Raw genomic sequence first — 72,089 nt, forward strand, 5'->3', positions numbered from 1 at the left:
CTCAAAGTGGACGGGGTGCCCAATCAGTCGGTGCGCCTTTTGTATGCAATACATTCAAGATTCTGTAGATGTCGCTGTTTGACGCTGACAGCTTTGACTGTTTGGGTACATTGCTTGCTGACGTGCTATATTTATGTAAAATGTGGAAATGTCAACATTAGAAATTGACGATGACGTTTTCGTCTGCTACCAGTGACCGAGACAACCCGGATTAGAGCGAAAATGGCTAAAACGAGATCAGTTTTACAAAAAACGTACTTTAAAAAAACTTTTTTCCAGTACAAAAGTGGTTATATGGCTTCCACACTTTGAAATGATCAAAAAAGTGTATAAAATACGGGTAAAACGTAAAAGTTGACAGGTATGCTTCAGTACCAATCATTCCTAACTCCGGAGTTGTACCGTCTTGTTTCAAAAGTGGTGAAAGACTTAGCAAACATTAGCATTCTTGTCCTTATCAAAAGTCACAGTCTTTCCTTGACCAATGAGCCGACCCGATGACGTTACCTGAGACTTGTGAGTTAAAATTGTGACCTATTTTCAACCAGGTGAAAAGAACGCCACCTGGAAAATGAGGCTAATGTCCGGCAGACATGGCGGACCAAGCCCCTTCCATCCTCCAAACGGAGAAGGCGTAGCTTAGCCTCTCGTGGGCCAGGTAGTTACAGCCGTTGCTCTTTGAATCCATCTCATCGCTCTGCAGCACCTGGTACAGGAAGTCAATGTAGCGTGACGCTAGTTTAAGAGTCTGGATTTTACTCAGTTTATCCGAAGGCAGCGTTGGGATGATTTTACGCAGAGAAGCGAACGCATCGTTGAGGGATTGCGTCCTCTGCCGCTCACGAATGTTGGCGATATCGCGTTGGCCGTGCGGGTCCTCCAGAGGGGACGACGCTCCGGGGTTCGGACCCTGAACCGGTGAAAGGGAACGCCCCGGGGACGTTTGCGGAGGTTGAGGACACCTTTTCAGTTTCTTGGTTCCCGTCACCGTCTCGATCTGGATGGCGTCCCCGGGTTCGTCGTCCGGCAGGGGGACCGCGGTCGTGTCGTCCGACTCGGGTGGGACGGGGTGTCGTTTCCGTCGGCGGAATCCCGGAGTCGCCACGAGGACGGGACAAGCGTTGGAAGTCGGTTTCCCGGTCTTGTCCTCATTGGAATCCGCCGAGGGATCGGCGTCAGTCTGTTCCTCGTCCCTCATACTTCCGTATTTTTTCTTCTTCCGAATCCTGCCGTTTCTTCTCAAACTTTGTTTTTTTTCAGGAACGTTGGCGGATCCCGGCGTTTAGCTACGGTTTACCGCCACGCTTCTTCTGCATCCTCACTCCTGCGAGGCCACCAGTAATCACCGCATTGGCCGTCATGTCTGGCTGCTCCTCGAGCTGCTTCTGATCCAACAGAAACTGGAATCGGACTTTTAAAAAAAGGGAGGGGACCTCCATGTGTTCGGCGGTCCGCCCCATCTGATTCACTGCTTGGTGAGTAGGTCTACTGTTTTTTTTTTTCCCCCCTTGGATTAGTACAACGGGAACCCTAAACTATCGGGTACCGTGATCAAAGGGACAAGGTGTCTCGGACAGCCAACCAAATCAAACCTCGATGACGTTTGCGCCTCGCCGTGGAAGCTTCCCGAGTATATTGGTTCCAGATTTCCTCCGAAACATGTCCTTGTCCCTCCACCCCGCCCCTCTTCGTTGCCGTTTCACCCCTCCTCTGTTGCAACTATGAAGTATCGTCTACCCAAACTATGTTGTGATCGTAACTTCCCGGTAGGGTGAAGTAACCGTGTTTAAAAAGTGAGTCGAGAGCGCGCTAGGTCCAACTCAATGGTGTGTTTTATTCTCGTTTGACCTCCTTTTCTAATTGTAGGCCTAGAGCAAGGGGTCGGGAACCTTTTTGATGGAAAGAGCCATAAACGATTCATATTTTTTTAAATGTTAATCCTTGAGAGCCATGCTCCGAATTTTAAAAGTCAACATACATGAAAAAGTGTGCCTTTTTTAGTCACTTCACCACTTTTAAAGTACAAAAAGTCTCTGAATTCCTTTGACAACATTGTTACGTTGTTGCTAATCAATGAGTATCAATGAGAAAATCCATGCAAAAGAGTGTAATGAAAAAAAATGGTACTCGGATGATTCGCCTAAAGACGTTTCGCCGACGGACGTTTGACAGACGGACAGGTCGCCGAATGGACGTTCCACCGAACGGTCATTCGGCCGAACGGCCGTTCGGCCGAATGACTGTTCGGTGGAACGTCCATTCGGCGACCTGTCCGTCTGTCAAACGTCCGTCGGCGAAACGTCTTTAGGCGAATCATCCGGCCACGAAAAAAATGATTATAAGGCGCTGGGGTAGTGTCAATCCCATAATACTAACGTAACACTCCTATTCCTGCGCTTTCTCACCAGCAGTTTCCATAGTTTACCTCACAGGTTAGTGGAGAGCCATATGCACCCATCAAAAGAGCCATATGTGGCTCCCCAGCCATAGGTTCCCTACCCCTGGCCTAGAGCAAGGATGTCAAATTTCGGGTTGGTTCGCGGGCCGCATTAACGTCAACTCGATTTCATGTGGGCCGGACTATTTTAGATCTGATAGAGTGGTACCTCGACATACGAGTGCCCCGACATACGAGCAATTTGAGATACGAGTAAAATTTTGAGAAGATATTTATCTTGAGATACGAGACAAATTTTGACATGCTCCTAAACACATCATGGGCACTGTCTCTCTCCCCGCAACTCCCTCTTTGTAATGTCTCTACGAGCACTGGGTGGAGAGTTGCATTTTTTTCAGTGTTTTTTCCCGTTAGTCAGTGCGAATGGCGGAGCGATCGCTAATACGAGAGGAGTATATACTACTTATTGTTGGCAAGTGGTCGTGCGCGTGACCGGACGTTTGGTCGCCCGGGTGAATATAATTTTGAGTAAACATAAATTATAATACAAAATATAGCACTGAGCAACTTACGAACAATTTCACCTTACGAACAATCGCTCGGAATGTAACTCGTTCGTAAGTAGGGGAGCGTCTGTATAGTAATTCTCGTTGGCAAGTGGTCGTGCGTTATCCTATTGTGAGGACATTTGTGTGCATCATTTTGGGAATATTTTGAAGGGAAGACAAAAGCAAACAACCCTCGATAGTCTGAAAGTCAGGGTGGAGGCGGGGCCAATAGAGAAGAAAGGTATCAAAATGTCAAACAAAATTAGAATTAAGTTTAGTGTTAGGTTAGATTAAACATATTTTTGAGTGTTTCTGCATCGTAATCCAAGTTCATTAAAATTTGTTTATGTTATGTTACGAGCGCGTTGCCGTGCAAAAAGTCCCTCCCTCCTTCCTGTCTGCCCCCCCTTTCAAAATCTATATAATTTTAGTACTATTAAACACATTTTAGTAATATTAAACCACTAGTTATTTCGTTACTTTGTTAATAGATGGCGAATTAGAACAAATAAAAATGTTTTTCCAATCCAATATCCTGTTTAGGGTGTTTTTTCAGAGGGTTGGAATGATTTAATTTGTTTTTAGTTCATTTCTATGGGAAATGTTCGTTTGAGTGACGATAAAATCGACATACGAGCTCAGTCCCGGAATGCATTAACCTCGTATCTCGAGGTACCACTGTATTTCGATATTTTTAAAACTGGGATTAAAAGAACTGGATGAAAAGCCCCCAATATTATTTTTTTTATAGATCTAAAACAATGTTTATCTGCGTATTGTGTCTTCGTAAGGGAAAACATCTTTTAATTTTTCATTTCATTTTTCTTTCATTTCAAAAGATAAACTAAATATTTTTGAAATATGTTCAAATATTAAAGTGGAACACTGAAAATATTTTATATATTTATTTTTAGATTTTACAAAATTCTTTTTGAAATAAAAACACAAAAACAACCAAATTGGATTAATAAACACATCTTTTAATCTTTTGTTTTTCATTTCAAAAGAAAAACAAAATATTTTTGAATTATGTTCAATATTAAAGTGGAAAACTGAAAATATTTTATATATTTATTTTTAGATTTTATGATAAGATTTTTGAAGTAAAAACACAAAAAGAAAAAAAATGGATTAATAAAATTGCAATTATTCATTTCAAAAGGGGAAAATCCCTTTCGAGAGCCCGTTCTATTGGCCAGTGCTCCCAAAATAACTCAAGACGTCATTTTTGTAATACTTTTTTTGCAATAACCTACTTTATAACTGCTATTTTAGGTTGTTTTTATTGCCCGTGGGAAAACACCTGTCAGTCGCCGGGATCAAGATTTGCCCCCGCAATAATTGTTGTTTGAAGAACCAAAGATGATAAGATTTGACTTTTATCTGACGGAACATATTGGATCAGTTGAACAATAAAAATCTTAAACTAGAATATCAACATTCTGTAGGACTTTTCACCTGAAGAAAAATGCATGACACCGGATTCCATTGCGTGTCTTCTCTGAAAACACGTTGCCTTTTTTTATATGTAACCATTAACTAAATCTCAGGTCATTCTAGAATAATAAATAATCAACAAATAAGTAGTAAATAAAAAAAGTAGTTCCCATAATAAGTAGTAGTCAACAACATAAATAAGTAGGGAAGTACACAAATAACAACAACAAACAAACACACGAACAGATAAATAAACAATAAGTAGTAAATAAAAATGTAGTCAACATAATAAATAAGTAGTAGTCAACAACATACATAAGTAGGGAAGTGCACAAATAACAACAACAAACAAACACACGAACAAATGAATAAATAATCAATAAGTGGTAAATTAAAAAAGTAGTTAACATTAGTAGTCAACAATATAAATAAGTAGGGAAGTAAACAAATAACAACAACAAACAAACACACAAACAGTTAAATGATAAGTAGTAAATAAAAAAGGAGTTAACATAAAAAGTAGTACTCAACGACATAAATAAGTAGGAAAGTGCACAAATGACAACAACAAACAAGAAGAGATAAATAATAATTAGTAAATAAACAAGTGCGCAAATAACAACAAAAACAAACACACGAACAGATAAATAATCAATAAATAAGTAGTAAAAAAGTAGTCAACATACTAAATAAGTAGTAGTCAACAACATAAATAAGTGGGAAAGTGCGCAAATAACAACAAAAAACAAACACACGAACAGATAAATAATCAATAAACAAGTGGTAAAAAAAGTAGTCAGCATAATAAATAAGTAGTAGTCAACAACATAAATAAGTAGGAAAGTGTGCAAACAACAACAACAAACAAACACACGAAGAGATAAATAATAAGTAGTAAATTAAAATAAGTAGTTAACATAATACGTAGTAGTCAACAACATAAATAAGTAGGGAAGTACACAAATAACAACAAAAAACAAACACACGAACAGATAAATAATCAATAAATACGTAGTAAATAAAAAAGTAGTTAACATAAGTTGTAGTCAACAACATAAATAAGTAGTGAAGTAAAAAAATAACAACAATAAACAAACCCCAGAACAGATAAATAATAAGTAGTAAAAAAAAAGTAGTCAACATAATAAATAAGTAGTAGTCAACAACATAAATAAGTAGGGAAGTGCACAAATAACAACAAACAAACACACGAAAAGATAAATCAATAAATAATGATAAATAACCAATAAATAAGAAGTAAACAAATAAGTAGCCAACATAATAAATAAGTAGCAATCAACATACAAAATAAGTCATCGTCAACCTAGATAAGTAACAAACAGCTACTTCACGTGGGCACTAAAAATAGAATCAGTGTGTACATAAATGAATAATGAACACAAAAAGAAATGGAGGAGCGAGCAATACACGATGTTCTTGTTCTTCCTCCGAACAAAACAAGAGCTATAATTTTCGTCTCTTCTCTATTTTTGATGCTATCATTTCTCCGCATCAAGTCAGCTGACAGGTGCTTGTTGACAGGCTTTCAGGTGAAAACAGGAAGTGTTTTACCCTGCAGTGTTTACCCACAGCATGACTCATCACTCGCTGTGTATACGAAAGCAGGTTCCCACATTTACAATCTGCCCCAAAGCAACCGTGTGAAGCATCCGTCCAACATGATCACTTAAAACACATTTCATTTCGCAATTGAAATGAATATTTGAAGTGGTTCGAACGTCGACCTCACACTTCTGGAGTCGAGGGTTCGACCCCGTGTGGAGTTTGCTTGTTCTCTTTGGGCTTGCGTGGGTTATCTCCGGGTGCTCTGGTTTACTCCCACATCCCAAAAAACATGCTAGGCTAGCTGGTTGAACACTCTAAATTTCCCCTGGCTATTTGTCTCATTGTGCCCTACCATTGGGCCACCGATTCAGGTTGTCCCCTGTTTGTGGTTAGCTGGGTTGGGCACCCCCGCGACCCTTGTGAGGATAAATGAATGAATTTATGATGTATCCTTTAGCTCAGGGGTAGGGAACCTGTGGTTCAGGAGCCGTATGCGGCTCTTTTGATCGCTGCACATGGCTCGGGAGCCAACTGTGGCTCTTTTGATGGTTGCATATGGCTCAGGAGCCGTCTTTTGATGGCTGCATATGGCTCGGGAGTCGTACATGGGTCTTTTGATGGGTGCGTATAGCTTGGGAGCCGTATGTGGCTCTTTTGATGGGTGGATATGGCTCGGTAGCCGTATGCGGCTCTTTTGATGGGTGCATATGGCTTGGGAGCCGTATGTGGCTCTTTTGATGGGTACATATGGCTCGGTAGTCGTACATGACTCTCTTGATGGGTGCGTATAGTTTGGGAGCCGTATGTGGCTCTTTTGATGGGTGCATATAGCTCGGGGGCCACATGTGGCTCTTTTGATGGGTGGATATGGCTCAGGAGCCGTATGCGGCTCTTTTGATGGGTGCATATGGCTCGGGAGTCGTATGTGGCTCTTTTGATGGGTGCATATGGCTTGGGAGTCGTATGTGGCTCTTTTGATGGGTGCATATTTTTTTCCATTAGAATCTTCTACTCTCATTGATACTCTTTGATTAGCAACAGCGCTATAATGTTGTCAAAAAAAATCTGACACTTTTCCTCCTTTTAAAAGTGGCGAAATGACTAAAAAATGCACATTTCCATGTTTTCTTTTAAATTTTGACTCAAGGAATAACATTTTGAAAATATAAATTGTTTATGGCTTTCTCCATCCATAACTTTCCCAACCCTTGCTTTAACTTGACCCACTCCGGCTCCAACATGCTAAAAGTAACCTGCAAAAAAAAAATGCATGTCATATTATTACCGTCAACAACCCTCAGGAGTCAGTGTTTTTTTCCGTGTTTTTTGTTTTTGTTTTTTCATCTGCTCTAAGGAGGAATGTTGTTCCTCTTGATGCGCATGTGCACGTGCCATCAATCATACAACAAGCCAACGTTCGTGGCTTTCCCTTCATTTTTCGTCTCGGAGCCACAGTAGACGCAGCTCCCTGTCCGATGATCCATAATTCTTCACGTCTCCATCATGAATTTTTCCATGCGAGAAGAACTGAGTTGTCCCATCTGCCTTCAGCTCTTTTTGGACCCCGTGGTTCTCCCCTGCGGCCACAACTACTGCCAGGTTTGCATCTCGCAGATCATCAAAAGCAGCGAGAAAAGATTCCAGTGCCCAGAGTGCCGCATGGAATTTCAGGGTGCTCAATCCCTGCAGAAGAACTTTAAACTGGGCAGCATCATCAACGGCTTCATCGCGTCGAATTCCAACGCCGATCAGGTTCCGCCGATGAACAAGGAGCCGACGGAAATCCCCGGCGACCCATCGGCGGAGAAGGCGTCGCCGACGGGGAAGGAGTGCGAAGTCCATCGGAGTCCTCTGGTGTACTTTTGCTCCACCGACATGACCTTGCTGTGCTCCAAGTGTTTCATGGAGGGTCGGCATCAGAACCATGACCTTCTGACCTTTAGCGTTGCTGAGGGGGAGATGAGGAGGGCATTGGAGGTCCGCAGCAAGGTAGATCGAGTTCTTGGATTTCATATTTGTTAGTATGTTTCTGGATAATTTGCTCAAAAGTGATTTTTTTATAATGTTAACGTGTGGGTTTTGTCATTTTAAAATGATGCTCACTTGAAGACTCTTTATTAATGTGAATGTAGCATTATGAAATGATTTTTTGTACATTGCATTTACAATACAAGAGTCCCCTGAAGCATGTATTGATACGATATCATTTTTAATATTTTTTTAATAACACAAATTATTTTGTAATTATTATTCTATACTATGCTCGACTGACTAGTTACTATATTTATCCTGCTAGTATACTATGATGCTATATTTACTATACAATATTTAATGTACAATATTTGCAATCCAGTATTTACGATAATATCTTTACAATACGATATATAGCATGCAATATTTACAATACGATATTTACAATACGATATTTACAATACGATATTTATGATATGATATTTACCATACGATATTTACCATACGACATTTACGATATGATATCTACAACACAATATTTACTATGCAATACAATATATACTATACAATACGATATTTACTATACAATATTTAATGTACAATATTTGCAATCCAGTATTTACGATATAATCTTTACAATACGATATATAGCATGCAATATTTACAATACGATATTTACAATACGATATTTACAATACGATATTTACGATACGATATTTATGATACGATATTTACCATACGATATTTACCATACGACATTTACGATATGATATTTACAACACAATATTTACTATGCAATACAATATATACTATACAATACGATATTTACTATACAATATTTACTATACACTATTTACAATACGATATTTATTATACAATATTTACAATACAGTATTTATGATATGATATTTAGGATACAAAATTTTCAATACAATATTTACAATACAATATTTACAATACGATATTTACAATACGATATTTACGATACGATATTTATGATACGATATTTACCATACGATATTTACCATACGACATTTACGATATGATATTTACAACACAATATTTACTATGCAATACAATATATACTATACAATACGATATTTACTATACAATATTTACTATACACTATTTACAATACGATATTTATTATACAATATTTACAATACAGTATTTATGATATGATATTTAGGATACAAAATTTTCAATACAATATTTACAATACAATATTTACGATACGATATTTAACATCCAATATTTACTATATAATACTTCCTATACGATACTTGCCCTATGATATTTAGCATACGAGATTTACAATACCATATTTACTATACAATATTTACAATCCTATATTTACTATGTGATATTTACTGTACGATATTTACTATACGATATAATACTATATGATATAATACTATACAATAATACTATACGATATAATACTATACGATATAATACTATACGATATAATACTATACGATATAATACTATACGATATAACACTATACGATATAACACTATACGATATAATACTCTACGATATAATACTATACGATATAATACTATACGATATAATACTATACGATATAATACTATACGATATAATACTATACGATATAATACTATACGATATAATACTATACGATATAATACTATACGATATAATACTATACGATATAATACTATACGATATAATACTATACGATATAATACTATACGATATAATACTATACGATATAATACTATACAATATAATACTATACAATATAATACTATACAATATAATACTATACGATACAATATTTACTATACGATACAATATTTACTATACAATATTTACAACACAATATTTACTATATGATATAGTAATATACGATGCAACATTTACCATACGATATGACACTATAAGATACTATATCATACTACAATACTATACAATACTAGACAATACTATACTATTATTATTCTATTCTCTGTGTTTTAGCAGCTTTCTAAGACAAAACCCATCAGAGAACCGTCGTGTGACTTGAGATTAGTCTATTATATTCATTTTATGTCAATTAGTCCTACAATCCCTCTCCCCTAAATGCACAAGTTTTCACGTTGTTTCAGCATCAAGTGACTGACGCATGGATCATATATGTACATTTGCAGGTGGTTTCCAACAGGTTGCAGATGACCAACTTTCTGGTGGAGAGGGTGAAGGAAGAGCAAGGACTCTCCGAAACAGTTGGAGACAAATTGGTCAACAAGGCGGTCACGACGGTGGATGTCATGGCCGAACTGATTGACGGGTAATGCCACAGACAAAAACACAAAATCCCCGGGTATTCCGGTTTCCTCCCACATTCCAAAAACATGTATAGTAGGCTGATTGGACGCTCTAAAATTGCCCCTAGGTTTGAGTGCGAGCGTGAATGGCTGTTTGTCTCCTTCTGCCCTGTGATTGGTTGGCCAGCAATTCAGGGTGTTCTCTCCGCCTCTGACCTGAAGTCAGCTGGGATAGGCTCCAGCACCCCCCGCGACCCAAGTGAGGATAAAAAAAGTTCAGAAAATGAGATGGGAAATGAGATATCCAACAATATATGGCAAAATAAAATATTTATTTCCAAATGATAAATACTATGTCATTTAAATCTGGTCTGGAAATTTGGTACTTCGATTTATTATTATAAAAATATATAATTAATTCTCTTCCTATAAATCGTAGTACCAAATAATATATGTATTTTTTATTTTATTTTATTTTTTATTATTTTATTTTTTATTTTTTCATCTATATATATATATATTATTTTTTATTTTATTAAATATATTTTTTAATTATTATTTTTTTCATCCATATATATATATATAGACATAATTCATGCTCTTCCGATAAATTGCAGTACTAAATTTCCATACTAACCAGTTTATCTATGTTGTAATCTTCTAAGTGGTGTGGAAAACAATACTGTTTAGTACACATTGGCTCAATAATGGTTGGGCAAGAATTATTCCGAGCATGTCATGCCCTATCATCACAACCCCTTATTATTGCAAAGCACAATGAAACCAGAAGAACGAGATCCGATGATGACTATCAGGGAAAGAAATGCGTGTCCTCTTTTGTTCTATAACATCCATCTGAATTTCACACCTCTGATATCCTGTTTGTTATTTTCCATTGCCAAATTTCACCACTGTAGAAATGTCCGTGGTCATAATAATGCACTAAAATTAAAATCCGAATATCCACCATGTGCAAACACGGGGGGGAAAATAGTTTTAGTTGTAATTGACATTGACAATTTAATATTTTGCTTTGATTTTCACTGTATATAGTGTGTTTAGTATATTCTATATACATGTGTATACATAGGTGTTGACCTTATTTGCATACTAATCTAATCGCATGTCCCCTTTATTCTTTCTACCTTGGAAAAAAGCAACCATTTAATAAAAATTTGCTTCATTTGCATCAATATTTTAGACGTCTTCTTAACAGAATAGCAATAAATTTGGTCCAGGAAAAAAATAAAAATAAAATAAGGAGACTGACTCAGTGACTACCATACCTGTCAACGTATAAGTTTTTCCCGTATTTTATACGTTTTTTGATCATTTCAAAATGTTTATGCCGTATAACAACCTTTGTACGTGATTTTTTTAATTACGTTTTTTGTAAAACCGATCTCGTTTGACCCATTTCGGCTCTAATCCGGATCGTCTCGGTCACTGGTGGCAGACAAAAACGTCATCGTTGACTGCTAATATTGTCATGCTTTAAGCATGATATGCTCACCCGCATTCCCCTTTCACACGTCCGCCTTTTCACTAAATAAATATAGCGTGTCAGCAAGCAATGTACCCAGACAGTCAAGCTGTCAACGTCATACAGCGACATCTACAGGATCTTGAATTTACTGCATACTAATTGGGCACCCCGTCCACTTTGGAGAAATTTTTAGACTTTTAAGTGCGCCCTATGTAAGTAAATGTGTTACGTTGCATTTGTTTGATTTATTATCGCTTAATAAGGGGAATTGGAATCATTAATAAGGGCAGCAATTGGCCCAGGTTGACAGTTATGGACTATGTACACAAGGAAAACAACATCAATCGGTTCCTGGCACCAATTAAATGTGGTCATTCTTATTTTTTTTCCTTTTGGGGGGTGTTCAGGTACCGTGAGCGATTGCATAAACTTCTGGACGACGAGCAAACCCAACGTAAAAGCACCTGGCAATCTGGTGTGGGCGGACTTGAGGAGCAACAGCAGCTACTAGTGGACGCTCTGGAAAGTGCAAACGATGCCCTCAGCTTGACGGAATCTTGCAGCTTCATTAACAAGTACGTGATCGACCAAAATGAAGGTTACACCCATTTATTTACCAGTTATTCGTTACAATTACCCCCACCAAACAAACCTGGGAGATTTTAATGTACATTTAGTTGAAACTTAATCCTTTACAGGACACTCATTTAAATTAGCGTAAAAAACTGACAAAAATTCAAATGTCATTTGGCGGAATGTATTTCTCTGTTTTTATTCATTTTAATGTATTCATTTGATTAATATTTGATTAATCAGCAAATGCAGGCAGCACGTTGGATGAGTGGTTTGCGCGTTGGGTTCACAGTTCTGGGGTCCAGGGTTCGAATCCCTGTTGGTCCATCTGTGTGGAGTTTGCATGTTTTGCCTGTGTGGGTTTTCTCCAGGTACTCTAATTTCCTCCCACATTCCGAACAATTTAGATGGCAGGCTGATTGGACACCCTATACAGGTGTCAAAGTGGCGGCCCGTGGGCCAAATCTGGCCCGCCGCATCATTTTGATCGGCCCGAGAAAGTAAATCATGAGTGCCGACTTTCTGTTTTAGGATCAAATTTAAAATGAAGAGTATAGATGTATATTAAATTTCCTGATTTTCCCCCTTTTTATATCAATAATTGTCATTTTTTAATCCATTTTTTCAGTGTTTTTAGTTCAAAAATCATTTTGTAAAATCTAAAAATATATTAAAAAAGCCAAAATAAACATTGTTTTAGATTTATAAAAAACTGAATATTCAAATATTGATTCGTTGAAGGCGCTACGAGAAAATGCACGGACCGCCACTGAATAATAACCCAGATTAACCCCAACACTAAGCTATCTGGTTGAACACTCTCTTCTTCTTAGGTTTCTATCGATCGAGGAGAGGCTGAGGAAGGCTGCCACGGTGACAATTGCCTGCAACATCCCCGCAAAAGCGCCACTCAACACCAAGCAAATGCAGGAAGGCCTCCGAACGGATGCCTTTCGAGCCGAAATGAGCCGCCTGGCCGATTTCCTCTGCATCCTCTTCAACCCCCTGGAGCTGACCTTCAACCCGAGCACGACCCACCCCAACTTGCAACTGAGCGAGGACCAGCGCACGGTCAAATACATCGACGCCAAGCAGCCGTACGCCGACCACAAAGAGCGCTTCACCAGCGCCCCGCAGGTCATGTGCAACGAGGGCTTCTCCAACGGCGAGCACGTGTGGGTGGTCGAGGTGGGCCCCGAGAGTATGTGGTCGCTGGGGGTGTGTTACAAGAGCATTCCCCGCCGCGGCGACCACAGCCGACTGGGTCATAACTCGGTGTCGTGGCGACTCCAGTGGAAAAGCGGAAAACTGACGGTGTGCAAGTCTTCGTCCAACGTGGTGCTGCGCGAAATGAAAATCCAGCCGGTGAAGATCGAGGTGGCGTTGGACTACGAGGGCGGCACGTTGATCTTCCACAGCATTAAAGGCCAACGAGAGCATCTCTACACGTTCAAGGTTGTGTTCAAAGAGACAGTTTACCCAGCTTTTAGCATCCACTCCACCACGCCGCAGTCTTGGATCACACTCCAGTGTGGCTTGTGAGGTTGTTTTAAGGGATGGTTCTCGGTTCAGGGGGTTGGGAACGACACCCCCGCATTTAGTTTCTAATAGAGTTGAGATCTTAAGTCCGAGCTCGAGCCCCTAAAACAGGGGTGTCAGACTCTGGTTGGTTCGCGGGCGATGAATCCTAACGACTCTATTTTCATTTACAGTGCAATTAGTCGATCCATAGCTTTTTGCAGGGGTAGGGAACCTATGGCTCGGGAGCCCTATGTGGCTCTTTTGGTTGGTGCATATGGCTCCCAGATAACCTGTCAGTTAATTTATGGAGTTCTGAATGCACCAATAGGAGCATCAAGTCTGTGGCATTGACGCTACATTTAGCAGCGCTTTAATCATTATTCTTTTAATTAGACGACTCTTTATGCATACAGTGATTAGCAACAGCGTAACAATGTTGGCAAAAGAATTCAGGGAGTTTTTGTACTTCAAAGGGGTGAAATTAGTATTAAAAAAGGAGCACATTTTTCATGTATGTTAAATTATGAGTATGGCTCTCAAGGAATAATATTTGAAAATATGAATTGTTTATGGCTCTCTCTGTCAAAAAGGTTCCCGACCCCTGGCGACGTGCTTACGGTAATCCCTCGGTTATTGCAGTTAATTTAGACCAGACATGGTGGCGATAAATGAAAAAACGCGAAGTAGGGTCACCCCTATTAAAAAAAAATATATATTTTTTTTATTCAGTTGAGTCCTAGTGGCAAGCGGAGGACAGGAAAGTGGATTTCACATTTTTATGAACTTAGAAAAAAAAATAATTGCAAAAAAAAATCCCCTAGAAAAAAATCTGCGATGTAGTGAAGCCGCGATATTCGAGGGATTACTGTATTCATTTTCTGTACCGCTTCTAATCACAAGGTTGGTAGGGGGTGCTGGAGCCTATCCCAGCCAACTACGGGCACCAGGTAGGGGACGCCCTGAATTGATGGCCAGCCAATCGCGGGCCACAAGGCCAAACAATCATAGCTGGGGGGCCAATGGCAGGTTACAATGAGACAAATAGCTAGGGACAATTTAGAGCAAGGGTGTCAGAGTCGGGTTGGTTCGTGGGCCGCTTTAGCGTCAACTTGATTTCACGTGGGCCGGACCATTTTAGATATAATATTTAGATTTTTTTTATAGAAATGGATTAAAAGAACTGGATTAAAATCCCTGAATATTCAGTTTTATATAAATCTAAAACAATGTTTATTTTAGCTTTTTTTATATATATTTTTAGATTTTACAAAATGATTTTTGAACTAAAAACACAGAAAAATTGATTAAAAAATTACAATTATTGATCTAAAAGGGGAAAATCAGGAAAATCGGGCCGCCACTTTGACACATGTGCCCTAAAATGTCAATCATTACTTCGGGTTCAGGCCGGGTTTCTGTTTTCCGGAAAAAACAAAACAAAACAAAAAAACGATTGACTTTAAAAAAAATTAAATATATGTTTATAACAATAGGGGTAGAATCACCCCTATTTTAAAAAAATAGAAATATGTTTTTTTTTACTTCAGTTGAGTCCTAGTAGCAAGCGGAGGACAGGGGAGTGGCTTCTGCTTGCGATTTTCAGCGTGGATTTTCACATTTTTATGAACTTTATTTTTTTTTCAGTGCTGAGTTCTTGTTTTCCGCCATTTTCCTAATAGCAAGACAGTGTGGGTTTTCATTTTTTTTGAATTTACACTTTTTTTTTTAAATCTGCGCTGTAGTGAAGCCGCGATATTCGAGGGATTACTGTATACTAAAACGATGTGTGGATATTAAACTAAGGAATACTTAAAATCTTCCCCTCGGAAGTCCGTGTCTATTTTTACCCGGCATCCCCAATATGGAAAAACAACAAGTTAAGGATAAACTAAAGACAGGAGAACTGAAAAGACAAGTTTTAATAACACTTGTGAGGATTCTCTTTCCCAGACTGGAAGTTACTTCTTGAGTTCTACTTATATTAATGTATTGCTGAACTGCTGGTTTCCATTTATTAATATTGCACCTGAACTAACCATGCTTGGAATTTGCATAATACGTATACGTATTTACTACTAAATGTCTAGTTTGAAGCAATACTCCAAAATATTCATACTTCAGAAATACATTGTTAATTCATTTGTTACATTAGTATAACTGCACATGAGTATTGAGTATTCTAATCCTAATAAAAATAGTCTGTTTACAAAGGCATTATTCATTAACGTTAGTAAATTGTTTTGGGTGTTTCTATCGGTTAATGCAAAGTAAAACTGTTATTAATAAATGTCTGATATGCCACGCGGTGATTGTTATCAAACAGGAAATCATTCTTTGTTTATTTTATTTTATTTTACACTGGAATGTAAATTTGAATTGTGATATTTATATATAAATAAATTGTTGTGATTATCTGTGTGTTCTTGTCACTATAATAAACATGGAAATGTCATAAAATCTTTGACTCTAGTATTAAATATCATAGAATATATTTCTGTAATGTGACTGATTTTAGTAATATTATTTTAATTCCAATCTAATAGAATTACTTAAAAAAAAAAATTCTATACTAACACGGTTGCCATGTTAGTGTGAAAATCCGGATGTGTATTTCATTTTTGAAGTATATAAAAATATACAGACCAACACTTCGACAAATTAATCGGAATCTGTAAAATGTTTAACACAACTTTCTACCTCAAATACACTAATAAATAATATACTAATAAAAAATATAATAACGTGATAAACTTAAAAAGGCGGACGAGATTTCAAACTGGCAACCCGATACCATCTGTCAAGGAGTCTGTCATTGAGCAGGGACACAATATTAAGTTAAAAGAAATCTTTTACTCTACAAAATAAATATATCTCGAATAACAACACGGTAGAACCGGAATGGGATCGGGAGAAAGCACGACGAGAAAAGTCTCTTTTGGTATGGATGACGAGGACAGAGTCAGGATTCTTCGTGGAATCAAGGTAATGCTAATTCAGCTAGCATTAATTTGATAGGCTATGCTAACTTTATATACGTCCCGGCGACAAGTGTTAGCCGCTAACATGCTAACACACACCATGCCGTGTATTTAAACTTTCTCAAAAGGACAGTAAGTGTTCAATCAGGTCGGGATAATGTATGGAGGATGCAAAAGGATGCAGATTGATACACGAGCTTCATCGCCATGCAATCGATGGAATATTGTGAATTATCGCTACTCTTGTTGACAATCATTTTAAATGCAACATTAAACGTGTAGGTTATGGATGATCTTAAGATGAATTTGGCATAATTTCAGCTACGTCCTAGCTCCTCAAACCGCCGGTTTTAATCAGTGTTGTTGCTATACGATGCATCATATTATATTTATTAACACAACCATGGTTGATATAGCCATTGGCAGGGTTGCCAGATTAGACAGTCAAGTCCAATAACACATTAAAACCCGCAAAAACAACCTGCTGTTAAAGTAATATAATTCCTTAAATAACTCAATGTATATATTTGTCCTATAACCAGAAAAGTATAAATAAATAAATGCACATTGTCATGACACCAGTTTTTTCTGTTGATTAAGGGAGATGTAGTTCTTAGGTACATTTAAAAATATTGTGTTATTTTCATTTAATTAGCCATACAATTATTCATTATTAAAACGTCACAATACATGTTTGCCAATATAAATTTTTGTTTGAACTCAACTTTGTGACAATATTTTCCATAGCTAATTCCAAAGTACACCTGTCACGAGGAAATGATTCAACACACCTGAATATGCAACAAAATCATAAATATGTACAGTACAGTAAAACGTATTTTAACATTGTAATTTTTGGACTCCAATTGGCTTTTTTTGGTCATTCAAAGTAGCAGATGATTTGGTTGCATCTTTTTTGTTTTTGTTTAGGAAAGTAATGCATGGTCAGGTTAATAAAAAACAATTAATTGGTTCCAGAACGTATTTTTTAAACTTCAATGTTTTGTAAGTAGAGCAGTACTTTATATGTCAAATTCCGTAATTTGTTCCACGGTCCTCAAAAAATGACCCACTCAGAGTCTTCAAGTGTACTTGATCACTGGAAAAATTTTGAAGTTGTGAAACGAGGCCACACATTCTAAGTTTGTTTTAGAAACAAGCGGTTTCAAATCAGGGTTTGAGTCACTCGTGGTTTTTGGTGTCGCTTTGTACATACACACACTCACTGAAAAAGTAGAGCTTCAATAAGCCGCTGAAGAACCTTAGCTTCCAGATTATTTTCTTTTTATCCATTCCAAACATGAGAATACATATTTACACTATGTGGAGCTGTTAAAGCCAAAACACAAGAATGTTCTAATCTGAATCAAATTCACTGTTGTAAAAACCATACTGTTAAGTTAGTAAAATTTCACATCTATTATTAGCCATAAAAATACGCAAAACAGTGAATTGCCTATATGGGTATTTATTTTGTCAAATTAACAATGCTTTTGCACTTTTTGGCTTAGCTTTCAGAAGATGTTCTTACCAGAATGAGGGGCGTGGCCAACATTCCTCCAAAGCGAGGACAGAGTAATAAAGGTATTTTTGCACTTTATTGTAGTAGATTGTACTTAACATTTTCATATATTGTAGTTCTTCTGGCTCATATATCTGTCATAAAATCTCACAATACCAACTCCATTGAATTAGCCTTTTTACTTTGGTTATTAACTCTATGTTTACTCCAGGTGTGACCTTTGGTGGCAGTTCCAGCACTAAACCCGGAAACCAGAGCCCTCAGCAACATACCCTATCAAGCACCCAATCCAGGACGAGCAAAACAACTGCTAAAGTCAAGGAAGATCAAATGAGGTTAATATTAATTATGACTATTTATTTCAGGTTGTTGCCAAATAAGTTAGATGGGCAACTGTATCTATTCATATTGGCCCCATCAAATGCTATGCTAACTTAGCTTATCAGTATTTTTATTCATTTTCTTTGCTTTTGTATTATACATAGGCTTTATTCATGTCTAATCTAACAACAGTCATACTTTGAGATACGAGCTTAATGCGTTCCGGGACCGAGCTCGTATGTCACTTTACTCGTATCTCAAATCAATGTTTCCCATAGAAATGAACTAAAAACTAATTAATTCGTTCCCGCCCTCTGAAAAAAGCACCAAAAACAGGATATTACAATGGAAAAACATATTTTTATGGTTTGTAATTCACCATCTACTAACAGAGTAACAAATAACTAGTGGATATGATGTTTAATAATAAAATGAGGCATTACTTTATACAATGGGGAGTTCGTGGATGGGGAGAGATTGAGAGACTTGACGGATGCGCTCGTAACGTAACATAAACTTTAAATTTAACTTAAATGAACTTAGATTCCTATACACACGCAAAGCAGTTTTAATTTTACGTTACACTAAATTTAAACCTACTTGTGCAATAACCAAGGCAAAGAAGTTAATGTATTTTACAGCGGCTTTCAAGGTGAACTTCCTGCTTCTCCATACGTATTGGCGAGCCCGCTCAGTCACGCGTACATTACTCATGTTTTTCGATTAATTTGTGCTTAAAATCGATTGTCATCATACGCCTTTTCTTCGCACTACCCTTCATTGCACCGGCTTGCTTTGGACCTATTGTGTTTCTCTTAATTCTGCACCGACTAACGCAAACAAAAAAAAGACACGGAAAAATGCAACACTGTTTTTTATTAGAACACATGATAAAACAAAAACAAAGAAGATTACTGAACAATGATCAGATTATATTGAGCCAAAATGGCTGCTCATGGCACAACAATCTGTAACTTAAAAATAACGCCCAAAAGGATAATAAACTCAGTGAAGCACAATCATTCCAACACACATTGATGAACACTGATATTTCATTTAAATCTGACATGTGGTCTATGCTGACCCCTTGAGGAATTTAATGTTAAAAGCATTGCAGTAGGCTGTAGTAAGGCAATGGAAATTAGACTTTATGGGAGCTAGTCACTGAAAACATGATTTTGCATGTGTGTTTCCAGGAATGATCGTCAAAATAGCATTCTGAAAGAGGAGACAGAAAAGAGGAAGGAGGACATGATCAAAAAGATGAGTCAAGACAGACAACAGACGCGGGAGGAGGCCCAGAAGACAAGACACTTGGTACACACACAAACACACACAAAGGAGTTAGGAACAGAATTCAATAATTTGCAAAACCTTTTCAATCTACATTCAATTGAATACCGTATTTTCACGACTATTAGGCGCACTTAAAAGTCTTAAATTTTCTCCAAAATAGACAGGGTGCCTTATAATCCAGTGTGCTTTATATATGGAAAAAAAATTAAAATGTGTCATTTGTTGAGGGTGCGCCTTATAATGCAGTGCGCCTTATAGTCGTGAAAATACTGTATATTACAACGACAGCCTATCGACAGAGCAACCTGATGATGGTTATTGGATTTTTTTTGTGGGGTGGGGGGGTATTATAATCAAATTTGCGCCCTGGAAGGCATTCAAAAAATCTAGGGACGATAAAAACTTGATGTTTCACTTCGTAACGTGAAACTAAACCCACTCGTCACTCTATATTACTCCCCTATATAGCAGATTGTTTGAGTTTGATTCATTTAATAAGGGACAGAACATATTAATGAACATATTTATATTCATTGGATTGGATTGGATAACTTTATTCATCCCGTATTCAGGAAATTTCGTTGTCACAGTAGCAAGAGGGTGAGAATGCAGATATAGTGGTACCTCGACATACGATCGTAATCCGTTCCGAGACTGAGATCGTATGTCGAGCTTTTCGTAACTCGAGCGAACGTTTCCCACTGAAATGAATTGAAAACAAATTAATTCGTTCCAATCCTCTGAAAAAACACCAAAAACAGGATATTGGATTGGAATATTTTTTTTATTTCTTCTAATTCACCATATATTGACAAAGTAATAAATAACAAGTGGTTTAATAGGAATAAAATGTGTTTAATAGATGTAAAATTAGACGCAGGGGGGGGGCTGTTCGGGGAGACTTTATCCACGGCACTCGTAAACGAACAAACAAATTTAAATTAACTTGGATAAATATATACAGACACACTCAAACATACGTTTAATGTAACTTTACACAAAACTGAATTCTAATTTTGTTTTACCTTCGTTTTCCGGGTTAGCTGTTTGCCACGCCTCCACCCTCACGTTCGCTATCAATGGACAGTTTGCTGTTGTATTGCCTTCAAAATATTCTGAAAGTGATGCACACAAATGTCCTCACAATAGGATAACGCACGACCACTTGCCAACGAGAAATAGTCTTTAAAGAACGATCGCGGGACCTTCTTTCCTTAGAAAGAATAACACGAAATGCAATAGCTGAGCTTACTCACGTATTGATTGTGGGTTATGAAGTTTTATTCTGAGAATGGGTGCCATTGCCTATGGGTGTTGTGTGCACGAGTATACTCCATTACCCAGAAAGCCCTCTTTTTGCCCGCGCATGCGCGTTGTGCGTTTCCTGGTCGTTGCGTAGGAGAAACTCGTCTGTATAAATCGTTCAGTCCTCGTAGATCTAGTAGTTATACACGAAAGAGATGCGGCAAAAAAATGACAGTGCGCTACAATGATAAACAGCCTCTCATGTCATTGCCACCTGGCTTGGTCGCATCTCGACATTTTAATCGTATCGCGAGCGAATTATTCGATTGAAATTTTCGTCGTACCACGAGCATGTTGTATCACGAGGTACCACTGCATTGTCCCAGTTCAGCCGTTTGTTTTTTTAAAATCTGACAGCGGTGGTGCTTTTTTAGTGCGTCCCAGTATAAATTTCTTCTCAACCCCAGTTTTTCACACTGGCCCAAAGTGAGGTCCAGGATTACATCCTTTTCCCCCCCCATCATCTCCACTTGGGTGCTCTCCTCCCATCTACAAGCCCGTTTTCCACTTTCCACCATTTCCTCACATTCTTCTATTGTTCTCCGCCGTCATCCGCTTTACCGTATCTCTCCTGCTCTTTCACCCCGTCCGTCCCGACCGATCACCTCGAGCCTCCTGGCCCGCAGACCGCATTATCAGCGCGGTGCAAGTGGTAAATTGCTCCCTGAGAATTTCCTGGCGCTGGAGATAGGAGTGGCGTGGTGGTGGATTGCTTGGGAGGAGAGAGGAGAGCTTGTTTTACACGTCAGCCGTGGCCTATTTCATGTGACTCCTCTGCTTTTTTTGCACCTGCTTGCTTCCCTCTCTGGCTTTGATAAGGCAGGCTGCAGAAGCGGCCTTATCTTCACTCCAACATTCTCTCGCCGTTAATAGAAAGTCACTAGAGGGACATGGCGAGTGCAACAACTGGTCCAGCAAGACTGGACGTGCCGATGCCAAAGGCGCCTTGTAATTACACTTTTCCTGCGCCGTGCATTCTTATACGCACATGCAAGTCAAGTGTGTGCGGAAGCTTTGCGCTCACTCGCTCGGAATTCAAATGGACTATTTTCCTATTATCGCGGCAGAAAAAAAAGGAAATGGACGGACATTTTCGTGCTCGGAACGCTCAAGGAGGTGAAGTTTATTTCTTCTCATTTTTAATGTTATTTTAACGTGGCAGACTCGGATTTAAGGTTTTAGAATATTTATTATTCATTTTCTGAAACGGTTGTCCTCACAAGGTTAGTAGGGGGTGCTGCAGCCTATCCCAGCTAACTATGCATGGTTCTACATTGACTTTTTAAGACATTAGCTTACTCATTACCTATCTATTTATGTCTAAAATGCCTTTCCTATTTCTGCATCCTCACCCTTGCTACTGTGACAACGAAATTTCCCGAATACGGGATGAACAAAGTTATCCAATCCAAAACGCGGATATGGTGGAATATTTTATGAGTACTGGGCGGTAAAAAGACGCCCCGAGTGTAAAAAAAACAAAAAAACAACCTAAAATTCTTTGCAAAATGGCGGCACCCTTTAGAAAACGTAGACAAATATTTCACACGAGCAGCAAATAACGTTCACTTGCACAGCCATCTGTGCAGAAAACGAAAATCGTTCACAAAATGGCCACGCCCATCGCAGGAAACAAAACAGACGAAGCCGTTGGAATTTTCCTCATTTACCGTATTTTCTCGCATATAAGCCGCCTCCGCGTATAAGCCGCACCCTTAAAATTGCCTTAAAATCGTTGAATTGTACAATTTCTCTCGTATAAGCCGCCCCCTGATTCGCAATTTTCACCTCCATATTCATGGTTTTAATAGGGAGTACAAATGTGTCACTTTGAAGGAAAAATCTTAAGAAAAATCATCGCACGTGGTATTTCTGAGATTCTGGATTGACCATTCCTTAAGGGTGTTGCTTGCATGTAGACAAATTAAATAAGTAAGTCACGTGAGCAAGACAACCAGGAAGTGGGTCCGTAGCGGTCTAATTTGTCATCCTTAGGTCGGAACGCGGCACCCTGAGTGAGCAATGACCGGCACAAGTAAGTTTTTTTCACAGTTTATGCAAGATACAGTTTTCTTTTTTTTCTTGAATTTCATTTATAGATGTCAAAATAATTTTTTTTTAGCGTTTTATCTGTTTATCTTTTCTCTATTTTGAAATAAATTACCATATCGGCCGTATTTTCATGCCTTATGGCGTTTTGTGCATGTCAAGTCCAATTTATGCGCATATAAGCCGTACCCTCGATTCAGTCATCATTTTTTTGAGTGACTAATACGGCGTATATGCGAGAAAATATAGTAACTTATTAAATATAAATAAAATTACATGTACAATATTCATATTTACCTATTATGTAGGCGACATGCAGGTCACCCGACGGCTAAAAATTAGACTTTTGCTTCTTTTGACCGATACATAATGTCATCTCACTCATTTTTCCACTCACATCCACACGAATCGCTCCATCATAAAAATCCGATTTGTGTTCACTGTACTTTAAAACCTCAACTTTTTGATTTGTGCTCATATTAAAAAAATCATTCAGACGCACATGATCTAGAGTTGTACTCTAAAGTGGAAAAAAAACTTCACTTTCTAGATTTGTAGTCACATTTAAACACTGGAAAGAAAAACGACTTACATTTGTAGTCCCATTTAAACAAAACTCACCTTATTAATATTTATAAGTCATAAAAAATTGTCCTACATAAAAATGATTAAGTCCCCCCAAATTCCCAGACTCGAGTATATTTACAGCATAATAAAAATACAAATGCCGTAGAAAATGATAAAGTAAAAAATATTGGCAGACCACCAATGGTAGTTTTTTTCCCCTTTAAATCCGTTTAGATGCCAAAATAAAAGAGAAAAATAGATGTATACTTTTTTCATTTGTGTGTAAGTACATTAGTGGTCTTACCACTTCCATGTGGGGGACACCAGATGGCAACAAAACCATCCCTGACATTTTGGCAGTGAGACCGTCCCCATTTCTTTTCTGCTTTGGTGATGCAGTAGTTATTTTATGGTTTGTGATTTTTGAGTTATTATTTTTCCCTGCACATGTTCTTCTGTTAATCTTTGCTGATATGGACTCTCCTCTCCCAATAGCTCCTTTTACAGTCCTAAAAACTTGTACCTTGGCTCTATCGGTTAAAAATATATTTATTATTGTGCTTTATGATTATATTTCAAACATGTACAGTAAACAAAACACACACACACACACACACACACACAGTTGAGCCAAATGATTTTGATTCATAAATTGAATATCTTCAGTTTTTTTCCCCTGGCAGAATAACTAGTTAAAATAAAAAAAACATATTTTTTTCTTATTTACTGATATTATCCAATTGAATCTTGTCATCCTACTATATTAAAAAAAGGCTGCAGTGACACAAAGACACGAAAAAATTATTTAATCAATCAAATGCTGACTTGGAAACTAAACACACTCCAGAGATTATTACATACTAATAAAATACAAATTACTCTGTATTCCCTTGTTGCCGAAAACGAAAGATTTTAAAATGAATCATGCGTGAATAATATTCATTCTTGAAGTTTAACCAAAACGATTATGATAATAACATTAAAAGATTCAATTCATTGCATCACTCACCTTCTTCTGGCCAATTTCTAGCATCGGTTCACATTAGATTTCAGCTCTTCATCAATGTTGCACAGATTATTGTGATTGTGTTGAAATAACTTCTCACATAAGTACAGTGGTACCTCGAGATATGAGCTTAATGCGTTCTGGGACTGAGCTCGTATGTCGATTTTCTCGGAACTCAAACGAACGTTTCCCATAGAAATGAACTAAAAACATTAATTCGTTCCAACCCTCTGACAAAACACCAAAAACAGGATAGTGGATTGGAAAATTTGTTCTAATTCGCCATCTATTAACAAAGTAACAAATAACTAGTGGTTCAATAGTACTGAAATGTGTTTATAGTACTAAAATTAGATGGATTTCGTGGAGGGGAGTGAGAGAGGTGGGGGCTTTTTTGCACGGCAACGCGCTCGTAACATGACAAACAGAAACTTAAATGAACTTGGATTACAATGCAGACACACTCAATTTAATCTAATCTTACACTAAACTTAATTCTAATTTTGTTTGACATTTTGATACCTTTCTTCTCCCGGGTTGGCTCAATTGGCCCCGCCTCCACCCTGACTTTCAGATGCAACCTATCGAGGGTTGTTTGCTTTTGTATTCCCTTCAAAATATTCCGAAAATTATGCATACAAATGTCCTCACTTATAGGATAACACATGACCACTTGCCTACGAGACGTAGTATATTCTCCTCTCGTATTAGCGATTGCTCCGCCATTCGCACTGATTAACGGGAAAAAAACACACCGAAAAAATGCAATGCTCTCCCCAGTGATCCTAGAGACATTACACGAGGGAGTTGCGACGGAAAAGACAGTGGCCATGATGTTCTTATGAGCAGCCTCTCGCGTCCGCTGTCTTCTGGTATATCAAAATTTGTCTCGTATCTCAAGATAAATATTTGCGCAAAATTTTACTCATATCTCAAATTGCTCGTATGTCGGGGCACTCGTATGTCGAGATACCACTGCAATATGAGGCATTCCGATCTAAAAAAAAAAGGGAAAAGGAAGGCCTATATTTAATTGAAGTGGCTCCACCTGGTTCTGAAGCGACTCACCGCATCTCTTAAACCACAAGACTTCCATTCAAAGGAATAGTACTCGAGTTCCAATTTCTCTCTCGTCAGCCAGTCTATTCGTGAAGCCGCACTTGCAAATCGATCCAGATGTTTTCTTTGATTGGACTTACCTACCTGCCTTGTTTACACTTAATGACACGTCGTCAGCTGGAGATCCGGCATCGGCGCCGTCCCCCCCGTCTTTCTGACTCGGGGAGCGCATTCAGACTTTAGTAATGCATGTGAAAGAAGCAGCTGTGTTCACGCTCTGAGAAATGAGAGCGGATGCAGATGAGGACAAGATTCATTTCCACGCTAAATATTAACTGTTAAATTCCCTCCTGTTTTATAACGTACTCCTCCAACTGTTTATTTAGTCAGAAATTGGAGCTCTCGGATAATAAGCAACCGAAATGAGTGAAAACAACTTCAACGCTAGCTGTTGAATTTTGTTTGAATTTCCATACTTCAGGTGAATGTTTTCAAAGAATATATCGCCTTCTATATTTTCTCTTTTATTCCATTTTTGGTTCATTGCTTACAATCGGGGAGAAAATGAATGGACGTCAAAGAGCGAATAAATGGATTGATGGGGGAAAGAAGGCGAAAACATGGGATTTTTTTGGGGTTTAAAAATAAAAAGATGGATTAAAAAAAGTACAAAGCACTGGAGAAAAATGAGAGTATTGAGGAGATAACAGAGGCCATAGTGGATTGAAAAATGCTGAACAAAAGAGCAGACAGGAGAGGAAAAGACGGAGGTGCTGATAAGCCAATACCTGTATCGGTAATTGTGATCTGAAGGAACTGATATGGTTCTGCATGTTAAGATAATGGCCCAACACTGTGTGTGTGTGTCGGTGGCAGGACTCTAGCATGGACTGTATGTCATCATTGTTCCGGCACCCCCCAAATGTTGAGTTTTATTTCAGCGGATTTGTTTTAAAAAGAAACAAAGCTCGACAAGCAATTTTTGTTCCCTTAATTTAATATTTTGCTGAACAACCTCGTGAGACAATCGTAGTTTCAGGTGTACAACTCTTACTTTATGGTTTAAAAAGAGTACGGTAAGAGTTGTACACCTGTCAGGTAAAATTACAGTAGTGCCTTGAGATACGAGCTTAATGCGTTGCGGTGGAAATTCACTCGTATCTCAAATCATTTTTTTCCATGTAAAATAACTAGATACAAATTAATCTGTTCTCACCCTCCGAAAAAACACTGAAAAGTAGGATAATAGATTGAAAGAATACATTTCTCGCATATACGCCATATTTGTTGCTCAAAAAAATGATGACTGAATCGAGGTATGGCAAATTAGACTTGACATGCACGAAAGTCCATAACGCAATCAATGTTGCCGATATGGTCATTTATTTCAAAATAGAGAAAAAATAAACAAATGAAACACTTAAAAAGTCTGACGTCTGAATGAAATTCAAGAAGAAAAAAATGTATCTTGCATAAAATGTGAAAAAACTCTCTCGTGGCTGCCATTGCTTGCTCAGGGCACCGCCATCTTACCTAGTGATGACAAAAAAGACGCGCTACGGACACACTTCCTGGTTGTATTGGTCACATGACTTCCTTTTTGAATTTATCTATGTGCAGGCAACACCCTCTAGGAATGTCCAATCTAGCAGACGATCCTTTCGATTCTTAAAGTATCTCAGAAAAACCACATGCAATGATTTTTCTCAAGATTTTCCCTTCAAAGTAACGCATTTGTACTCCCTATTAAAACCATGAATATGGAGGTGAAAATTGTGAATCAGTGGGCGGCTTATATGAGAGAAATTGTAAAATTCAACGATTTTAAGGCAATTTTAAGGGTACGGCTTATACGCGGAGGCGACTAATACGCGAGAAAATACAGTACTAACAATGCTGTAAATTTATATAACCCAAAAAATACTGGTAAATATAATGATCTAGATTTTCCTCCTCTCTCTCTGTAGCAACCTCCTTCTAATTACCAGTCAGGTTATTATTGAGTGCTAAGTTATTGTCTTGCTGGAAGCTATGTGTTAAATAAACCCAGCGGAGTACATAATGAGAAAGGAAGACTGGCGTAAGGGGGGATAGACTGCAGATTTTATCTGTCAGAAACACCATACACACAATGCCCACTGGGAAGGAGTAAGTGGCTTTTCATAGTTCTTTTTAAGAATATCGCAATGGAATTTCTGTCATTTCTTACCCATGTATTGTGTGCATCGCCTGCTCCACCGATCGGGGTTGTCAAATATACGGCCCATTATTCTCAAAAATCAATCCCAAATACACCACTGGTAGAAAAAAAGTACAAAACAAGAAGCTCGCGATTGACTTGAATGTTACTTAAAAAAAAGACCTGCTAACCTTTTTACTGCTAACTACGTGCTTCCCAAACACAACTTGGTTGCCAACGAGCCAAGTTGGAGTCACAGCATGCATTACCAATGACTCACCATACTAAATCAGTACATTACACAAGGAATAAATGGTACTCGGACGTTTCGTCGAAAGACGTTTGGTCCCCGGACGTTTGGTCGCCGGGTTGTTACTGTTGAAACCAGCTCTCAAAATTATAATCATGAGAGAGAGAGAGTGAGTTTAATATCTAAATATCTAATATCAAAATATCAACAGTAAACTCTGTCATAATTTGACAGCGAGCGAACATGGCGACCAAACGTCCGGTCGACCAAACGTCTTTCAACGAAACGTCCGGTCACGGTAATAAATAGCGGCATTATACAACGAGCCACACGGGAAGTTTAGATCATTCAAGTGTAGCGAGTCATTGCGGGCCTGTAGAAAATAAGCCAATGTGCAATTCCAACTTGACATGTCTTGGGGGACGATGAGTAATACTGTATTTTCTTGCATATTCGCTGTATTTGTAGCATTTGTAGAATCGAGGGTACGGCTTATATGCGCACAAATTAGAGTTGACATGCACGAAACTGCAAACTGACAAAGACGAAATGCCATAACGTAAAACTGATGCAGTCATTTATTTCATAACAGAGAAAGGCTAAACCGATAAAATGCTTAACAAAATTTATTTAATTTATTTATTTAACTTCCTTATAATATTGTCCAAAATAATGTGCAATCCAGCAATCGATTTATACAGTATCTCAGAAATACCATGTGCGATGATTTTTCTTAAGATTTTCCCTTCAAAGTAACACATTTGTACTCCCTATTAAAACCATGAATACGGATGTAAAAATTGTTCATCAGGGGGCGGCTTATACGAGGGAAATCGTAAAATTCAACGATTTTAAGGCAATTTTAAGGGTGCGGCTTATACGCGGAGGCGGCTAATATGCAAGAAAATACGGTAACTGGAGTTAGGCTGAACTCCGAATGTTCTCCACTCATTGATTGCTAAATTGTTGCTAACTTTTGACTGACTTTTCCCATTGACTTTTGGCTAGTGTGTGTTCGGTCCTCCCTGGCTGCGTCTAATCAAACAAAAACTTGCAGACCCCTGCAGGGAGACAGGGACTTTGATTTTATCATATTTTCCTTTACGCTTGTAGATTTTCAATCAATCTTAAGGCATATAGATAACAATAGCAACCTATATTTTTCATATTGAACTGACACATGAACTCATTTATTTCCTATTTTTCATGTAGTTTTACTGCGCCATGATGGTGGAAGCATGAACCACATCAGAATACTTTATTCTTCGCCTCAGTTTGTGCGGACTATGCATCTGTTTTGATTTTACGTTCAACAGCCCTGATAATTATGATGAATCGTGTTCCTAGTGTGTGTAGGTTTCCCAAGTTAAATCTGTCTTAATGCTTCACAGTGCTGTTAACATATCTTGGATTATTCATTTTTTTTACTCTGGGATGAGTTTGCACAAACATGCTATCCATCGCATCTGGTGTTCTACATTTGTTTCACTTTCTTGTGCAGGCCGTGTGTTTCGTTGTCATTCGTTAAATGTGTCAACACAAGCACAAATTGTTGTCTATTTTTATATGTTCGCCTGATGCACCCATCCTTATTTAAAAAGCTGATGAATACAGTTAATACATTGACACTTAGGTTATGTTTGAATCTTGCAGGCTCAAGAACTCCAGAAGAAAGATTTACGACTGAAAGCACTAGAAGCGTTTTACAAGGAGCAAGTGGCACTACTGGAACAAGGGGTAAATATACGCTCATTAATTACGTTTTATTAAGATCACCTTAAGAGCAAAGCTATACATTAGTACAGTGGTACCTCGAGATATGAGCTTAATTTGTTCTGGGCCTGAGCTTGTATGTTGATTTACTCGTAACTCAAATGAACGTTTCCCATAGAAATGAACTCAAAACTAATTATTTCGTTCCAACCCTTTGAAAAAACACCCAAAACAGGATATTGGATTGGCAAAACATTTTTATTTGTTCTAATTCGCCATCTATTAACAAAGTAACAAATGACTAGTGGTTTAATAGTACTAAAATGTGTTAAATAGTACTAAAATTAGATGGATTTCGCAGAGACTTTTTGCACGGCAACGCGCTCGTAACATAACATAAACAAATTATTTGCCCCGCCTCCATCCTGACTTTCAGGTGCAACCTATCGAGGGTTGTTTGCTTTTGTAGTCCCTTCAAAATATTCCGAAAATGATGCACACAAATGTCCTCACAATAGGATAACGCACGACCACTTGCCAACGAGAAGTAGTATATACGCCATACGCACTGACTAACGGGAAAAAAAATACTGAAAAAATTCAAGGCTCTACCCAGTGCTCGTAGAGACATTCCACGAGGGAGTTGCGACCAGAGAGACAGTGGCCATGATGTTTTTATGAGCAGCCTCTCGTGTCCGCTGTATGCTCGTATATCAAAATTTGTCTCGTATCTCAAGATAACTATTTGTCTGAAATTTTACTCGTATCTCAAATTGCTCGTATGTCGGGGCACTCGTATGTCGAGGTACCACAGTATATACATTCAATATCTTACAAAAAAGAGTAAGTAAAGCAAACACAACTGATGTTTCTGCAAATGTGAAAGATCAGAGATTTTAGCAACAGTCCGCCACTGCAGGGAGCCTTATTTGTGTTCATACCCTTTCAACTCTATGACATTTACTGGACAGAAAAAAAGGGGGCTTTCTCAACAGGTGCCAACCAATAAGAACCTTTATATGGCCTTTAGTTGGAAAGCAATTCCTCCCACTGCTATGTAACTAGTAACATTTTGCAGCAAACAGTTAAAGTATACACACTTCTGTTCCAAAGTAAGCTGTTTGTTCTATTGAAAAAGAAATGGTAAGTATTAATATTATTACTACACATATATACAATTGCACATACCCTAGTATAGGGGTGCAAATTACGTTAATTGCCAAGGTATATCACCTGAGAGTAAGTTTTGATCCTTTCTTTTAGTTTATTTTTAGATTTTACAACATGCTTTTTGAACTAAAATTTGATTTAAAAAAATGCAATTATTGATTTAAAAAGGGATAAATCAGGAAATATAATATACATTATACAGTGGTACCTCGACATATGAGCAATTTGAGATACGAGTAAAATTTTGAGCAAATATTTATCTTGAGATACGAGACAAATTTTGATATACGAGCAGACAGCGGACGCGAGAGGCTGCTCATAAGAACATCATGGCCACTGTCTTTCTGGTCATAACTCCCTCGTTTAATGTCTCTACAATCACTGGGCGGAGCGTTGCATTTTTTCAGTGTTTTTTCCCGTTGGTCAGTGCGAGTGGCGGAGCGATTGCTAATACGAAAGGAGTCAATACTACTCATTGGCAAGTGGTCGTGCGAGTGACTGGACATTTGGTCGCCGAACGTTTGGTCGCCCGGGTGAATATAATTTTGAGAGCTGGTTTCAACAGTAGATATTTAGATATTAAACTCTCTCACTCATGAATATAATTTTGAGAGCTGGTTTCAACAGTAAACTCTCTGTCATGTTGTCAAACGTCCGGGCGACCAAACGTCCGGGCGACCAAACGTCCGGGCGACCAAACGTCCGGGCGACCAAACGTCCGGGCGACCAAACGTCCGGGCGACCAAACGTCCGGGCGACCAAACGTCCGGGCGACCAAACGTCCGGGCGACCAAACGTCCGGGCGACCAAACGTCCGGGCGACCAAACCTCCGGGCGACCAAACGTCCGAGTACCGTCGTGCGTTATCCTTTTGTGAGGACAATTGTGTGCATCATTTTCTGAATATTTTGAGGGGAATACAAAAGCAAACAACCCGGGGCAAATAGAGCCAACCCGGGAGAAGAAAGGTATCAAAATTTACGACAAAATTAGAATTCAGTTTAGTGTAAGGTTAGAGTATACTTATTTTTGATTGTCTGCATCGTAATCCAAATTCATTTAAATTTGTTTATCTTATGTTACGAGCGCGTTGCCGTGCAAAAAGTCTCTCACTCTCTGTTTCTCTCTCTCTCCCCTCCGCGAAATCCGTCTTGTATATACATATATAATATAACCTAACCTAATCTTCATTTGTATTTGATCCTAAAACAGAGAGTCAGCACTCATAATTTACTTTCTCGGGCCGCACAAAATCATGCGGCGGGCCAGATTTGAAACCTGTGCCTTAGAGGGAATCTTAGCATCACAATTCTGGTGTCAGATCTGAGACTAAAATTTCATTTGCAGCCGGTTAGCGAAACCCAGGCCTTGGAAGACTGGCAGCTTGGCATACGGGTGCTACAAGCTGTGTTTGCTATTGAGCCTCGAATGTTTGTTGATACACCCCTCAGCGGGTGCAGCTATGAAGGACAGAAAGAGAGAGAGCGAGCAATTTAGCATTTTTTTCCATCCATTGTATAATCAGGTGTGCCACATTTCTGTGCCTGTACGCGGGGCTCATTGTGCTACGAGATTACACTACGGTTTAGTTTATTCGACTTTGCAAAATGTTCTCCTTACAAGAGTTTAGATGCATTAAATCAGAAATGAGTTCTACACGCACACACTTCACTTTACCTTTGCTTTTATCGACACAATCTTATTAAAATCACTCATATATTGCAGTTTTGGATGCTAAACATTTAAACGAGAATTTTAAGTTTGCTATGCCCTACTTTTCTGAAAAGGAGGTTTCACTGTTATTGCTACGATCCATCCTTTCAGTTGGTACTTTTTTGGTTTGAATATTTGGAAAAGATGCAGATTTAAGATTAGCAGAATGAAACTACAGTCAAGGATTTCCCCCACTTTTGGAACTGTGGCCAATTTTTCATGTTGTTGGGGAAAATAATGACAAAACCAAAACTATGTATAAACTTTTATTAAGATGTAAGAGCCTATAGAGTCATTTATTGGATTGGATTGGATAACTTTATTCATCCCGTATTCAGGAAATTTCGTTGTCACAGTAGCAAGAGGGTGAGGATGCAGGAATAGGAAAGGCATTTTAGACATAAATAGATAGGTAATAAGTAAGTTAATAAATAAATACATTAATAAATATATAAATAAATAACCGTTTTGCTGAAATATATATATTTATATTTAGATATACACACGTGTACACACATATATACATACATACACATAGATGCACAATTTGGACTAGTAACTTAAATACTATGAGCAGCAATTAGTCCGCATTTGATTAATCACCTCTGACACACATACAAAACACAAAAAAAAATGGCCTCTGTGGATATACATTGCTAAAATATACCACATTTTCTCGCATATTAGCCCCATCCCCGTATAAGCCGCACCCATAAAATTGCCTTAAAATCGTTGAATTTTACAATTTCTCTCGTATAAGCCGCCCCCTGATGAACAATTTTTATATCCGTATTCATGGTTTTAATAGGGAGTACAAATGTGTGACTTTGAAGGGAAAATCTTAAGAAAAATCCTGAGCGAGCAATGGGAAGCACAAGTGAGTTTATTCACGTTTTATGCAAGATACGGTTTATTTTTTTCTTGAATTTCATTCATAAACGTCAATATGATTATCTTTTTCTATTTTTCTATTTGGTTTTAGTCTTGCGTTATGGCGTTTCGTCTTTGTCACCTTGCAGTTTCATGCTTTTCAAGTCTAATTTGTGCGCATATAAGCCCTTGATTCAGTCACTTTTTGAGTGCATATAAGCCCTTGATTCAGTCACTTTTTTGCGACAAATACGGCATATATGCGAGAAAATACGGTACCCATAAAATTGCATCCTGATCCATCCATGAATAAAAGAGAACTAGATAAAAAATGAATTTATACACATCGCCAACAACATTAACATGAGTAGCGAATTGACATGCCGTCTGCCTAAATAGTTTATCTGACTGATTTTTGTCTTTTTGTCTGTATAGAATTTGGAAATCTATGAACAGAGCAAGGAGAAATTCCACCAAGCTGCATCCGAAACAGAATCAAACGTGAGGTAAGATACACACAATTTTTCTCTTTCTGGAAAAAATCCTTAGGGCACTGACCACACACATCTACCACCCACACACCAGCCTGGCTAATAAGCAGTCATAGATATGGATCTTTTCTTTTCCTCATTTTGTAACCGGTTAAATGTCTGCATTCTCCAGGGCAAACCTGGCTAATATGATAAGTGTTTTAATTGGTAACTTTAATTAAGCAGAGTTAAACAATGCACTCACTCCCTCTGGTTCCGGCATTTCACCGTGGACCTTTCATAAACCACAACCTGGAGAAATCTCAATTCTTACGAATGGCGATCACTATTTTAAGTTTCAGGGATCCCCAATTGAGCGCCATCATTTAATTTTAGAAGTTGGTTTGGAATGTGGGCAAAAATACATCTGAACCAAGCCCAGTTAAGTTTTGGAAAAGTATGAAGTGCCACCAAACGAGGCCACACAAATATCCTATCCGGACATTCCACTATGACATCACTTTGATAGAGAATGTATTGCGTAATGCAAAAGTCTAAGGGCAAAAAAACCATTCTTTTTTCTGGAAAACACTTGGTGTGATAAATAATGAGTGTCTTGCAGTAGTACTTTTACACAGGTTGGGCATTTATATTTAAAGCATGGAAAACTTTCTGTCTTTCACACTTGTAATTTGTATTTAACACCAGATTGCCATGCTTGTCTCATACCTTATACGTTTTTCCCCATAATATCTATGTTTTTGATCATTTCAAATTGTGTACGCCGTATAACAACATTTGTACGGGATTTTTTTAAAGTATGTTTTTCGTAAAACAGCTCTGGTTTTACCCATTTCGGCTCTAATCTGGATCGTCTCGGTCCCTGGTAGCAGACGAAAACATCATTGACTACTAATAATCATGCTTTAAACATGATATGTACACGCGCATTCCACTTTCATACGTCAACCATTTAACTAAATTTTGCTTAGTTTGGATCAATATTTTAGGTGTCTTCTTAACAATGAATAGCAATAGATTTGGTCCAGCAAAAAAAAACAAGGAGACTGACTCACTGACTACCATACCTGGCAACTTATACGTTTTCGCGTATTTTATAAGTTTTTTGATCATTGCAAAATATGTATGCCGTATAACAACTTTTGTACGGGATTTTTTAAGTACCGTATTTTCACGACTATACGGCGCATCGTATTTTTAGCCCCAGTGTCAATAACGAGTGCTATTTCTGTATTTTACACACACAAAGGACGCACCGTTTTTATAGACGCAGCCAGGCATGGCAAAACATACACCAGCTTAAACATACACGCTACACCCACACGCTAAAAACACGTTTTTAAAAAGGCAACGGAAGAAAAACTACATATAGCGCGTCAGCTAGCAATGTACCCAGACAGTCAAGCTGTCAACATCCTACATCGACATCTACAGGATATTGAATTCAGTCCATACTGATTGGGCACTTTGGAGAAAATTTTAGACTGTTAGGTGCAGCCCGTGACCGGACGTTTGGTCGCCCGGTCGTTTGGTCGCCCGGACGTTTGGTCGCCCGGACGTTTGGTCGCCCGGACGTTTGGTCACCCGGACGTTTGGTCGCCCGGACGTTTGGTCGCCCGGACGTTTGGTCGCCGGATGTTTGGTCGCCCGGGTGAATATAATTTTGAGAGCTGGTTTCAACAGTAGATATTTAGATATTAAACTCTCTCTCATGAATATAATTTTGAGAGCTGGTTTCAACAGTAAACTCTGTCATGTTGTCAAACGTCCGGCGACCAAACGTCCGGGCGACCAAACGTCCGGGCGACCAAACGTCCGGGCGACCAAACGTCCGGGCGACCAAACGTCCGGGCGACCAAACGTCCGGGCGACCAAACGTCCGGGCGACCAAACGTCCGGGCGACCAAACGTCCGGGCGACCAAACGTCCGGGCGACCAAACGTCCGGGCGACCAAACGTCCGGGCGACCAAACGTCCGGGCGACCAAACGTCCGGGCGACCAAACGTCCGGGCGACCAAACGTCCGGGCGACCAAACGTCCGGAAGACCAAACGTCCGGCCACCAAACGTCCGGCCACCAAACGTCCGGCCACCAAACGTCCGAGTACCGGTGCAGACTATGTGAGGAAATATGTGCCGTGCTGCATTTGTATGTTTTTTTTATTGCTTTATTAGGGAAATTGCAGGTTGACAGGTACGTTGTCTCAAGCAAATAGTCAATATTTCTACTGCGTTTATGTTGATTTTATGGCAGTCTATAACATGGCATAACCTGTACTTTAGGTAAGTCTTTTACTCGTTATGATTAAGAGGTATAACATAAGAGGTTTGTTTGTATTTACAAATGCACCTGAATTCCCTACTTGTAGGTTTTTACATTTTTTCACCTTAAATGACGATTATTTTTTCTAGACAGTTTTAAGCTAGGATTAGAAATAAATAACAATGCATGACAAAGACGCTTTAAGTATTTTGAGAATTCTCTGAAGCACAGCAGCATTACACACATTTTGTCGTTGACTGGAGTGAACAAAATGGCATCTAACCAATAATCTGTAGTCAAAGTGAGGAAATTAAATACAGTAACAATGTGGTTTGGCACTGATAAGCGTCTGTTTATTAATCACTCCATAAACTATGACAAATAGTCTTTCAGTTGCGGTGATGTGTTTTTGTGTCTTTCAACTTTTCTTTTCTTTTAATTCCCAGCTCTCTTATTTTCCAATTTCACTTCTCTTTGTCTCCCTAAGCTCTTCTGCATGGTTCACAAGTCTGAGGCCTCTGTGTTCTGTTCGCCTCCCCTGTTGCCGTCAGAGATTAAAAATAACAGGCAACACTGTTAATTAAGTATCCAATCTCCCTGTTTATATTTTGCCAGATCAGTCACAGAGAACATACGGAAGATACACTCACCAATTTTATGGCCTGACGGGATGTCAGAAATTTTCCTTTATAACGTCCTTACTGAAGAAGAAAAAACAAATCAAAGCTTCACTTAAAAGAACCTAGTCTTCGAGTTATTCCTACATTAGCGAAGTCACCCACATTTCCGCATAAATAGGATTTCACCAGTGGCGGGCCGTCAGGGCCTTCAAGGCCTTCTCTGCTGGCCTAAGAAATATCTGAATCATATATTATATTTTGTCCATCAACACTTATTAAATAATTCCAAATTGACTGTTAGCTTCCTTTCATTGCTTTCCGCCCCTGGTTGCACTGCTTCCAGATTTATGTTTTCATATTGAAGCATTTAACCAATCACATTTCAGCCATTATTTGTTGCCAGGGTCAGAAATCTGCCTCAAGGCCTTCACAATCAGTTCTGCAGGCTCTGCTGCATTAAACAAGCGTCGATAAGACTGTTGCTTTAACCAATCAGATTTCGAGTTGGCAACACCACAATGCCTTGTCGCAGGCGTAGGGATACGTCATCGCTTTCACCAACTATGATTGGCTAGTGATTGGCCAGAGCTACCAAACTGTATCTGGAGCGGGCTGCACAAGCAAATATATTATTGTGTTGATTTAAAGCCATTTTCAAGACGGACTATGCCAGAAATACAACAGGACAGGCTCGACTTTCAGTATTAGCTTCGATGGCGATAGAAAAGAAGGAAGAAAGAAAGGAGGATGGATATTGTGTACATTTAAAAAGGATTTTTGGTGAGTAAAATATGGCTATATTCCGAAATAATATTTCAATTGTGGGCCCGGTTCTGATATCTGAAAAGCTCCAGTGTTTGTATTTAAGCTCCAGTGTTTGTATTTAATCACTAAATGCTGCTAGGAAGTGGATTTTACCCCATATTTCAGTGCAATTTTTGCCGTTTCGCCATTGACGTCCATCGCTACCCCATATTTCAGTGCAATTTTTGCCGTTTCGCCATTGACGTCCATCGCTACCCCATATTTCAGTGCAATTTTTGCCGTTTCGCCATTGACGTCCATCGCTGTCTTTTCCCGGGGAGATCACCCCCCGTGAAATCAAGTTAACGCGGCCCGCGAACCAACCCGAGTCTAACATCCTTGCACTACGTAGTGAAAGCTTTGAATCAAATTATACCTGTGTAATGACAATAAAAACATGAATTCAATTCAATTGTCCTCCGTTATTTTTGTTACATTTTCTCGCATATTAGCCGCATCCCCGCATAATCTGCACCCATAAAATTGCCTCCGTTATTTTTGTTACATTTTATATCAACTTTGCGGGAATCGTATTCACTACGGAAAACTCCGAAAAGGTAACAAGGGTATTTTATCAGCACTTAACAAGTTAAAATTACCTCAGTAGCTCCTGTAATTAAAAAGCCAATCAAGGCCCGACAAGGATGAACATGGACACCTGCAGCAACTTTCACGCCGTGTGTAAATTGAAGCCTTCAGAAAGAATTTCAGTTTGTGTAGCTTGTAAGACATGTTTTTTTCCGTCGTTTCTACTGGTGCAGCCATTTTATCTTATTAATACGTTCCCTCACGCTATCAGCAGCCTTTGGCTTCACTGCTGAAGGCCATTTATTTCAAATTAAAAGACGACTACTTATCTGTGGCTTGCGATATTTAAAAATGGTGCTTTGGTGTCTTCTATTTTTGGGGGGTAAACGTGATGTGTGAAATTGTGGAAAGTAAGAAAACAAAGAACTCGAAAAGCAGATTAAATTCAAGCAAAATTGACCATCTTTAAAAATGTTGGGATAAAAAAAAGACGTAATCTTATACCTTGCTTTCTTCATTTTCTTTTTTTAGCAATATCCCTCGTACATAAATGAACGCTACTGTTGTACGGTTTGTGATAACGTACAGATGTGCCGCAATTAAAATGCTCAGGTCCGCCCTCCTCCGGATATGAAAAACTAAAGGAACCTTTAATTTGTTTTCCAATTAAATCTGGAGTTAAATACTCTCCACAGAATTGCAGTATGCCTGCGCTAATTGGATGTGTTGGCACGCTGACTAGATAGCGCGTGTCATCTACGATACTCCGTGTGCTTGGGCTGTCTAACTAACTACAGTGGGCGTGCATATATAACTTGTTGATCTCGGCTTCAATCAGTCAGTCTCCATTAGAAGGACGTACCCAGGCAGTCTGCTGTTGTTAACAATCGCACCGATAGACGGGCTAAAACCAATTATTTTACAACCCACGTCGCTAATTAAGCGAGGCTAATTCAGTCTGTCAAAGCCCACTTTTCTGCTCTATTCGATCAGAATTATCCTTTTCTCTCCGTAAGATGTTATTTTGCCCTAATTGCATTATTTGCAGGGAAACACGCGCGGTCCTTGCCACACATTCAGTTGCTAAAATGGGTTGCGTGGGTGGAAATGGTATTTTTCTTTGCCTTCAATTCATGAATTGTTTCAGCAGATTTCTTTCCGCCTCTCCGAGACAACATGGCACAAAGGAGGGGTAAAATCTAATCGTATGGGTGTATGGGAGTCTGTTGAAATTCATTTTGCGTGAAAAGATACTTTGGTGGAACCTGGGTATGCATACACACCAGTGGCGGTCCGTGCATTTTCTCGTAGCGCCTTCAACGGGTAAAATCCACTTCCTAGCAGCATTTCATGATTACATACAAATACTGGAGCTTTTCAGACATTACAACCGGGCCAGGGGGGTGATTTCCCCGGGAAAAGACAGCGATGGACGTCAATGGCGAAACGGCAAAAATTGCACTAAAATGGGGTAAAATCCACTTCCTAGCAGCATTTAGTTATTAAATACAAACACTGGAGCTTAAATACAAACACTGGAGCTTTTCACATATCAGAACCGGGCCCACAATTGAAATATTATTTAGGAATATAGCCATATTGTACTCACCAAAAATCCTTTTTAACTGTACACAATATCCATCCTCCTTTCTTTCTTCCTTCTTTTCTATCGCCATCGAAGCTAATGCTGAAAGTCGAGCCTGTCCTGTCGTATTTCTGGCATAGTCCGTCTTGAAAATGGCTTTAAATCAACACAACAATATATTTGCTTGTGCAGCTCGCTCCAGATACAGTTTGGTAGCTCCGGCTAATCACTAGCCAATCATAGTTGGTGAAAGCGATGACGTATCCCTACGCCTGCGACAAGGCATTGTGGTGTTGCCAACTCGAAATCTGATTGGTTAAAGCAACAGTCTTATCGACGCTTGTTTAATGCAGCAGAGCCCGCAGAACTGATTGTGAAGGCCTTGAGGCAGATTTCTGACCCTGGCAACAAATAATGGCTGAAATGTGATTGGTTAAATGCTTCAATATGAAAACACACATCTGGAAGCAGTGCAACCAGGGGGAAAAGCAATGAAAGGAAGCTAACAGACAATTTGGAATTATTTAATAAGTATTGATGGACAAAATATAATATATGATTCAGATATGTCTCAGGCCAGCAGAGAAGTCCTTGAAGGCCCTGACGGCCCGCCACTGATACACACATACATACCATATTTACTCGCATATAAGCCGCATTTGTCGGACAAAAAATGATGACCAAATCAAGGGTATGGCTTATATGCGCATAAAAAGACGACATGCACAAAACTGCATGGTGACAAAGACAAAACGCTATAACACAAGAGAACGTGGCCGATACGGTTATTTATTTCAAAATGGGGAAAAGATAAACAGATACAATGCTAAACAAAATGTATTTTGACATCTATGAATTAAATTCAGGGGAAAAAACAGCCTATCTTGCAATAAACTTGCTTGTGCCTGTCACTGTTCCCTCAGGGCGTCGCCTTCTTACCTAATTAAACGTGCTCCGATAGATGTGTTCGTAGCGTTTACCATGTAAACACATCCCAATAGTTGTTAAGGCTGATTGAACCTCTTGCGGTCGATCGTTAAAAAACTAAAAGAAACCCACTAGAGAGAACATGCAAACTCCACACAGGTGGACCAACCTGGATTTGAACCCAGGACCCCAAAGCTGTGAGGCTAACACGTTAACCACTCATCCACCGGGCCTCCTCAAACAACCAATAATTTAGAAAATGGAAATGATAGAAGTTGTCTTTTAGCCTGACACTTTGTCTGTGAATATTATAACAAAGGGTCCATTTTAAACGATTATATAAAACGATCCATTATTAAACAAGTAAAGAAAACAATGTTATGAAGTCATGTTCAAATACGAAGCTGCAATAACAAAGGATCAACACAAATAAAAGTCAATAAAGGTCTCCGTTAAAAGCTAAAATAAAAAAATTGATGTTTTTTGTGGCTCTGTAGCAATCACCACCATTAACCCAGCTCAAATGTATTCACCATATCATATATTTCTCTTCTTTTTTGTGCGTCTGTTGCAGGTCTCGGAATACTGATGCCGTGTGCCCTGGCCTTCAAGCTCAGATTCTATCATGCTACAAGGTCAATGGGCAGCAAACTTTAAAATGTTCAGATCTGGCCAAAGAATATATGCGATGCATCAATATGGCAAAGAGGGTAAGCGCTTTCTTTTAATGTTTTTTTTTTTTAACATCCAGCCGTAGATAGAAAAATAAACACTTGGTCTAACTTCCTTTTTGCACGGCAACGCGTTCGTAACATGACATAAACATATTTAAATGAACTTGGATTACGATGCAGACACACTCAAAAATAAGTTTAATCGAACCTAACACTAAACTTAATTCTAATTTTGTTTTACATTTTGATACCTTTCTTCTCCCGGGTTGGCTCTATTGGCCCCGCCTCCACCCTGACTTTCAGATGCAACCTATCGAGGGTTGTTTGCTTTTGTATTTCCTTCAAAATATTACCAAAATGATGCACACAAATGTCCTCACAATAGGATAACGCACGACCACTTGTCAACGAGTAGTATATATACTCCTCTCGTATTAGCGAACAAGCTCCGCCATTCGCACTAACTAACGGGAAAAAATGTAATGCTCCGCCCAGTACTCGTAGAGACATTACACGAGGGAGTTGCGACCAGAAAGACAGTGGCCATGATGTTCTTATGAGCAGCATCTCGCGTCCACTGTCTGCTCGTATATCAAAATTTGTCTCTTATCTCAAGATAAATATTTGCCCAAAATTTTACTCATATCTCAAATTGCTCGTATGTCGGGGGACTCGTATGTCAAGGTATTACTATATTACTTTTTAGCACTCAAATTGAACTATTACCTCTGTGTTCTACTTTTAGCTTTTTTACTACCCATTTGGAGACAGTGTTGAACTTCCAAAAAGCCAGGCAAGATGTGCATGAGGTTCATAGAAAGCCTGTTTAAATAGCGATTAAAACAAAAATGGAGGTATTTGAATTTGAATGTGGCCAAACAAAGCCAGGCCTTCCTCCATGCAACCACTCGGTACCGCTTTATTTGACCGCCAGATCATCTGAATATATTAAATGTGTTCGTATTTGTCAAACAAGTAGGCAACGGAAGGACAGAATATGTATTTTTTCTTCTTCTTTGAAACTCCCACATGTTATTTTCTAATGAGCAAGTTGGGGGACGAGCCTGTACATCTCAGTGGTCTTGCTGTGGCACTACAATCTGTACAAAACGCAATGTGTACTGCATGCTAAATCACAAAGACCCTGCAGAAATAAATGAGACAGACAACCTCTGCGAATCATTATCCTCGGCGCAGCGCCTCTGACATGACACCGTGATACACACATATACACACATAAATATAGAAGTCAAACACAATGTCCATACATTGATAATTCTTCCGGCATTTACATATATTCATCCTTCCATGGACACCAATGCTCAACAATTTTAGCTATATTGTCAGAAAATCGAGAATCCTCCTTGGACAGATGGATAGTGGAAACTTAAATTCAATTGAATTGAATGCTTTTATTGTCATTATACAGGTATTAGGAGATTTAAAGCTTCACCACAAAGTACACAAATAACTACAACAAACAAACAGACAATGACCGTATTTTCTCACATATTAGCCGCCCCCCGCGTATAAGACAATGTTACAATTTCCCTCGTATAAGCCATACCCTCAAAATTGTTGAATGTTACAATGTCCCTCGTATAAGCCATACCCTTAAACTCGTTGAATTTTACAATCTCCCTTGTATAAGCCATACCCTCAAAATTGTTGAATGTTACAATTTCCCTCGTATAAGCCATACCCTTAAACTCGTTGAATTTTACAATCTCCCTCATATAAGCCATACCCTTAAAATCATTGAATTTTACAATTTCCCTCATATAAGACGCCCCCTGATTCACAATTTTCCCCTCCATAGTCATGGTTTTAATAGGGAGTACAAATGTGTTATTTTGAAAGGAAAACCTTTAAGAAAACTCATCGTACGTGATATTTCTGAGCTACTGTATGAATCGAAGGAATCGTTTATTGGATTTGTGAAAGGGTGTTGCCTGCAAGTAGACAAATTCAAAAAGGAAGTCAAGTGAGCAATACAACCAGGAAGTGTGTCCGTAGCGGTCTAATTTGTCATCCTAAGTAAGGTGGCGGCACCCTGAGCGAGCAATGAGTTTTTCACGCTTTATGCAAGATACGTTTTTTTTCTTACTTGAATTTAGACGTCAAAATAACTTTTGTTTAGCGTTTTATTTGTTTGTCTTGAGAATCTTGAAACATGGATAGTGGTTGTTGAGAGACAGCCAATGAGAGCCTAGTAGAGGGTAGCAAGGTTTTTCCAAAATAAAATAACGGATAAGGAAATGCATTTACTTTTTGAGGGATTTTTTAACTTGGATCTTTTTCGTATGTCAAGGCCCTCATTTGCATATAAAAATTTTGTAACCTGAAAATTTCGTACCTAAAGGCATTCATTCGTAAGTAGAGGTATGACAGTGAAGTTTTACTTTTACGCAACGCCAACTTTTACCGGTGTGAAGCTAAGTAGTTGATAATGAGGCAATCAAATGAGGGAATTGAGAAGGAAAAATGGGTTTGAGATGCAGGACAGACCGGTGTGAAATGTAATTGGAACACAACATAATGATTGTACCTGTACATGTGTTCGTGACTTGTCAAAAAACAGATCAATTAATATGATGAAAAATGCTGGGGAAGGTGTCCCTAAGCAATTGAAGCAACCGCAGGGGGGAAATAGTTCACGCTGATTTTTTTTTTACAGTATAGTTGGCAGCACAAGGTTTTAAGCAGAACTCAAACATTAATTATTTGGATTTAAAATGGGATTTTTATCTTCCAAATGATTGTAAAATATTTTTTTCTAGTTTTAGAAATAATATTTAGAGTGCATAAAACAATATGAAGTCACGTATAGTTAAAAAAAAGTGTAAATAGACACAGGAGTGCAACGTTTCCACAGTTACAAAAGACATTTCAATTTATTTGTGTTTAAATTTCATCATGGGGAGTGTCAGACAATTTTCTCAAACTGTTGGTTCTTCCAAACGAGGATTTAAAATGTGCTGGGAGGCGTCCCAATCTGACATGAACCTTCATCATTCTAAGCCTCTGTTGTTAAATGTGCACAGCCTTCCTTCTTTTTCATTTTTTTTTCATTCTCATTATCAGCCCACCATCTTTGTCCCATTCCCCCATTATCACTTCACTTTTCTTTCTCTTTTTCCCGCAACCTTTTGTTGCTCCGCCGCATGCTATCGAAGAGTCAAATCTACCACCTCTTTTGTGCCTTTTCTGGCCTTCAAATACCGCAATGTTCCCAAACAAGAAAGAGAAAAGGTGTACAGATGGGGAGGCATTTTTGCACACCTCACTGATTGAACCCGAACCTCTCAACATCGGCCATTTTCTCCCCTTATTAACGATTGCAATTCCCCTTATTAAGTGATAATCTCATCTTTATCTTCGCTTTATCTTCACTAGTGTCGCAGGGGGTGCTGGAGCCTATCCCAGCTGACTTGGGGCTAGAGGCGGAGGACACTAAATCACGTGTCAAAGTTGCGGCCCTGGGGCCAAATCTGGCCCGCCGCATCATTTTGTGTGGCCCGGGAAAGTAAATCATGAGTGCCGACTTTCTGTTTTAGGATTAAATTAAAATGAAGAGTATAAATGTATATTAAATTTCCTGATTTTCCCCCTTTTGAATCAATAATTGTAATTTTTTAATCCATTTCTTCTGTGTTTTTAGTTCAAAAATCATTTTGTAAAATCGAAAAATATATTTAAAAAAAGCTAAAATAAACATTGTTTTGGATCTATAAAAAACTGAATATTCAGGGCTTTTAATCCAGTTCTTTCAATCAATTTATAAAAAAAATCTAAATATTATATCTAAAATGGTCCGGCCCACATGAAATCGAGTTGACGTTAACGCGGCCCGCGAACCAACCCGAGTCTGACACCCCTGCTCTAAATCAGTGGCCAGCCAATGGCAGGGCACAATGAGACCTACAACCAATCACTCGTAGCTAGGGGGAATTTAGAGTGTCCAATCAGCCTATGATGCATGTCTTTGCAATGTGGGAAGAAGCCGGAGAAAACCCACGCAGGCCCGGGGAGAACATGCAAACTCCACACAGGTGGGTCGACCTGGATTTGAACCCAGGTCCCCCACTCGGAGGCCGACGCGCTAACCACTTAGCCGCCTGTTAAGCGATAATAAACCGTACAAATGCAACGCGGCACATATTTACTCACATAGGGCGCACTTAAAAGTCAAAAAAATTCTCCAAAGTGCCCAATCAGGATTGGATTGGATTGGATAACTTTATTCATCCCGTATTCGGGAAATTTCATTGTCACAGTAGCAAGAGGGTGAGAATACAGATACAGGCTGTAAAACACGAAAAACAAATAAGAGTGGACAGCGCTACTGCGACCGGCTGCCGCGTGACGGCGCCATCTTGGAGCATTATATTCAAGATTCTGTAGATGTCGCCGTATGACCCTGACAGCTTGAATGTCTGGGTACATTGCTTGCTGACGCGCTATATTTAAATAATGAAAAGGGTGAGATAGGAATGCGTTTCTGCATATCATGCTTAAAGCATGAAAATATTAGCAATTGACGATGACGTTTTCGTCTGCTACCAGTGACCGAGACGATCCGGATTAAAGCCAAAATGGCTAAAACAAGATCGTTTTTTACAAAAAAACGTACTTAAAATATCCCATACAAAAGTTGTTATACGGCATACACGATTTGAAATGATAAAAAAAACATAAAATACGAGAAAAAGGTAGAAGTTGACAACACATCTCGACGATGACCCTTGATAATTTCCCTTGCGTTAGCTTCGAGTTCCTTTGAAAGCCTCGTCCCTCGTCGTACGTTTGGTGTTTTGCTGCTTGCAACTTGCACAGGAAGCAGGTATGAGGAACTCAAGCCCCCCCGCTGAGATAAGAGAGTGCAGCAGTGGGGTTTCTCACAGTTTTTTTTCTTTCCTTTTTTTTTTATTTTGCACCCAAGCCACCGCATTATCAAAGTGGTCCATCGTTTTTTTCAAAGCCTTTGTCCGTTTTTCTATCTGCCTCTCATCTTCTTTTTTTTTAATGCCTCTTTTGTGATCGTACCCCGGTTCGAACCTGTAGTCCCAGAGAGATCAATTTCTCTTTCTTCTGTATCTTTCGTCAATAAATAAACAAATAGCATCACATTATTCTTCCCTTTTAATGGCTGTTTTGAGGACTTTCAACTGAAACTTTAAAATTGGTTCTGTGATGCTTTCCAATAGTTTGTCTAAAGCGCCTTCATTTTTTTTCTTCTCCCGTTTAATTGATTTTCTAGTGTTTGGCAAAGTGAAATGATCACGTGTTCTGCTATTGAATTGATTAGTTAAGATAAAAAAGAGATTTTAGTGTGGTTGAGCATGCTGTTGCAGCTGCAAAATACAATAAATGTCATTTATTGTATTTTGCAGCTTTTGCTTTTGAAAAAGCCTGTGATTGCTTGATAATTATCCGCAAGATGCCCTTGGGTACTTCATTTTTTTAATGGATAATGTGAAAACTAGGATTTTAATTTTTGACAGTCTTGAAAACCCTTTCATGTGCGTCATCTTTTTTCTGAGTGAATCCCTTAAATTTAGGACAAAAGTTGGTAAGGGTAATACGGTAGTCATGGATACCGCATTTTTCTTGCATATAGCCTGTATTTGTTGCTTAAAAAATGATGCCTGAATCAAGGGTACGGCTTATATGCGCACAAATTAGAGTTGTCATGCACGAAACTGCAAGGTGGCAAAGACGAAATACCATAACGCAAGACAATGCAGCCGATACGGTCATTTAATTCAAAATAGAGAAAAGATAAACTGAAAAAACACTTAACAGAAATTATTTTGACATCTATTAATGAAATTCAAGAAGAAGAAGAAAACGTATCTTGCATATAACATGAAAAAACACACTTGTGCCTGCCATTGCTCGCTCAGGGCGCCGCCATCTTACCTGGAGTTGACAAACTAGACAGCTACGGACACACTTCCTGATTGTACTGCTCTCGTAACTTTTTGAAATCCTGCAGATGATCCTTTGGATTCATACAATATCTCAGAAATACCATGTGCAATGATTTTTCTTAAGATTTTTCCCTCAAAGTAACACATTTGTACTCCCTATTGGAACCATGAATATGAAGGTGAAAATTGTGAATCGGGGGGCGTCTTATACGAGGGAAATTGTAAAAGTGTATGATTTTAAGGGTCTGGCTTATACGGCGGAAATTGTAAAATTTAACAATTTTTAAGGGTATGGCTTATACGAGGGAAATTGTAAAATTCAACGATTTTAAGGGTATGGCTTATACGAGGGAAATTGTAAAATTCAGCGATTTTATGGGTATGGCTCATACGAGGGAAATTGTAAAATTCAGCGATTTTATGGGTATGGCTTATACGAGGGAAATTGTAAATTCAATGATTTTAAGGGTATGGCTTATACGAGGGAAATTGTAAAATTGTATGATTTTAAGGGTCTGGCTTATACGGGGGAAATTGTAAAATTTAACAATTTTTAAGGGTATGGCTTATACGAGGGAAATTGTAAAATTCAACGATTTTAAGGGAATGGCTTATACGAGGGAAATTGTAAAATTCAACACTTTTAAGGGTATGGCTTATACGAGGGAAATTTTAAAATCAACGATTTTAAGGGTATGGCTTATACGAGGGAAATTGTAAAATTCAACGATTTTAAGGGTATGGCTTATACGAGGGAAATTGTAAAATTCAACGATTTTAAGGGTATGGCTTATATGAGGGAAATTGTAACATTCAACGATTTTAAGGGTATGGCTTATATGAGGGAAATAGTAAAATTCAACGATTTTAAGGGTATGGTTTATACGTGCGAGAAAATATGGTACTGGAATAATGTTTCTAAATGTGCACATTTTTCATTTTTATGCTGTTTCTGCAATTTTTTTTTCTTCTATTGACATCGGACACTGATCATAGTTTTTGTTTTTAACGTTTGCTCAATTTTCTCTGTTTTTGTTTATAGAAGTACACGGTGAACCAAGGATGAAGACAATACTAGTTTTTTAGTAAACCTCTGAAGTCTCATCTTTGATCATAAACCTGTGTTGAATTATGGGAGACTCAAACTGCCGTTAGCACGTTTTGATGTCGAAATGTTCTTTTATGCTATTTATCTCCGTTAACGTCCATTGAAATTACACTATAAATCTGCACTGCGGCTTTTTACGCTGCGCAAGGAAAAAAAAGTCAATATTGTGTTTGAGGTCTGACTCTACAGTTTCAAATCAATCTTTGACAACATCATTTGAAGCTATTTGCGCTATTGCAAACAGTGAAGACGCATTCAAGGTTCTTTCATGCGTCACATAAATGTCAAGTTCACTTTGCTTGTGAATTTCTGCTGCTACTTGGCGATAAAAAAGATGAATGTTTTTGGATTATGTGGAACATTATTATATTCAAATGCACTGCTTTAAAAATGTGTGCTATTCTATTTCACCCAGGAACATATGTTTGTCAAGGCCAGGGGTCGGCAATTTTTGGTGTCTATTCGGGATGCCAATCAAAAGGAACTACTCAGAACCATCGGTCATTTTGACAAAAAAAATTCAAGTTTAACAAAATATTAGTCACTTGATAATTGGCTCCTAAATCTCGCCGTACACATCACATCAGGTTAGGCCACTTTGAGCTTCAAACACGAGCGTAAGAAGACATCTGTCAGGTGTTAGCAGTCCTCGTTTTTTTATAAAGTTCATGCTAGAGAACATCTGCTCACAGATATGATGCGAAATTTGCCAGAATCCCAAATGCATACATTTCACGTGAGGGCCAAAAAACTCGATCCTACATTGCGACGGTGAGGTCTGAATTAATCCGGGTTGTTAGACAGATTTGCCATGGGCGTATGAGTGTTAGCGGTAAGATCGGGACGAAAAAAATCTGACCCGACGGGTCCAAAAACCCGACCCGGACTGAACCCGAGGAATTAACTTGATTTTCAGACTCGAGCCCAAAGCAAACCTGAAATTTAATATTTTATTTGTGAGGACTCGGAACTCCCGACCCAAGTCTGATAACAGATTAAAACCTGTCGTTTGTAACGAAATCTAAGTCAAACAAGACTGTGTAAACATCTTTAATATGATAATATAGATGTTTGACCATTTCAACTGTTTAAATGCCTGCTCAGCATCCAGGTTGGATTGGATAACTCAATTCATCCCGTATTCAGGAAATTTCATTGTCACAGTAGCAAGAGGGTGAGAATACAGGCACAGGAAAAGATATTTTAGACATAAATAAATAGGTAATAAATAAGTTAATAAATAAATACATACATAAATATATAAAAAAATAAAAAAAGCATTTTGCTGAAATAAATATGCATATACATACATATGCATACATATAAATATACATATACATACACAGATGTACATGTATACATACGGTTGGTCTTAACATTCAGCCATTTGTTTTGTTAAACAGCCAGTCTTTTTGAAAAAGTGCCACATTGACTACATTCATCGAGGCCAACACAAATTTCTCTAGCATATTCAACAATCAATTTGAAGCTTTTACAAAATTCAATCTTAACGGTACCGGTACGTGTTTAGTTTATCCTTAAATTCTTGCGACGTGAGCAGAGCATGCTTTGGCTCTGTGGCCCCGCCTCCAATTGCAATTATATTACAGCGCCTTCTCTGTTTTCTCCAAAATTCCAAATTATTTATTTTATAACAAGTATTCCTTAGTTTAGCATCCACACTTTGTTTTAGTATACATTTTTAAAACATTTATTTATTTAAAAAATAATTGGGGTCGGTCCAGGTTCAGGTTTTGGGCTCAAGATCTTAACTCTACTGAGTGTCGCACCTATTGGCAGATGTGATGCCTATTTTGGGTGACAGAAATAATACAACCATTGTATTTTCAATTAAACTATATTTAAAAATGGACAAACAATAATAAAATCTGATTTGATCCAATACTAATTACTTTGCAGCGTCACAGGTAGCCCCAACAGTTGGATGCAAGACCCACATTGGGGTTCTAGAACCACGAGTTGCTGACCTCTGGTCAAGGCGATGACTTGAGTATTGGATTATTTTATTTTATTAAAGTTTAAATGGCCTATTTTAACTTGTCAGTATTCCTTCGGTTAATAGAATCCACAAGGGTCCAATCAAAAGATTTTCAATGTTACATTCTAGTTTGTCAAAGTCTACCTAGTATAGAGTTGATTTGGTTCCAGTTCCGTCTTATCAGTCCAAAGAATGTTTTCCCTGAAACTTGCCCTGAAAATGTCTGGTTTGGGCTTTTTTAAAAGGATTTTTATGAGCTCTGTTCCTTGACACAAAAATTTATGACTGGACGTTTGGTCGAAAGACGTTTGGTCCCCGGACGTTTGGTCGACCGGACGTTTGGTCGACCGGACGTTTGGTCGACCGGACGTTTGGTAGAACAGACGTTTGGTAGAAGAGACGTTTGGTTGCCGGGTTCGCTCGCTGTCAAATTATGACAGAGAGGTTACTGTTGATATTTCGATATTAGATATTTAGATATTAAACTCTCTCTCTCTCATGATTATAATTTGGAGAGCTGGTTTCAACAGTAACAACCCGGCGACCAAACGTCCGTTCGACCAAACGTCCGGTCGACCAAACGTCCGGTCGACCAAACGTCCGGTCGACCAAACGTCCGGTCGACCAAACGTCCGGTCGACCAAACGTCCGGTCGACCAAACGTCCGGTCGACCAAACGTCCGGTCGACCAAACGTCCGGTCGACCAAACGTCCGGTCGACCAAACGTCCGGTCGACCAAACGTCCGGTCGACCAAACGTCCGGTCGACCAAACGTCCGGTCGACCAAACGTCCGGTCGACCAAACGTCCGGTCGACCAAACGTCCGGTCGACCAAACGTCCGGTCGACCAAACGTCCGGTCGACCAAACGTCCGGTCGACCAAACGTCCGGTCGACCAAACGTCCGAGTACCCAAAAATTAGGCGAACCCGAAAACACGTGCGCAAACACGAAGGCAAATCAACGAAGTTCTGGGTCTGCTTTTCAGCATTAGATTCCCGAATCAAGACATTTTGCAGAAACCTTTACTGTCAAGTGTCATAAAGCTTAGTTTCAGTCACTGCTCACGGGTCTTACAACAGGATTACGGCCCCAAAACAGCCAAAAACTAAGAATGGCGAAGAGGAAAACCGTTGGACTTTTCTGACGTTGCGGTCTGAGCCTGGATCTTAACATCACATGAAGCTAAAGCGTACCATCTGGAGAAGCCACCCTTCAAACCTGAGACAGCTGGAGTTGTTTGCTCGTGAGGAGTGGGCCAAAATGGCTGTTGACAGATGGAAAAGAAAATCTTATTGGCACTTGCAGAAATCGTTTGATTGCAGTGATTGCTTCGAAAGATTGTGTGGCAAAATATTAAGTTTTGAGTACCATCATTTTTGTCCGGGCCTGTTTTATTGCTTGCCTCCAATGAATTTGTCCGTTTTCCAATTAGGGCTCTTTCCTCACTCGGCTCCAGAGACCATCCAAAATTTTGGAGCTACTTATTCTGGCTTAATAAATTCCTCCTGAAGCGTCGCTGATAACAAGAACGAAGGAAACAAGGTAATCCTTTTAATATAATATTTTGTAATACGTGAATGTAAGACTGCATGTGAATTACACAGTGGTGGAGTCTGAACATTTACAAATGAAATAGAGCATAATAATCTTTTCTAATTGTTATTGTACTTGTTCTGGTCAACAATGGAATTTAAAAATACCTTAAAATGCTCACCCTGTGATTGGTTGGCCACTGATTGAGGGTGTCAGCAACCCCCCATGAAGATAAGCGGTTGAGAAAATGAATGTAAAACGCGCTATTGAAGAACACACAATCTTAAGTGCTTCCTAATCACAAGCCAATTTGTAGTGTTTTGTCTGTATTTCCGTATTTTCTCGCATATAAGCCGCATTCGTCGCTTAAAAAAATGATGACTGAATCAAGCTTATATGCGCACAAATTAATATTTAGATTTTTTTATATAAATTGATTAAAAGAGCTGGATTAAAATCCCTGAATATTCAGTTTTTTATAGATCTAAAACAATGTTTACTTTAGCTTTTTTAAAAATATTTTTAGATTTTACAAAATCATTTTTGAACTAAAAACAAAAAATGGCTTAAAAAATTACAATTATTGATTTAAAAGGGGGATAATCAGGAAATTTAATATACATCTATACTCTTCATTTTAATTTGATCCTAAAACTGAAAGCCGGCACTCATGATTTACTTTCCCGGGCCGCACAAAATGATGCGGTGGGCCAGATTTGGCCCCCGGGCCGCCACTTTGACACATGTTTACTAGACGATCCTTTTGATTTTTACAGTATCTCAGAAATACCACGTGCAATGATTTTTCTTAAGATTTTCCCTTCAAAGTAACACATTTGTACTCACTATTAAAACCATGAACATGGAGGTGAAAATTGTGAATCGGGGCGGCTTATACGAGACAAATCGTAAAATTCAACAATTTTAAGGCACTTTTAAGGTTTATAAAATAATGAAATGTATAAACATTTATATCTCTACCCTTGGCAGACCCATTTTTTACTAAGTATCTAAGGAAAGTTTTTCAGGTAGACCTGAGTGCTACGCTATTTAGAAAAGTCCATAATGTCATTTTTCGGCTCCTCGGTAATAGTTTGCGGGGAAATCATGTGGACCGCATTTCCATATGCTTTCTTTCCAGGCAGTTGACATGTTTGAGAACGAGCCAGCTGTGTGGAGGAGGTGACCACCCCTCTACTTGATTGACTCCACATAATGCATTTTACTCAAGTGGCTACATTTCCTTTCTCGCCGGCCGGTTTTACTCCGCTGTGGTGGTGGTAATTCGTTTGCCGCATCGAGCGAGGCTGGCGGTGCTCGTCTAAACACGAACGTGTGGACATTTCTTCATAAAAGAAGTCACGCGGCCTTGGCGCGGGGAGCGCAGGCATGCATATGTTGCTACGGAAACAGTGTCAAGTGAAGGCTGCGGCGAAAGTGAACGGGATGACGTTTAGTGCATTCAGATAGCGTACTCGCTCTCCTCCCTCTTAATCCCATGCCATGTGCAATTACCACTGCAGCTGCGGAGGGTGACGGAGGGTAGTTTAGGGGGGCTGTTTTGTATGCAAGTGCAATTGGACAAAGATTACAGACCTGGAAACGGTCACCAAAGTCATATCAGCACACATGATATGAGGCAAAAATCAGCCTGTCATTATCACAATTTGTCAAATAAAAACAGAAAGGAAGATATTCAATATTCTATTAAACAGTATTTTGCTCATCTAATAGCTAGGCTTTAAGATAATTTGCGAAAAAATATTTACCTTGATTTTCTGAACTCCTTGCCCCCACAATTTGGCTCATGGGGTGGGGGTGCTGGAGCCTATTCCAGCTGACTTTGGGTACCAGGCGGGGGACACCCTAAATCCGTGACCAGACGTTTCGTCGAAAGACGTTTGGTCCCCGGACGTTTGGTCGACCGGACGTTTGGTCGACCGGACGTTTGGTCGACCGGACGTTTGGTCGACTGGACATTTGGACGAACGGACGTTTGGTAGAACGGACGTTTGGTTTTGAGAGCTGGTTTCAACAGTCACAACCCGGCGACGAAACGTCCATTCTACCAAACGTCCATTCTACCAAACGTCCGGTCGACCAAACGTCCGGTCGACCAAACGTCCGGGGACCAAACGTCCGAGTACCCCCTAAATCAGTGCCCAACCAATTGCAGAGCAGATGGGAACGGACAACCAATCATAGCTAGGGGCAATTTAGAGTGTTCACCCAGCCTAGCATGGTTTTAGGATGTGGGTGGAAACCGGTGTACATGGACAAAACCAACGCAAGCCCTGGGAGAACATGCAAATTCCACACAGTGAGGATCGTCCTGGGATCGATCCCTCGACCTCAGAACTGTGAAGCCAACGCGCTAACCACTCGTCCGCCCAAAACTCAAATAATCATTCATTCATTTTCTCAATCGCTTCACCCACCCTAGCATACCGCTACCTCATCGATGCACAACCGATCAGGCGAGACTATTTCTGTGTGTTTCTTTGTAAGGCACACATGCTCTCTTCCTCAACCCTGATTAAAGACTTCCACCTCTCTAATGCCATTAGAAAGGATGAGAAAAAGAGAGGTGTTTTAGGGAATGGACAGCCTGCTTAACCTCCACCGTTGCGCAGCTAGAGAGCAATTTAATCCCTGTCTCGGAGCCCGGATTAGTGCTCCGTTTTATCAGCGCTTCCTCTTTTTCTTCGGACTTGGCTGTCATTTTTTTTCCTCCTCCCCACTCATCCTTGCTTTCATCATCTGCTATTTCCTCCTTCTGTAATGCTGCTTCTGGTACTGAGTGGCTTAATACTTCATAATGCCGTGGCTTTTCTTTATCTGTCTATTGTCATTACTCTTTCTTGCGGACAATACGCTCTTATTGTGAAGGTTCTGGGGAGATGAAATTGCGCTGCTGGTCGCGGGTTACGTTCATTTTCCATGTTCACTTATTGTCGATGACAAGGCTGAATTCAGAATGGGTAGATAACGTCGTAGCAAAGGTAGGAAGGGTCTTTTAGAATCTCGTGACACTTTTCTGATAGGGGTAATCTTAGCAACTGGCAGACATTAAGTCCAAATACCCCCGCAAAATCCATTGACTGAACTGTATGTTCAAACATTTGCACGTTAATCTGAGTCTTTTGGAATCTGAACAACTGAATGATTGAATACCTGTCAAACTCGGCCAATCGTTCCACCTATTAATAATTGCAATTCCCCTTAAGTGATAATATACCGTACAAATGCAAGGCGGCACATATTTACTCACATAGGGCGCACTTAAAAGTCTAATAAAATTTTCCCCGAAGTGGACGGGGTGCCCAATCAGTTGGTGCGCCTAATCAGTTGGTGCGCCTTTTGTATATACTAAATTCAAGATTCTGTAGATGTCGCTGTAGGACGCTGAGAGCTTGACTGTCTGGGTGCATTGCTAGCTGATGCGCTATATTAATATAGTTAAAAGGCGGACAGGTGAAAAGAGGAATGCGCGGTTGACAATATTAGCAGTCGACGATGATGTTTTCGTCTGCTATCAGTGGCTGAAACAATCCGAATCAGAGCCGAAACGGGTAAAACGAGATCTGTTTTACGAAAAAGTACTTTAAAAATCCAGTACTAAGGTTGCTATACTGCGTACACAATTTAAAATGATAAAAAAACGTGTTAAAGACGGGAAAACGTACAAGTTGACGGGTATGCAACTCTAATACCGTATTTTCACGACTATAAGGCGCACCGCATTATAAGGCGCACCCTCAATGAATGACACATTTTAATTTTTTCCCATATATAAAGCACACTGGATTATAATGTGCCCTGTCTATTTTGGAGTAAATGTAAGACTTTTAAGTGCGCCTAAAAGTCGTGAAAATACGGTAAGTTGTTTTTGTCAAAGAAAATCGGTTTTACAAAAAACATACTAAAAAAAATACCGTACTAAAGTTGTTATACGGCGTACACAATTTGAAATGATAAAAAAACGTATAAAATATGGGAAAAACGTATAAGTTGCCAGGTATGGAGTACGTACGTGCATTTTCGTCTGCTACCGGTGGCCGACACAATCCGAATGAGAGCCAAAATGGGTAAAACGAGATCGGTTTTACAAAAAAACATACTTAAAAAAAATCCCGTACTAAAGTTGCTATACGCCCCGGATAAGTGCCGAAATGGGGATGACGAGATCAGTTTTACAAAAAAACGTACTTTTGGTCAATTACTTTTTTCCCGTAACAAAAGTTGCTATACGGCCTACACAATTTGAAAAGATCCAAAAGTGTATAAAATACGAAAACAACGGTATGTGATCGTGTTTCCCGCTGTAGGGAACAACGACTATGATCAGCAATCAATGAGAGATAAGCCTTCTCCCTCGAATAATCATTGTCGGAGAGGCCAAATCATGTACTGTCGATGAAAAGCTCCTGTCTACGTCTTGCTCTCCTGCAGGAACTGCGTCTCCCAGTAGTCCCTTTCAATTTCGTTTTGATACGTTACGATCGCTAATGCGGACATCCCGTTTTTCAAGGATACGCCAGTGACGACCCAAACCTGCTATTGAGCCGAACAAATGCTCAATGTCAACAACTCTTTGAAATGTCCATCATCTTGTGTCGAGCTACCGTGGGCATGGCCACATCCCCGAATCGTGCCATATTTCTAGGCAGCGTGTGACCCAGCATGCACTTCATCCATCAGTAGCACTCTGCCAAAGATGTTCTGACAAGATCTTCACAGAGCCATATGTTTGGAAAAAACACAAAAAAGACTCACTGCTGGTTTTATGTTGAAGATATGGATGAGCTTGGAAGGGCTGCAGCCCCTCTGACATCCATCTCTGAAGTCAGCCAATCGCAGGGCACGATGAGACAAAGGACATCCAATCATAGCTAGGGACAATTTAGATTTTAGAGCAAGGGTGTCAGATCAGGTTGGTTCGCGGGCTGCTTTAACGTCAATTTGATTTCACGTGGGCCGGACCATTTTAGATATAATATTTAGATTTTTTTAAAATAAATTGATTAAAAGAACTAGATTAAAAGCCCTGAATATTCAGTTTTTTATAGATCTAAAACAATGTTTATTTTAGCTTTTTTAAATATATTTTTAGATTTTATAAAATGATTTTTGAACTAAAAACACAGAAAAAAATTGATTAAAAAATTACAATTATTCATTTAAAAGGGGGAAAATCAGGAAATTTAATATACATCTATAAAATCGACATACAACCTCAGTCCCGCAACAAATTAAGTTCATATCTCGAGGTACCACTGTATTTATTTTCAGATTTTACAACTAAAAATACACCCAAAAAATGGATTCAAAAGATTGCAATTTTTGATTTAAAAAGGGAAAAAACAGGAATTATAATATACATCTATAATCTTCATTTTAATTTGATCCTAAAACAGAAAGTCGGCACTCATGATTTACTTTCTCCGGCCGCACAAAATGATGCGGTGGGCCAGATTTGGCCCCCGGGCCACCACTTTGACACAGGTGATTTAGAGGGTCCAATCAGCCTACCATGCATGTTTTAGGAATGTGTGAGGAAACCGGAGTACCCGAAGAAAACCCACAAAAGCCCGGGAAAAACATACAAACTCCACACAGGTGGACCGACCTGGATTTGAACCCAGGACCCCAGAACTGTGAGGCTGACGCGCTAACCACTCAAGCTGCCGGGCCACCATTGGATCAACACGATGCTATGCATTATCCCAATTCCATTCATTGTAGTTATATGCTGTAAAAAATGGGTAAACTTTAGTGTGCCTGCGTAAACTTGGAGAAGCGCATATTTTATCCATTTAAAATGGCAACATTCCTAGCAGCTCACATTATGAGTGGATTAGTTGAGTACGTACAGCCACCGCTCACCTGCAAACTAAAAATCTATTATTAACAATGAGCCGGCGGCAAAACATCAATTTATTTTCTAGCAGGCAGTCTACGGCTGAAACTGCCCCTGGACATCATTATTTAGCTAACCATGGCAACACTACATTTTTTATACGACTCCATCCACAGGTTTGGAGCCAAACTCAACTTAATGATGCATGGCACAGGTCCTGGTTTGCCTCCCCCTCTGGTGCACTGATTGACACACACATACGCACATACACACACACTCACACACACACACACACACACACACACACACACACACACACACACACACACACACACACACACACACTAGAAAACGAGAGGAGAAACAGTCCCATGAGTCGTACGTACTCCATACCTGGCAATTTATACGTTTTTCCCGTATTTTATTCGTTTTTTTAATCATTTTAAATTGTGTAGGCCGTATAACAACTTTAGTACGGGATTTTTTTTTATGTACGTTTTTTGTAAAACCGATCTCTGATGTATACTGTCTTCAAAGGTTCCGAATATCCTTGTTATGTTACAATATGAATTCTTTGGATGCAAAAATGGAACTGCTTTGGAATGAAGCACCACTGATCCTGTGATTTTCTTTGACAAAAACAACTTATAAGGCACACTTAAAAGTCTTAAATTTTCTCCAAAATAGACAGGGCGTCTTATAACCCAGTGTGCTTTATATTTGGAAAAAAAATTAAAATGTGTCATTCATTGAGGGTGCGCCTTATAATGCGGTGCGCCTTATAGTCGTGAAAATTCGGTATTAGAGTTGCATACCTGTCAACTTGTACGTTTTCCCATATTTTATGTTTTTTGATCATTTCAAATTGTGTACGCCTTATAACAACGTTATTACGGGATTTTTTTTACGTACGTTTTTTTGTAAAACCGATCTCTGATGTATACTGTCTTCAAAGGTTCCAAATGTTCTTCTTATGTTACAATAGGAATTCTTTGGTGCAAAAATGTGTTTAGTTTGAGTGGAACTGCTTTGGAATGAAGCACCACTGATCCTGTTATTTTCTTTGACAAAAACAACTTATAAGGCCCACTTAAAAGTCTTAAATTTTCTCCAAAACAGACAGGGCGCCTTATAATCCAGAGTGCTTTATATTTGGAAAAAAATTAAAATGTGTCATTCATTGAGGGTGCGCCTTATAGTCGTGAAAATTCGGTATTAGAGTTGCATACCTGTCAACTTGTACGTTTTCCCTTATTTTATATGTTTTTTGATCATTTCAAATTGTGTACGCTGTATAACAACTTTAGTATGGGATTTTTTTAAGTACGTTTTTCGTAAAACCGATCTTGTTTTGCCCGTTTCGGCTCTAATTCGGATCGTGTCGGCCACTGGTAGAAGACGAAAACGTCATCGCCGATTGCTAATATTGTCACCCGCGCACACGCGCATTCCCCTTTCACCCATCCACCTTTTAACTATATCAATATAGCATGTCAGCTAGCAATGTACCCAGACAGTCAAGCTGTCAGCGTCACACAGCGACATCTACGAAATCTTGAATTTAGTGCATACAAAAAGCGCACCAACTGATTGGGCACCCCGTCCACAAATTTTAGACTTTTAAGTGCGCCCTATGTGCGTAAATATGTGCCGTGTAGTATTTGTACGGTTTATTATCACTTAATAAGGGGCATTGCAATTATTAATAAGGGGAGCAATTGGCCGAGGTTGACAGGTAAGGTGCTCCAACTATGTCAATCAGCAAAAGTGTGGGCCGCTTTAACGTCAACTTGATTTCACGTGGGCCGGACCATTTTAGATATAATATTTAGATTTTTTTTTTAATAAATGGATTTTAAAAACTGGATTAAAAGCCCTGAATATTCCGTTTTTTATAGATCTAAAACAATGTTTATTTTAGCTTTTTTTTAATATGTTTTTAGATTTTACAAAATGATTTTTGAACTAAAAACACAGAAAAAAATGTATAAAAAATTACAATTATTGATTTAAAAGGGGGAAAATCAGGAAATTTAATATACATCTGTACTCTTCATTTTAATTTGATCCTAAAACAGAAAGTCGGCACTCATGATTTACTTTCTCGGGCCCCACAAAATGATGCGGCGGGCCAGATTTGGCCCCTGGGCCGCCACTTTGGTGTAGGCATTAAAAACGTACTGGATTGATTTTTCTTCAGATACGGTTACATAGGAATCACCGTAAATTCTTTTTTGTGCATCCTCTGTCTAGAACACAAACTGCCCTTGTGACTTTCATCATCGCATCCGTCCAACTTGTCTTTGTTCTTCCTCTCCTGTCTTTCGTTGAGTCACTTCATCCTCAACACCCTTTAAATTACTCCTGAGTTTAAATAAAATGCAATAAAAATGCACTCATTCCCATCATGTTCATGATTAAAGTTAATTTCCCGTTTAAAATGCGATCGGTCTTTATTTATTTGCGGTTCAACATTGACAAACATCTCTGTTTTGATGAGGACAATTTATTTTTCAAATATAAACTGTTAAAGCAGTGGTAGGGAAACTATGGCTCGGGAGCCACATGTGGCTCTTGGCTAACCTCAAGTCTTAATGTTTTAAAAAGCATGACTTCATGAATAATTTATAGTATTAACAAGGCACTTTTTAGGGTAATTGTATTTTTTTTAATATTTGTTTTATATGCTTAAAATGTTCCCCTTTTACTTAAATCTTAAAACAATGTTTTTATGCACTTTAATGCAAATAAAATACGTATACACTTGTCAGCTATTGCAAAAGATACATTTGTATGTTTTTAATGTGTTGATCCTCCTTTTTTTAAGCAATTCAAAATTCATTATAATTTTCTAAAAATGCCTGACCTGTTTGCATACTGAATTAAAAATTATTTCTCTGAATAAAAAATATATTATGAATGCAAAAATAATTATAATTTAATTTTAATCACAAAATTAAGTTTTTATGACAAACACAATAGACCTATGTACTCAATGATGGAAATTATCTTTAGTAGCAACCGCAATTGTTTTGCCTTTAAAAAATTAAAAAAATAAAACAATAAAAAAATACAAAATAAATAATAATAATAATAATAAACACTTAAAAATAATAAACAATAAAAAATAATACAAAACTAAAAATAATAAAAAACTAAAAATGATTAAAAATAAAAAATAAAAAAAAATAAAGATAATAAAAAAGAAAAATGATAAAAAATTAAAAATGATAAAAAATTCAAAATGATAAAAAATTAAGAAAGATAAAACATTAAATATAAAAAAACATTAAAAATAATACAAAAATTACAATAATACAAAATTAAAATAATAAAAAAATTAAAATAATTAAAAAAATAAAAAGAATAAAAAATAATAAAAAAAATATTTAGAAATTAAAAATAATAAAAAAAAGAAAACATTTTACTTTGAAAAACGTTAGCCAGACCACGAAAACATTCAGCTCAGGAAAAAAAAAGATGACTGTCGTAAAGCGACCACAGGGGGCACCCTTGCACTTACATTTACCACCAAATCGGACACAATTTTTAGAAGCCAATATGCAATGAATGTAACAGCAGTACACAAATCATCTGACAGTACAACCGTAAAACTAAAAAGACAAAAAATGATCCCTGAGGCTTAAGCGGGCTTGAAAAAAAAAACACGCAAGGAAGTTGGAGGAGAGTGCGTGCTGTCAACACACATCCCGCTTTTAGAGTAGACCCTGAGCCACTTAACCAGGCAACTACTGATGGAGTCCTGGCTGGCAGGTAAAAAACATGGAGGCCATCGCGGTGACTCAGTCTCTGTGTGTGTGTGTGTGTGTGTGTGCTTTTTCTATCAGTGTCCATGGCAATAGGTGCTGAGGGATGAATGGAGAAATGCACAAAAACAAGCTGGATTCGAGCATTGCATGTTTTTCACTTAATAGCCTCATACACATTGTGATCATGGAGTCCTTTTACTACAGGTAACGTTACATACATTTCTACTGGACTACTTTTTATTAGCTCATAATTTGACATTACCGTATTTTCCGCACTATAAGGTGCAAATAAAATACTTTTCTCAATATTGCTTAATCGTTGTATGAAATTTCCATTAGAAAAGCTCCATCTAGTTGATGGATGACACAACTCCGAAACCGACAACTATTATTAATAATATAGCTCGATATAGCGCATAGGTGTCAAAGTGGTGGCTTGGGGGCCGAATCTGGCCAGCCGCATCACTTTCTGCGGCCCGACAAATTAAATCATCCCTCAACTTTCTGTTTTAGGATCAAATTCAAATGAAGATTATAGATGCATATTATATTTCCAGTTTTTCCCCCTTTTAAATCAATAATTGCAATATTTTGAATCCATTGTGTGTGTGTGTGTGTTTTAGTTGTAAAATCTAAAAATAAATATAGTGGTACCTCGAGATATGAGCTTAATGCATTCCGGGACTGAGCTCGTATGTCGATTTTCCCGTAATTTAAACGAACGTTTCCCATAGAAATGAACTAAAAACAAATTAATTTGTTCCTACCCTCTGAAAAAAACACCAAAAACAGGATAATGGATTGGAAAAACATTTGTATTTGTTCTAATTTGCCATCTATTATCAAAGTAACAAATAACTAGTGGTTTAATAGTACTAAAATGTGTTTAATAGTACTAAAATTATACGGATTTCGCAGGGGGGAGAGAGAGACAGATGGAAAGAGAGGGGGGGGACTTTTTGCACGGCAACGCGCTCGTAACATAACATAAACAAATTGAAAAGAACTTGGATTACGATGCAGACACACTCAAAAATAAGTTTAATCTAACCTTACACTAAACTTAATTCTAATTTTGTTTGAAATTTTGATACCTTTCTTGGATCTACTTGCCCCGCCTCCACCCTGACTTTCAGATGCAACCTATCGAGGGTTGTTTGCTTTTGTCTTCCCTTCAAAATATTCCCAAAATGATGCACACAAATGTCCTGACAATAGGATAACGCACGACCACTTACCAACGAGAAGTAGTAGATACTCCTCTCGTATTAGCGATCGCTCCGCCATTTGCACTGACTAACGGGGGAAAAAAACACTGGAAAAAATGAGCAGCCTCTCGTGTCCGCTGTCTACTCGTATATCAAAATATAAATAAATAATATGTACTTATAATATGTATTTCAGCTGTCAAATATGCTAGTCTGTGCAAATAAATACATGTTGTTTTTCCTATGAATAATCAACGCAGTTTGTGTCTTAAGCAAAATAGAAATAAAAGAGTTGGATGCTTCAAGACCTTTTTTTTGATGCCCCTATCCCAAAAAGTTGTTGTCACGACAGGTGAAAATAGGTATAAAGCGTTTTTCACCACAATAAACAGGCGGGCTGCCTTTTGGATCACTGCTGATTCACCAGGTGACATTTAAGCCAAAGTTGACTTGAAGGAAAACAAGGAGATTGGTCACGCATTGAAGCTTGATAAAGAAAGGTCAGCCCAAAAAAAAAGAAAAAAAATGATGCTTTTTTTGAGGAGATGCTATCTTTTATTCTTCTCACCAAAGACGAGAATCAAGAAATCAAAAAAGTTGCACTAGATGTGCTATCATTCTAGTTTTGAATTAGCTGGAGAGTTTATTTTGACTGTCAACGTTTCTCTATTTGTCGATAGTTCTGCGACCCATCTGTTATGACATTAGAAGAAAACCAAGATGGTGTTGTGAAGTTTACAAAAGTGTCGTGCTTTACTTTGCTGGCAATTTGTTTTTCTATTTTCTCTGCTCTTTGTTTCCCGCAAAAGGTTGAGCATGCGTTTGGTACAAAGTGAAGGTATTGTTCCCCGTGAAAAGAAAGCTGGCTTTGCGAAGAGGATTACATCTTGGTGTTGAGCTGTGGGACTGCGTTCTTTCTGGCTTAGGAGTTGGTCACCGAGCTGCATCACCACGCTTTATGATTGTTTCCAGGGAGGAACTTCCGAGAGAACATGTAGAGCTAAAAAAGAAGTAAGTAAGAATATGACATTAAACATTTCGGGGGCCGTGAGGCTCATTCATTTAGATTTGCGGAATTCCCTGTTGACAAAATCGCAGCAGATCTGAACAACAAATCCTCGTTTTATTTGTTGCGGGAATAAATAACGACACATTTGGACTATGTACAAAAAACGTCAAACGGAATGGGTGCATTTTCTGAAAGAAACTTTGATTAGGACGAAATAATATACAGAAATAAAGGCTGGTATTTGACCGGCTAACCAAGGGGTCAGCAACCCTAGGTTCTGGAGCCGCATGAGGCTCGTTAGCGCCGCCCTAGTGGTTCCCTGGAGTTTTTTCCAAAAGGTTTGAAAATGGAAATAGGGGGAGGGGAATATTTTTTTTTGTTTTAATATGGTTTCTGTACACAAGGACTCTTAACGTTTTCCAATGCTATAAGAATCCGTAGAATAAATGTTAAATTTTAAAATTTCTGTCAAAGAATTGTATCATAGCCTGCGACATGTTTCTATAAGCAGGACAGGTCGCTATTGTAGACAAACCGCCAACTGCGTTATGGGCCATGGATCCCAAAGAGGAAAATAATGGAGGAAAACTGAGGATTCAATGTTTCTTGGACCGAATTGTTGTCAAATAACAAAGAGAGTCATGTGGAAAGACATTTCCAGGTAAGGTACGCTAAATTTGCAGCCGAGTACCCAGTTAGGAAACAGAAAAAAATGTAATTGGGTTTCTTTTAGAGAAATTAGAAGAGAGCAAGAAGTGGATTGCATCTTCAAACTCCATGAGTGCTGCAAGTTTTGCCGCAATCTAGGAGATAATAAAGCGTGGAAACCCATTTACAGATGAGGACAAGGCACGGTATGCACCTTCCATTTTTTTTGTTTCCATTAATACTGTAACGAAGTCGTACAATAGAGCAGTCGTGTGGTACATCGTTTTCTATAGAATGCACTGCAGGGAAAATAAACATGCAGGGAAAATAAACATTTAATCGTGAAAGCTCATGATGTCTATTGCAAGGCTAATTTTTGGCAGCTCTAGGCATACCATATTTTCACGACTATAAGGCGCACTTAAAAGTCTTAAATTTTCTCCAAAATAGACAGGGCGCCTTATAATCCAGTGCGCCTTGTATATGGAAAAAATGTGTCATTCATTGAGGGTGTGCCTTGTATATGGAAAAAATGTCATTCATTGAGGGTGCGCCTTATAATGTGGTGCGCCTTATAGTCGTGAAAATACGGTATTAGAGTTGCATACCCGTCAACTTGTACATTTTCCCATATTTTACACGTTTTTGATCATTTCAAATGGTGTACGCTGTATAACAACTTTAGTACTGGATTTTTTTTCGTACGTTTTTCGTTAAACCGATCTCGTTTTACCCGTTTCGGCCACTGGTAGCAGACGAAAACAAGCTAATATTGTCACCCGTGCACACGCGCATTCCCCTTTCACCCATCCACCTTTTAACTATATTAATATAGCGTGTCAGCTAGCAATGTACCTAGACAGTCAAGCTGTCAGCGTCATACAGCAACATCTACGGAATCTTGATTTTAGTGCATACAAAAAGCACACCAACTGATTGGGCACCCCGTCCACAAATTTTAGACTTTTAAGTGCGCCCTATGTGAGTAAATATGTGCCGCGTTGTATTTGTACGGATTATTAGCACTTAATAAGGTTCCAATATGGCTCTTTGAACATTTTGGGTTGCCGACCCGTGGGCTAACCGACGGTTAGAGTGCCGCTTTTTTCTGGTCTTACCTCTCCAACCTGTCAGCGCTTTAACTGGGGCTCGTTTAGATACTGTACTCTGCTGACATTGATGGTTCTGCCATGCACGTCCCATCCGTTCAGGCTGAAAATACAACCTGGCATTTTCCTGGAGCTGGATGGGAGACGGGAGTTCTTCCCCCTCTTGACAGAAAGCCTCTCCGCCTTACTTGGCGCACGAGCAGTGGCCGTAAAACTTGAAGGACTTGCATTGCTTGACGATACCAAGAGCAAAGTTTCCAAACTTCCAAACTGGACATTTTGATGGCACCTACTTGTCGAAGGTACCAACAGGGGGGACATGAAACTAAATTTTTGACACTTTACGTTCTTTTCCAAACCCAATTAAGCAGAGATTATGATTCATTTACATACGTGTAATACGTGTGGGTAAGTGAATGATCTAATTTAATTTCAGCATTGCTGTATTTGATGCCTTCGCAGTAAAGTTCAACAGATTAAATCAATGGAGAAAAAGGGCAACTGCAAACCACTCAGAAAAAGACTTGTGATAAAGCAACAGGAAAATCCTTAATCCCTGGTACCGAGTCTGATCCTCTGTGATTGAAAATGTTAGATAGGTTAAAGATCGATGTCAGCATGGCCTCATCGAATCTTCAGGAGTAAAACAAAACAAGTGGTTTATCTTTACAGCAATCTCACTTTTCTCCCAACTTCATCTCCTCTCTAGCCAAGTATCCTCACTTCACCCGGACATTTTCGAAGCCTTTCCATCTCTGATGTTCTCCTGCACTCTCGTTTTTGGAACGCAATAGCTCGCTTGTGTCAATTGTGGTTTTTCTTCATTCTAGAACAATGGTTCTAAGCTTTGTTTGGGCTATCGAAACCTCACTACTTTTCATATTCGCATTCACCATAGTGGAAAATAAAATATAATTCTTTTTCAAGTTTACGATATCTAATTTTTTCTACTAGTGCACAAAAAACAGTGCATTAAAATGTGAAGAAAGTAATTGCACAACGTACATTCACGCGTTGTGGCCAATGTTCCCTCTAATTTTTCGTTGGTCTGAGCAGAAAGTCAACCTCCCTGAGCGCACTGAGTACCAGTGTGAGCGACATCATCGGTACTCGGATGATTCGCCTAAAGACGTTTCGCCGACGGACGTTTGACAGACGGGCAGGTCGCCGAATGAACGTTCGGCGGAACGTCCATTCGGCGACCTGTCCATTTTTCATGTAAAACATGCTGTAAAACACGAAAAACATAAGTGGACAGAGCTACTGCCACTTGCTGCCGCTTAAACGGCGCCATCATGGGGAAAGGGGTAAAAAAAAAAAAAAAAAAAATCCGATTTTTTTTTTTTTTTTTTTTTTTTTTTTTTTTTTACTGCGCGCCATATGATTGCTGCTGCGCAGCGAGGACGAGAGTAGTGCGCAATTGCGCACGCGCGCAGCTTAGAGGGAACACTGGTTGTGGCTAACTATAATGAAAATGACTTTGTTGCCGTGTTTATCCAGATTGGCAAAAAGTAGCAATTGTTCAGTTTCTCCGACCGGGAACCGAACCCGGGTCGTCGCACTAGACCACCAGGGACACAATTGGCCTCTTAAACAGAGGGTTCGCACAATGACACTTGTATGGGAACTTGAATTATTAGCTATTTATAATAATGTAATATTTTTCTGATTCCCTGACTGGGTATCGAACCTAGGCTGCGGTGGTGAGAGGACCAAATCCTATCCACAAGATCACCGGGGATGTGATGGCCCCTTTAAACCAGTGTTTCCCAAACTTTTATGAGCTGCGACAGTTTCATGGAAATGCTACCCGATACTGGGGTATGTCTAAACCTTTGACCCCAAGGCAAATAATATTAAATTAAGTTTCTTATTTTTGTGGCATTTTAGAAAATGAAATAATGTAAAAAAAATAATTTGTTTACCTAATTGATCTACCGTATTTTCTCGCATGTACGCCAAATTTCTCGCAAAAAAGGATGATAAAATCAAGGGTACAGCGTATATGCGCAGAAATTAGAATTGACATGCAAGAAACTGCAAGGTGACAAAGACGAAACGCCATAACGCAAGACAATCCGGCCGATATGGTAATTTATTTAAAAATAGAGAAAAGATAAATAGATAACATGCTAAACAAAATTAATTTTGACGTCTATGAATGAAATTCAAGAAAAAAATAAATCATATCTTGCATAAAATGTGAAAAACTCACGTACTTGTGCCTGCCATTACTCGCTCAGGGCGCCGCCATCTTACCTAGGGATGACAAACTAGACCGCTACGGACACACTTCCTGGTTGAACTGCTCACATAACTTCCTCTTTGAATTTATCTATGTGCAGGCAACACCCTTTAGGAATGTGCAATCCAGCAGACGATCATTTCGATTCATACAGTATCTTAGAAATACAACGTGCGATGATTTTTCTTAAGATTTTCCCTTCAAAGTAACACATTTGTACTCCTATTAAAACCATGAATATGGAGGTGAAAATTGTGAATCATGGGGCATCATATACGAGGGAAATTGTAACATTCAACGATTTTAAGGGTATGGCTTATACGAGGGAAATTGTAACATTTAAGGATTTTAAGGGTATGGCTTTTACGAGGGAAATTGTAACATTCAGCGATTTTAAGGGTATGGCCTAATACGAGGGAAATTGTAACATTCAACGATTTTAAGGGTATGGCTTATACGAGGGAAATTGTAACATTCAACGATTTTAAGGGTATGGCCGATACGAGGGAAATTGTAACATTCAACGATTTTAAGGGTATGGCTGATACGAGGGAAATTGTAACTTTCAACGATTTTAAGGGTATGGCTTATACAAGGGAAATTGTAACATTTAAGGATTTTAAGGGTATGGCTTTTACGGGGGAAATTGTAACATTCAGCGATTTTAAGGGTATGGCTTATACGAGGGAAATTGTAACATTCAACGATTTTAAGGGTATGCTTATACGAGGGAAATTGTAAAATTCAACGATTTTAAGGCTATGGCTTATACGAGGGAAATTGTAAAATTCAACGATTTAAAGGGTATGGCTTATACGAGGGAAATTGTAAAATTCAACGATTTTAAGGGTATGGCTTATACGAGGGAAATTGTAACATTCAACAATTTTAAGGGTATGGCTTATACGAGGGAAATGGTCAAATTCAACGATTTTAAGGCAATTTTAAGCATACGGCTTATACGCGAAGGTGGCTTATATGCGAGAAAATACGGTAATTTGACCCAACACAGTGAGACAAAAAATGGGTGTGCCATATTTATCTGAGATTACGATCACATACACTGTAAAAATTTGTACTACTTTATTTGCTGTGGCCCCAATCACATTTGCATCCGTCACCCTCCCTCCCCACTCACAAGCAGTGCACCACCAAGCATACTTCCATCCTCCTCGTGTAAAAAGGGCAAGCCTGTCACAACGCTTTAGCCACAATGCATTGTTTTCTCCCAGGCGCAAGCCGGGTCATCCGACCCTGACGGTAAACTCGCTGTCAGGAGGGAAAGTCCTTCGAACAAAGATCTCACCCACCGAGGCTTACTTGACAGTGCTGGAAAGTTCCTATTCTAGTCTCACATCATTCATTTCATACCCCACAATCTAAACCACATGTGTCAAAGTGGCGGCCCGGGGGCCAAATCTGGCCCTTCGCATCATTTTGTGTGGCCCGGGAAAGTAAATGATGAGTGCCGACTTTCTGTTTTAGGATCAAATTAAAATGAAGAGTATAGATGTATATTAAATTTTCAGATTTTCCCCCTTTTAAATCAATAATTGCAATTTTTTCATCCATGTTTTTCTTTGTGTTTTTAGTTCAAAAATCATTTTGTAAAATCTAAAAATATATCAAAATATTTTCTGTTTTCCACTTTAATATCGAACATAATGATTAAAAGAAAATTTCCCTTACTAAGAAAATAAACACTTTTTTAGATCTATAAAAAATCGAATATTTAGGGCTTTTGATTTAGTTCTTTGAATCCAATTTTTAAAACAATATCTAAATATAATATCTAAAATGGTCCGTCCGGCCCACAAGCATCGTATGGGGTACTGGAGCCAATCACAGTGAATTACGGGCACCTTGAACCGGACGTTTGGTCGACCGGACGTTTGGTCGAACGGACGTTTGGTTGCCGGGTTCGCTCGCTGTCAAATTATGACAGTTTACTGTTGATATTTTGATATGAGATATTTAGATATTAAACTCACTCTCTCATGATTATAATTTGGAGAGCTGGTTTCAACAGTAACAGCCCGGCGACCAAACGTCCGTTCTACCAAACGTCCATTCTACCAAACGTCCGTTCTACCAAACGTCCGTTCTACCAAACGTCCGTTCTACCAAACGTCCGTTCTACCAGACGTCCGGTCTACCAAACGTCCCTTCTACCAAACGTCCCTTCTACCAAACGTCCCTTCTACCAAACGTCCCTTCTACCAAACGTCCCTTCTACCAAACGTCCCTTCTACCAAACGTCCCTTCTACCAAACGTCCCTTCTACCAAACGTCCCTTCTACCAAACGTCCCTTCTACCAAACGTCCCTTCTACCAAACGTCCCTTCTACCAAACGTCCCTTCTACCAAACGTCCCTTCTACCAACCGTCCCTTCTACCAAACGTCCCTTCTACCAACCGTCCCTTCTACCAACCGTCCCTTCTACCAACCGTCCCTTCTACCAAACGTCCCTTCCACCAAACGTCCCTTCCACCAAACGTCCCTTCCACCAAACGTCCCTTCCACCAAACGTCCCTTCCACCAAACGTCCCTTCCACCAAACGTCCCTTCCACCAAACGTCCCTTCCACCAAACGTCCCTTCCACCAAACGTCCCTTCCACCAAACGTCCCTTCCACCAAACGTCCCTTCCACCAAACGTCCCTTCCACCAAACGTCCCTTCCACCAAACGTCCCTTCCACCAAACGTCCCTTCCACCAAACGTCCCTTCCACCAAACGTCCCTTCCACCAAACGTCCCTTCCACCAAACGTCCCTTCCACCAAACGTCCCTTCCACCAAACGTCCCTTCCACCAAACGTCCCTTCCACCAAACGTCCCTTCCACCAAACGTCCCTTCCACCAAACGTCCCTTCCACCAAACGTCCCTTCCACCAAACGTCCTAGTCCCCAGTGCAGTGGTTCGCAGCACCAATCAAGCCCGTCCCTTGTTAAATTCCATAAGAAGTTAAACTGCCTGTTGGGTAAATGAAGCCCCCCTGTCGTGTTGCAGTCCGCCGACCCAATCCCTCGTCCTTGTTCACACGCAATCCCTCAGGCACTTTCTTGCCCAAATACCGTCTTTTGCTTCCCTTCTGGAACAATGTGCGCTCGCCACAAGCCCGGCGATGGGCTGTCTCGGCCCGCCTGCTCACTGTGATAGTAAGGACTTTAATGAAAACACAGTTTGAGGGATGAGAATTGAATTTCATACTTGGGCGCGTCGACACTACATGTGCTTCTCTTTAATAAAGACGGGAAAGCGAGCGAAAGAGAGCGAGAAGCCGGCGACGATTCGCTGAGGCTTTTCTCCCCCCCCCGACAACCCCCCCACCCCGCGCCCATTCTTGCTTCCTTAAACCCGGCGACGTGCTTGTCGTTCCAGGAATGCTGGCGGGGATTGTGAACTCCAAACATGCCTCCATTTATTTCCTCTGTCCTTGTCTGGTATTGTTTCAATCATCGTAAAATGACGACCGCTTCTACAATCGCACCTTGCTAAGTTGGCGCTATTTTCCTGCGATGCTAAGCTATATAGTAAATACAGTTATTACTGTTGCGAGACGGACAAAATTGACTGAGGCTATTTCGCTTGGGTTGTATTTGCTTGGGCGTATTTACATTGGTTTTAATGGAGAATGAAGGAACATGTTGTACCAATCAAACGAGGGGAAACTTTACCTGCTTGTCAGCTATATTTTACTGTAAGAATGATGGAAAATGAAAATGAATTTCCCCAGCCATGTTCTGAGTGTGTGTGTGTGTGTGTGTGTGTGTGTGTGTATGGGGTGGGGGGTCCTTGCTTTTATTCGAAAATCTATCTGAAAATTGGGTTATCAGAAAAGAAAGTATAAGACACTAAATGAAAAAATAAGGAAACAAATTAATTGAACTAGGTATTAACAGTCTCACAGCTTCAGGGTCCTGGGTTCACATCTAGGTCGGTCCACCTGTGACCGGACGTTTCGTCGAAAGACGTTTGGTCCCCGGACGTTTGGTTGACCAG

At 39.0% G+C, this 72,089-nt stretch overlaps 3 protein-coding genes across 3 annotated transcripts; 2 read left to right on the top strand and 1 right to left on the bottom strand.

Moving 5' to 3' along the window:
* Window positions 1-502: 502 nt before the first annotated feature.
* On the bottom strand, window positions 503-1,198 carry LOC144074738 (twist-related protein 2-like). Its single transcript, XM_077601314.1, has one exon. It carries the CDS (start codon window positions 1,196-1,198, stop codon window positions 578-580), a length of 621 nt encoding a protein of 206 aa, XP_077457440.1. The 3' UTR covers window positions 503-577.
* A 6,154-nt stretch (window positions 1,199-7,352) lies between these two features.
* On the top strand, window positions 7,353-13,867 carry LOC144085538 (E3 ubiquitin-protein ligase TRIM39). The gene is made up of 4 exons (XM_077614914.1): window positions 7,353-7,938; window positions 10,075-10,214; window positions 12,085-12,252; window positions 13,084-13,867. Exons 1-4 carry the CDS (start codon window positions 7,453-7,455, stop codon window positions 13,790-13,792), a joined length of 1,503 nt encoding a protein of 500 aa, XP_077471040.1. The 5' UTR covers window positions 7,353-7,452; the 3' UTR covers window positions 13,793-13,867.
* A 2,685-nt stretch (window positions 13,868-16,552) lies between these two features.
* chchd6a (coiled-coil-helix-coiled-coil-helix domain containing 6a) lies at window positions 16,553-50,759 on the top strand. The gene is made up of 8 exons (XM_077615728.1): window positions 16,553-16,753; window positions 18,261-18,333; window positions 18,483-18,606; window positions 19,789-19,909; window positions 29,957-30,040; window positions 34,205-34,275; window positions 41,562-41,697; window positions 48,637-50,759. The coding sequence occupies exons 1-8, from the start codon at window positions 16,670-16,672 to the stop codon at window positions 48,658-48,660; spliced, it is 717 nt and encodes a 238-aa protein (XP_077471854.1). The 5' UTR covers window positions 16,553-16,669; the 3' UTR covers window positions 48,661-50,759.
* The last annotated feature ends 21,330 nt before the right edge of the window (window positions 50,760-72,089 follow it).

The sequence above is a fragment of the Stigmatopora argus genome, chromosome 1, assembly GCF_051989625.1.
Source record: "Stigmatopora argus isolate UIUO_Sarg chromosome 1, RoL_Sarg_1.0, whole genome shotgun sequence".
NCBI classification, from domain to species: Eukaryota; Metazoa; Chordata; class Actinopteri; order Syngnathiformes; family Syngnathidae; genus Stigmatopora; species Stigmatopora argus.

Bases quoted from the DNA above. Each gene is read 5' to 3' on its own strand.
- LOC144074738 (XM_077601314.1), bottom strand. From the start codon at position 1,198: ATGAGGGACGAGGAACAGACTGACGCCGATCCCTCGGCGGATTCCAAT.
- LOC144085538 (XM_077614914.1), top strand. From the start codon at position 7,453: ATGAATTTTTCCATGCGAGAAGAACTGAGTTGTCCCATCTGCCTTCAG. The intron at 7,939-10,074 runs GTAGATCGAGTT...GTACATTTGCAG, and splicing joins CATTGGAGGTCCGCAGCAAG to GTGGTTTCCAACAGGTTGCA. The intron at 12,253-13,083 runs GTACGTGATCGA...TCTTCTTCTTAG, and splicing joins TCTTGCAGCTTCATTAACAA to GTTTCTATCGATCGAGGAGA.
- chchd6a (XM_077615728.1), top strand. From the start codon at position 16,670: ATGGGATCGGGAGAAAGCACGACGAGAAAAGTCTCTTTTGGTATGGAT. The intron at 16,754-18,260 runs GTAATGCTAATT...TTTTTGGCTTAG, and splicing joins GGATTCTTCGTGGAATCAAG to CTTTCAGAAGATGTTCTTAC. The intron at 41,698-48,636 runs GTAAGCGCTTTC...TTTTGTTTATAG, and splicing joins GCATCAATATGGCAAAGAGG to AAGTACACGGTGAACCAAGG.